The following is a 72,089-nucleotide window of genomic DNA, read 5'->3' on the forward strand; positions in this document are numbered from 1 at the left end:
TTACTTAAGAAAAAGTACTCTGAAGTTGTGAAGAATGTCTGAATTAAAGAATTCAGGAGCTTTAAATATGTATATCTGTATATGTGTATATACACATGTAAAAAAGTTAGAACTGAGCAGAGGGTTTTCTTTTAAATTCAAAAGTATAGCTTTAATTTATATAGTTTGTTTGAATTTTGAGTTTTTTTTTAATAACATGCAGTAAAAAAATAACAAGGCAAAACAAATGTTTTGATAATAAAAAAGGTTTAAAAATCAACGCCTTTCGAGGAAATGTCAGGCAAGGTTGAGAACCCCTGTAATAAACTAATATGTTGCAAGCAAGGTGTCACGAGCAACATATCTAAACATCTGTTGTTTTTTCACCATGTCGAAATAAAATAAAATAATTTTTGTTTGTTATTTGAGTTGAAACTAATGGCACTGAAAATAAACATGTTTGATATATTAATGTTTGACTTTTGTTGTTGTATATAAACAACAAAAAGAGTCTTTCTATCGTGTTGTCCTACACACAAAAACAAACGAGGAAACGACCCACGAAGAGTGATTCAAAATAAGCCAACTCTTATGAACTGATTCTTTTTACTGAATCAAAACAAAGCCACGGCGCTACTAGTCTCACGTAGCCAGACCTTCAGACTGACGGTTGAGGGTCTGGAATTCATGGCAGCTTTCATTGGCCAAGGCCCGCCCATAAGGCCGTTTGACCGACATGTCAAACAACCAATCATTTCGTTCAGCATCACGTTTCGGGGCGAGGAAATGTCCCCACAACAACAGACTGGCGTGCAACAACTCAGTCACTGAAATAACCAGCATTGAAAGTTAAATAAGAAGAGGGAGAACAAGCAGTAAGTCAGTAATTTATTAGCGAACGTTGCAAAAGTGTATAACAACAATGGCGTCTGCATAAGCAATCAGCGCTTTGTTTCCCAGCAGACCGAAAATAGACGCGACACTAATAAATAAATCCGATCAAATTCAACTAATCAGATGACGACTTCGACATTCCTGAAGTGTTTCCAGTGTACCATACGCATCAGAGGTTTAGCCAAAGTTCTGTGGGCGTGACGTCTGACGCTGAGACTACGACGCTCGATTTGAAAACAACTGACTCTTATGAACTGATTCTTTTTACTGAATCAAAACAAAGCCACAGCGCTACCAGTGAAGCTCGATTTGAAAACAACTGACTCTTATGAACTGATTCTTTTTAGTGAATCAAAACAAAGCCACGGCGCTACCAGTGAAGCTCGATTTGAAAACAACTGACTTTTATGAACTGATTCTTTTTACTGAATCAAAACAAAGCCACAGCGCTACCAGTGAAGCTCGATTTGAAAACAACTGACTCTTATGAACTGATTCTTTTTAGTGAATCAAAACAAAGCCACGGCGCTACCAGTGAAGCTCGATTTGAAAACAACTGACTCTTATGAACTGATTCTTTTTACTGAATCAAAACAAAGCCACAGCGCTACCAGTGAAGCTCGATTTGAAAACAACTGACTCTTATGAACTGATTCTTTTTAGTGAATCAAAACAAAGCCACGGCGCTACCAGTGAAGCTCGATTTGAAAACAACTGACTCTTATGAACTGATTCTTTTTACTGAATCAAAACAAAGCCACAGCGCTACCAGTGAAGCTCGATTTGAAAACAACTGACTTTTATGAACTGATTCTTTTTACGGAATCAAAAGCACACAGCGCTACCAGTGAAGCCCGATTCAAGAACAAATGACACTGAACTAGTCGTTTTAACGATTCATTCGAAAAGATGGTGTACCTGTTTGTTAGCACTGAAAGGATTAGTTCACTTACAGAATAAAAATTTCCTGATTTACTCACCCCATGTCATTTAAGATGTTCATGTCTTTCTTCAGTCGAAAAGAAATTAAGCTTTTTGAGGAAAACATTTCAGGATTTTTCTCCATGTAGTGGACTTGAATGGAGTTTGCAGTTTCAGTGCAGCTTTAAAGGGCTCTACACATCCCAACTGAGGAATAAGGGTCTTATCTAGCGAAATGATTGGTCATTTTCTAAAAAAAAAAATTACATTTCAATACTTTTTAACCAAAAATGCTATATTGTACAATACTACTTCTTTAAGCATATGAAACAGCATTTTCTATACTTATAAAATACTGCACTGTTTTCAGATTTGAGATGATTGATGCTGCCAGGAACAGAGTGCGTGTGAAGGCCTGCTATGTCATGATGGCGGTGACCATCCTGGCATGCCTCGTTATGGCTGTCTCTGGCAAAAGGGTAATAAAAAGTGTGCTGCTTTATAAATGAAAAGCTGTCTTAGCTTGCACAATATATGGCTGTCATATACTTTAACCAATGCCTTTGATGACAGGCGGCAGGTCGGAATGAAAATCTGACCGCTTGGAACATGGAGAAGAAGGCTCGATGGAGAGAGGAGGCACAGAAAGAGAAGGAGGCGGCCAATGTGCTTGCAGAGAAAGCTCAGTGAGATGCATCGATCTGAGCTCCCGAGGCCTGTCTCAGCGTCAGCTGGGATCACAGCACAGCCAGATATTTAATGTTAAATGCTACACACCATGGGAACCATGGTGGAAGTGGTACAGATTTTCCTTTACATAGTAAACTAATTTTTAGGGTAGTGTATAAAATAAAGATGTGAGGTTTTCCCTGTCTGAATTTTTTGTATATATACACATATTAAGAAAAAAATAAACTGGTGTTCCTCTGATATTTATTTTCTTTACTATTATATTTAAAGTCTTACTGTTAACTTCTTTGTTTTTGTAGCTTATATTTAAGGGTTCAAGCATGTCAGGCAGACCAAACCGTAAGTTAACAAAGCTTGCCCCATTCCGCCTGACAGGATCAAATGGACAAAACTGCAAAAGTTTTTGGTATTTTGCAAAACCTACTTTTGCAAACTAGTCGTAAGGTTTTTCGCCCGATCAGATCCAATCCAGTGCATGAAGATTCTCTGGAGAGTGAATATCAATAATTATCAAAAAAAAAAAGTTTTGACTCGGATTTTGACTCTCCTTCACAAAAGGACGCCAAAACGTTCTAAAGGACCATGGATATAGCATTTTTCAAGGGTGTAAATGATTTTATATTGCGTGGTTTTTCCACATACACACAATATTCATATCATACGATAGAACTTCTCATTCCGAACAATTTTACCTCTAGAACCACTGCTGTTAATCAAACCATTTGCTAAATGATTGAGAAAATGTAAAAAACCGAACTAGTCCTAGGTTTTTTTGCTCAATCTGAAAAAAAAAAAAAAAAAAAAAACTGCAGTCCATTCTCAGCACTTTCTAGGTCAACAATGATCAAAATAAATGTTGAAATTGACCCTTTGGGAAGCTATAACAGGGTTGTTTAGAAAAGGGGCATGTCCAAATATACCCAAAAGCCTATAAAGCCTAAAAGAAAACTCAAAACTTCACGAATTTACTCTCCTTCAGGCCATCCAAGATGTAAACGAGTTTTTCTTGTTCAGAACAGATTTTGAGAAATTTACCATTATATCACTTTCTCAGCAAAGGATCCTCTGCAGTGAATGGGTGCCGTCAGAATGAGTCCCAACAGCTTATAAAAACCTCATAATACACATGCAATCCACACGACTCCAGTCCATCAAATTAAGTCTTTAAAAACAAATCATGTTTTTAAATTAATTCAATTAAAAAATATATTTTTTTCTGATGAAAAAGTATCTTGTCTGAGCCAGAAGAGAAATACGCACAGATCAAGCACTGTGGATGTCAAGTTCTGTGGATTCTGATGTGAGAGGACAACAGGGATGGACCTTTTCCACTGGAGGGTGGTATTATAGATTTTGCCCAGAAACAATGGTTTAAAGTTAAAATAATGGATAATAACATTTTGTTTCCTACAAACACACAGCTTTTCACTTTACAAGATATTAATTGATGGACTTGAGTTGTTTTATCAGCTTTTGGACTAATTCTGACGGCACCCATTCACTACAGAGGATCCATTGGTGAGCAATTTTCCATCATTTTGGACATTTTCAGCAAATTTTCATTTTTGGGTGCACTGTTCCTTTAAGGTTTTTCCTAAAGCTGATGTTTATTGTCTATGCTTGATTAAAATAACCAACCTTAAGTAAAACCAGCACAGCTATTAGCACTAAATGACATAGGAAAATATAAGTGCCTGGTCAGAAAGGTTAAATGTACATGAAGAACGAAAACATAATGACTTCCCCTTCTGTGAATGAAGCAATGATGAATAAGAGTCTCTTCCAGAACTCAAATGAAATCACTTGACCACCAAGCTTCATGAAACAGCATTTATGCAAATGGCGTAACAGAGAACAGTTACACGATCTCAATACGACAGCAGTATTGAACACAAAGAGCTGGTCATCTCTGGGAAGAATCTGACATTGAAATAAGAAAACCTAAGTAAACAATCATACCTTGAGCTAATACCCAGTAAATCTTAAGTTTAAATTTGTTGATAAATTCTTTTAAAGTCCATTTGTATGTCATTTTCCACCTCCATTTTTTTAAATGAGGATTATGGCACCTTCGGTATTAAGAGATTCTAACCCCCAGAACAACAAACAGAACTGAACAGCTTTGCGCTCTGTATTTTTCCACATACAGCTCTAGTCACTCTGAAAATATGGTGTGTCTGAATGTGTGTGTGCATTCAGCATGATTAGACATTAATATTTAAGTTTGTCTCACACACACGTCAGGAAGCTAAAGCCTTTTGAGCTTAATTTTCAACAGCTTGTTAAAATATGTCGGAAGCTTTAAAAGGGTTGAAATTTTCTCAGCCAGAATGAGGCAGCGCTCTTATATACTTAGTGTTTTCTGTAAGTACATCCCGTAATGCAGGTACGCGCCATTCCTTTTCACCTCAATATCCTGAGAAGCGTTTCGGGGGCCTAAAACGCTCTACAGAGGTTTGAATCTAAACGGAGGGTGTCTGTTCTGAACGTAAAGTGCCGATGAAGATGATGCTAATGTGAAATCGTCCTCTTGAAGTATCAAATGGTCTAATGCACAGGATAAGGACCTGTCTGTTTGTCTGTCCAGCAGTTTCAGTGAGCGGGAAGACTCCAACTCCCAGAATTCCAAAGGTGCAAATGTGTAACCCTAAAAGGAGAGGCGGAGCCTGTACAGTTAAGTCATTGTCGGAATGCATGTCCAATGCAAGTCAAAGTAAGAGACCGTCTGACTGGCATTGTTGGTCAGAAAACCCGGACCCCTCAGTCCGTCTTTGAGTTGTCTTAGTCAAATGAGAGGGTAAAAGTGCCTTGCGTTTAGCAGACGTCCTTTTGAGTTTTTCCGGCACACGTTGGCCTTGACTTATTTATTTTTTTTGGGCGGAGGTGGGATTTTAGAGACATGCAAACACAGTCACACGGTCAGTCCAGTGTTTTACAACAGATGGAAAGCAGATCCCTTGTCAGAGTCAATATTGCAGTCACGTCACACGAGCTGTGCTTTCCCAGCTCCTATTAAGTCATCGCTGGATGCAGTTTTCCTGAATCGGGCTGAGGGACTGATGGGATGAATGACAGTTTAATATAGGAAGTGGGATTTTAAAGTCATACGAAAAGATCTACTGGTCACGTTTTCTGCATCAGGACAAGAAGTCGCAATCGTTCTGGAGCCATCGTTCTGGACCGGGCCAGGGAAGTAGGACAAGAGGGGGAAAATGGGTTGACCGGCAACACACGCTCTTGTATATCACACTTTAACTGAAATGTTCGTTTGTTAAATCCTTCGCTCTGTTGGGTCAGTGGGGGGTGACGCTCACCCGCCAGGGTGGATTGATTGGAGAAGAAAGGGGTGAAGGAAAGTGTTAAAGTTGGAAACCCTCCATGGGAGCCTCACACTGCTGGAAAAGGAACTGCTGCTGCTGGAGGTCGACAGCAGGTGCCAGGGCCGGATCTTCATCCTCTGTGCTGAAGTAGCGCTCGATCAGGTCAAAAGCCTTCTGGTAGATCTCCTGGTTCTCATGGCCCTGTAGAAACTCCAGTTTGTCCAACCCTGATGGAAAGCAATAGGAAAATGTTTTTTGTTTTTTTTTTGCCAATTATGTTGTCAGTTGTAACCCTGGACCACAAAACCAGTTTTAAGTAGCATGGACATATATTTGTAGCAACAGGCAAAAATAGATTGTATGGGTCAAAATTATTGATTTTTATTTTATGCCAAAAAGCATTAGGGTTATGTTCCATGAAGGTATTTTGTAAATTTCCTAACATAAATATATCAATTTTTTTTGAATATGCATTGCTTAGAACTTAATTTGGACAACTTTAAAGGCCATTTTCTCAGTATTTTGATTTTTTTACACCCTCAGATTCCAGATTTTCAAAAAAGTATCTCGGCCAAATATTGTCCTATCCTAACAAACCACATATCAAGCTTATTTATTTAGCTTTCATATGATTTCTAAATCTCAGAATGGTCAAAAAATTGACCCTTATGCCTGGTTTTGTGGTCTCGGGTCACACTTTTAGTCAGTTTTACTTGAAGCTGCAGTCCGTAACTTTCAGAGGTATAGCAGGTAATAAAAAACTGCATGTATCTTGTGTAATAACATTGTAGCCAGAACTACTTCTCTCTGTTTATGTAAATAATGAATGGAGCATAATATATAGGCTACAACATGGTTTAATCTTGCCGCAGATGAAAACAACTGGGGTTGCCTGATATAAAGACACGTGATCCCACTTGCGCAATATGGAAATATCTGCTAAGTGAGTTACTTATCTTTGTCAACCTGGCAACCATGTGTACGCAAGAGAGAGGCGCCATGTATGAATTAGCATCGTTTGCCACGGTTCTATATTAACATTGAAGCCATGTCTTTAGCTTTAGAAAGAATGTTACCAGTTCCTTGTTGAGAAAGATAATGTAGCTGCTCAGTGATTAAGCTATTTTATTGAAAAAAATTGGGGGGTCCTGCTAAGAAATTTGTCTGTGTGCGTGCGCAACGTGATCTGGTTGAGTGACTAAACATTTGGGGAGTGCCCAATGTAGACATGAAACATAGACCACTACCTATATTGTACTGTGGTACCGTTATGGAGGACCTTCATAATGCTGAGGTCAACTGCCTGTTCTGCCAATAGTTAGCAAATTATGCATGTTTAATAGTAAAACAGCTGTTTTACTAAATTCTGATGAGGTGAAACAGTGCAGTCATGTATCGTGATACATATCATATCGTGGCCTCTGTATCGGATATGTATCGTATCGTGACATTGCTGGTGATACACAGCCCGAGTAGGTACTGGGCTACTCCACAGAAATTCCTACCAGAACCAGTCTGAAATAGTCAGAATATAAAAACCTATTATAGGTCCACCATAGTGATTCAGGATAAGCCAAAAACACGGTTTGGAAAATGGATTCACTATGTGCTCGCTTATATAAATTTTGTACATTTTGAACACAAAAAAAGATACGGACAGCAGCTTTAATTTTAGTTGTTGAAAGTAACATTTTAGTTGACAAGGAAGTTCAAAGTTAAATCAAACATTTTACGTATTAATATGAACATGAAAATTTAAAACGTGAAAGCTCATTGTGGAAATCTAAGCTGCTGAAATAATGACATTGGCAAGATTAACGCTTCTTAACATTAAAAAGGATTTATTGTTGAAAGGATTGGATGTAATGAAGGATCTGAAGACCCCAGAGAACCAATTACAGGCATGTGGTAATGATGAGGACAGATAAGTAAAGAAAACCAGTTTTTTTCCCCCATTCAATATGGCATTAAAACAATATATTACTGTTAGTATTAGAAATATTTTATTTTTTATTAAACATATTATTATTTTATTATTATTATTATTATTTAACTTATAAAAAAATTGTCGATAAAGAAATAATATTACTACTGCACTACAATAATACCATTATTATTATTAAATATTATTATTAACTATTAATATAGTATTATTAACTATTAATAAATACTAATATTAAACCATAAATCTTTTTTGGCGGGAGACTGCAGGTAGACCTTATAGTCAGACTTTTTAACTGCATATACTGTGTGCTCAAACTTGATGTTTTTTTTTTTGCAAATTAGTTTGTCCACAAGATGGCATCACTGGCCTGTTGTTTCACAGTCAGAAGAATAATGGATAAGACATTTTTCAAGATGTTATTTTTTTGATTTTTTTGGCGCACAAAAAAAGTACTAAAAGCTTCATAAAATTAAGGCTGAACCACTGATGTCACATGGACTATTTTATTATTGTCCTAACTACCTTTCTGGGCCTTGAACATGTCAGTTGCTTTGCTGTCTATGCAGGGTCAGAAAGCTGTCAGATTTCATCAAAAAATATCTTTCATAGATATTTCATAAATTTCATAGTAAGTGTGATGGCTAACATACCATACGCCTCTTCAATGAGAGCGCAGTAGGGGTTGATTCCTCCTCCTCGTTTAGCTTCCAGCTCACCCAGTCTTAGGATGTTCTCCAAGCCATTCAGTGCCACCTGTACGATCTTTGAATCCATCAGTGTCAGGAGATCACATAAGGGCTTGATGCAACCAAGCTCAACAAGATGCCTGAGAAGAAGATTAAAGCATTGAAATAAAAATCTGTCTTGGTTGCCGAGGCAGGAAGTGATCTGATCACAACAAATGGTCATAGTCAACGCATGTTAAAACCAGGTTTAAGCAGTGCTTAGTCTCACCTGATCTGCTCAGCAGAACCGCCAGATGTGGCATTTGTGATGGCCCACGCCGCTTCCTTTCTTGTACGGAACTCGGCCACTTGCAGAATATTTATCAACGGGGGGAGCAAGTCTGCATCTATCACCATCTACAAAAATCAAAACAAAGATTGTGGGAGAGAAACACACTCAAGGCATTTACAAACCTGTAGATACATTGTTGCAGTTTCTTCCTAGTTCAGTTCGAGTTCACAAGGCAACATTTCAAAAAGTCTTTATGCAAGTTTGGTCAGATTGCTTTCTCACAAGCACCTCATTCATGTGATCTCAGACTCATTGTTTCGGTGCTGATCTGAGCTTGATCGCCGTATTTATAAATGTGACCCTGGACCACAAAACCAGTCTTAGGCAGCACAGGTATATTTATAGCAATAGCCAAAAATAAAATGTATGGGTCAAAATTATTATTCCTTTGTGTCGAAAATCATTAGGATATTGAGTAAAGATCATGTTACATGAAGATATTTTGTACATTTCCAATTGTAAATATATCAAAACTTAATTACTGATTAGCAATATGCACTGGGAAGAACTTCATTTGGACAACTTTAAAGGCGATTTTCTCAATATTTTGATTTTTTTGCACACTCAGATTACAAATGTCAAAATAGTTATCCTAACAAACCATACATTAATGGACAGCTTATTTATTCAGCTTTCAGATTATGTATAAATCTCAATTTCAAAAAATTGACCCTTATGACTGGTTTTGTGGTCCAGGGTCACATATGCCTAAATTAACCAAACTAAGGCTGAAAATACACCAGGTTCTGAAACAAATGCTCCAATGTAAACATGCATGTACCTGTATTTGTGCACGGTTCCCAGCTGTGATATTGGAGATGGTCCAACATGCCTCTTTTTTAATAGACTCTTTCGGGCTACTCAGCAGGTGAAGAAGACTTTGCAGGGCAGAGCAGTTGAGAATCACCTGTTTATGAGAAACCAAATGATGTTACACCCAAATTATGTAATGCTACAGTATTACTGCAGAGGGCGAAAAAAGTACAGTTGTTTCACCTGAGTCTGTAGGTCATCTCCTGTAACTATGTTCCCCACGGCTCTTAGTGCAGGAGACACCACCTTATATTCTGCATGTCTGAAACGCATACAAACACCTTCGAAAACTGCTTTGACTTAAAGATTTGAAGTAGCGCCCATAAAAACATAAAGAGAAGCCATCTTAAAAGCCTAAACCAGTGGTTCTCAACCTGAAGCAAACTTCCAAAGGGTCTTACAATTCTGTCTTAAATTATTCATTCTCAAGTTGTTCCAAATCACATGACCGTTTATCTTCGGAACACAAATTAAGATATTTTTGATCAAATCCGAAAGCTTTCTGACCCTGCACAGACAGCAACGCAACTGACACATTTAAGGTCCAGAAAGATAGTAAAGACATCAATAAATAGCCCATGTGACATCAGTGGTTCAAACGTAATTTTATAAAGTTACGAGAATATTTACTGTAAAAAAACAAAACAAAAAAAACTATGTGGTACTGTCGTGAACACATTTCAAAGTCATTATTTTTAATAATTTTGAATAAAGTTGGTCGTTTTTTTTGCACATAAAAAGTATTCTCGTAGCTTCATAATATTATGTCTTGACTATTTTATCACATTGACTATTTTAACAATGTCCTTACTACCTTTTAGGGTCAGAAAGCTCTCAGATTTGATCAAAAATATCTTCATTTGTGTTACGAAGATGAACAAAGGTCTTACAGATTTGGTACGACATGATGGTGAGTAATTAATGACAAATAATTTTCATTTTTAGGTGAACTATCCCTTTAAAATGAGAGAAAACATCTTTAAAATTAGCTAAAATAAAACTTAAACACAAGATATTTCATATTTTATTTAAATTGTTTTCTTTAAAGAACCAGAGTTTCATATGAATACGATTTTTCAAATATTGTTGTTGATAATTGGGTTTTGGAGTCACAATGGCTGACAATTACTGGCTAAAGCTATTCATTATTCTTTTCATCTGTTTTTCATGTCTTACAGCAGTAGCTCCACTAGTCTGCGACAAACTCCTGAATCGATAACAGCCTGGATCTTCTCATTCGGACCATCAGACAGATAAGAAAGAGCCCAGCATGCATCAGCCAGAATGTCGGTATCATTCACAAAGAGCAGCCAGGACAGAACGCTGAGACAAGGCGACACCTGCATTTAAAGACAAATACAACTTAGATCTTGAAGTTTAAAGCTGTGTATACATGTGATTTACTTAGACTTAAATTACTTAATTATCAAGTTAAATTACATTGAACTTATATTTTAATTCAATAATAAATCAACATTAAGTAATTAAGCATAAATAATAATAAGTTCTAGCTTAAGCAAACATGACCAGGATGACACGTGTACATGCTACCCACAGCAACACCATGTAGGTTTGTGGCTAGTGAACTGAAGCTATGGTTGTTTATGTGCTTGCTTGTCATTTAGCAGGCACTTTTCATCTATCATTCTCTCCTCATTTACATCCACTAATTTGACAGATGCTTTTATTCAAAGCGATGTAAAACAATAACAGCTAATAGCCATAAGGATTCAGCCGCTCTAACTGTAAAGATAGGCCTCTGGCTGTTAATAATTTATGTGCTTTAGTCAAACGTCTCAAGCTACAATAATGTAACTTGTTTGTGGGTTGCCCCTTCCTGCAATACAAAAACTGCTGCCACTGCACAAGTGCACACTAAAAAAACCTCTCAAAGCTACATTTATTTGATAGAAAATATATTGATGTATATTTGCAACTTAAATAAGTATTTTCTATTTTAATATGTTGTTAAATGTAATTTATTCCTGTGACAGCAAAACTGTATTTTCAGCATAGTTACTCCAGTCTTCAGTGTCACATGATCCTTCAGAAATCATTCTAAGTTGCTAATATTTTGTTGAAAACAGTTGTGTTCTGTAAAATATTTGCATAAACCATTAAATTTTTTGGGATTCTTCGATAAATGTAACGTTTAAAAGAACAGCACGTTTAGCAAGAGAAATCTATTGTAACACTATAAATGTCAGTTTAAACTTAACACATACTTCGTGGAGAAAACAAAAAAAGTATAAAGTATAAAGTTTAAAAACAAAATCATAATCACTTTAAACTTTTTAACTTTTTTAATAATTTTATAAAACAGCCTTTAACAGATTTATAGAACACAAATATTGAAAATAAATCATTTTAATTTGCTGATTTGCTGTTCAAGAAACATTTATTATTATTATTATTATTATTATTATTATTATTATTATTATTATCATCAATATTTAAAACACTTAAGTAATTTTTTTCAGGATTCTTTGATCAATATAAAGATCCAAATATCAGCATTTATCTGAAATAAAAAGCTTTTGTAACATTATACACTATACCATGTTACATGTATACAATGTATACACTATTCTATAATTATAGAAATTAATACTTTATTTAGCAAGAATGATTTTAATTAATCAAAAGTGATGATAAAGACATTTACAATGTTACAGAAGATTTCTATTTCAAAACTGCTGTTCTTCTGAACACAAAAAAACTCTATTTATCAGAATATTAGAATGATTTCTGAAGGAAATCAATGATACTAAAAATTCAGCTTTGAAATCACAGGAATAAATTACATTTTAAAATACATTCAAATAGAAAACTGTTATTTTAAATAGTAAAAATATAGTACTTTGGATCAAATTAATCCAGGCTTGGTGAGCAAAAGAAACTTCTTTGAAAAAAATTTAAAATCTTACAGTTCAAAAACTTTTGACTAGTAGTGTATGTGTATTTGAATATACCACCATACAAATAAATTGTACTGAAAATAAAAGGAAATAGTAGGAGGTGACTTTTACCTTGGCAAAATCAGGGGGTGGGTTTTTTCCTCTGCACAGGTTAGACAGAGCCCAAACTGCATTCCTCATCATAGTCAGACGATTTTGTTTAGCCAACAACCTGAAAATGAGAATCGGCATAATTAGAACAACTATTCAGCAGTATGGTTGTTATAAAACAAATGATTGCACGACTTACTGTACTAAAGAGGGGAGAATATTGCAGTCCAGAACATAGTCCCTGCACTCAGTGCTGTCACCTGCAATATTGCCTAAAGCCCACACCGCCTGCAATGGAAAAAGACAGTTTCAATAGCAAAGTTAGCCTTATTTTATACCTATCTGGGCCTATTTGTGCCCCTTCAGTGACATGTTTACCTGTTCCTGTACATCCTCGAAATCCGAGCTAAGCATCTCAATGAAAATGGGCACTGCCCCAGCTTGGATGACCACACGCGTCTGGTGGGATGTCCCCGAGGCGATGTTGGTCAGAACCCACGCTGCTTCAAACTGTGAAGAGACAGGACGTCTGTCACCATACTGCAGAAAAGCATTCACTAAAGCAGCATTCATAAGCCAAGGGGATTAAATAAAGATAGCGAGGAGACTTGCAGAATATACACATTCCAATAGTGTGAGCATGTGCTGGGAGAGATCCACGCCGAATGACTCACTGTCTCGCTGCTGTGACTTAAGGATTACGTCTGCAGGCTGTTCCTCTGTTTCTAGGCTGTATAGTTTGTTTTAGATACGGTTTAGGGGGCTCACCTGTAGCGTGCAGTTCTCTCGTCTTTTCAGGAACTCAACAAATCGCTCAACGACACCAGGGGTGGCGATAACCTCATCAATAGGGGGATTAGGCTCTAATGGAGGGTTAAAGATGGAATTAGCATCCATTTATCATTAATATGATTATGCAAATGCATGAATGTCAGTCTTCTGGGTTTTTACCTTTAGATAAGAGCTTTCTGAAACGCTGTGTTCCTATGAGCTGTTGTTCTGGGGAGCTGGTGAAGATCATCTGTATCATGTCCTCAGAAATAACACTTCCCTGTGACGATGGAACGAATAGGTTATAATCATTTTTTTTTAATCAATAAGTAAAAGGCTATGTTTAACTATTGTTTTAATTTTCTTACTGTGATTTGGTCCATATTGTTGGCCTGTGATTCCAGGTATCCACTGTCTGACATCCCATCATCCTCCAGTGCTCCATCCTCCTCCACCGTGGCCACATTTCTGCGCTTGAATAGCTGTAGGAACACAAACTCTCAGCTCACTGGGCTCAATAAAAATACCACCATGTGGCACATAGCAGTACTAATGTTGCATTTCTTTCCTTGGAAGGAGCAAACAAGTGTTGTTATTAGTGTTAAAATATTTTCTCCTGTAGAATGAACTAGAAGTAAGAAATTTGAAGGCTGATTCTCTCAAAATCTGAGATATTATGCAGCTTTTAATTATGTATTATTCTGTTTGTTTGAGCATTTCAGCCAGTCTAACATAGTAATGTTAAAACACACCTTTAATAAATGCAGATCTGAAAAAAATAATGACCGACCCGGTATTTCACATTCACTAAATATACATTATATATTTTTCAAATTGGTCAAGTGTCTGTAAATACATTTATAATGTTATATAAACCAGTCAAAAGTTTTTGGACCGTAAGATTTTTAAATGATTTAGAAGTCTCTTCTGCTCACCAAGCCTGCATTTATTTGATCCAAAGTACAGAAAAAACAGTACAATTTTGAAATATTTTTACTATTTAAAATAACAGTTTTTTTATTTGGATATATTTTAAAATTTAATTTATTCCTGTGACGTTAAAGCTGAATTTTAGCATCATTACTCTAATCACACGATTCTGTTCAATTAATATTATGTTGAAAACAGCTAAATAGTATTTTTCTGGTTTCTTTGATAAATAGAAGGGGGAACAGCATTTATCTGAAATATGTATCTTTTGTAACAAATGTCTTTGTCACTTTTGATCAATTTAAAGCATTCTAGCTAAATAAATGTATTCATTTATTTAATTACAGTATATTAGAATGATTTCTGAAGGATTATGTGACACTGAAGATTGGAGTAATTAATTATGCTGAAAATGTAGCTTTGATCACAGGAATAAATTACATTTTGAAATATATTCAAATAGAAAGTACTTATTTTAAATAAATATATGTCACAATATTACTGAGAAAGTACTTATTTTAAATAATAAACATATGTCACAATATTACTGTTTTTGCTGTATTTTGGATCAAATAAAAGCAGGCTTGGTGAGCAAAACAGACTTCTTTAAAACATTAAAAACCTTGACTGGTAGTGTATAATAAGATACAAGACAAAGATGCACAAAGCCTCTCTCATATCTCCCATCCTCTTACTTGTTCATCTTTCTTTTGTTTGCGAAGTTGCAGGCCTTCTTCCTCCCTCCTCCTCCTCATCTCATCTGTGTTGAGCGATTTGTTTTTATAGCTTTTGAGACGTGCATTGTCCTTCCCCTGACTCATGATGTTGCCTGCTGGAAAGACATGATCAAAGCAAGATGAGCGCAAGAGGAATCACCAAGACTCATTAAAACAGTTGCTTGATCTTAGCTAGATGACAGGCTTTGAAAGATCATTTATTGTCACTTGATTCCATCAACAGTGGACACATACAGCCATCATAATGCCAGATAAGCATGCACATACAACATTTGTGACATAACTAATCTGACAGCAGCAAAAATACAGAATACTAATGTAGTCAGAGCTGTAACCTATTCAAACAACCTTGTCAATCACTTAAAAGGATAGTTCACCTAATTACATTAATTACTCACTCGTGTCATTCCAAACCTACCACGAGTCAAGTTATTTTAGATTTTTGTTTGCGCACAAGAAGTATTCTCGTAGTTTCATAAAATTACAGATGAACCATGGATAATTTTATTGATGTCCTTACTATCTTTCTTGGCCTTGAATGTGTCTGTTGCATCGCTGTCTATGGAGGGTAAGAAAGCTCTCGGATTTCATCAAAATTATATTAATTTGTGGTCTTACAGGTTTAATTAATGACGGAATTTTAATTTTTGGTTGAACTACCCCTTTAAATGCTGGGTTAAACCAGAATATATTAGCATATGTTGAGGTTGTTTGTCAGTATTGTTTAGTCAGAGTCTGGAAGTTACTTACAAATAATAGTTGAGGTCAAGACGACAACGGCCCAATGATAAACACCGACCTTTAAAATTTTATTCCTATCTATATTCTAAAGGTTTTTACACAGGGGGTTGCCTGCTTATCAGTAACTTGACTGATAAGAAAAAATATTTCTTAAAAAAGTTGATATTTGTTTATTTATGGAGTGATAAAATAACATTTCAAAATGGTAAAAACCCTTATTTGTACATTTTTGACCTAATATGTGACCCAGGACTACAAAACCAGTCATAAGGGACAATTTCCAATTAAATTCAATTATATTTAGATACAACTATTTGAAAATCTGGAATCTGAGGGTGCAAAAAATAAATCAAAATATTGAGGAAATTGCCTTTCAAGTTGTAAGAAAAGCATATTACTAATCAAAAAATAAGTTTTGATGAATTTACGGTGAGAAAATTCTATATTTTATAACACAATATTTTCATGGAACATGATCTTTACCTAATATCCTAATGATTTTTTGGCATAAAAGAAAAATTCTGACCCATACAATGTATAGTTGGCTATTGCTACAAACATACCCGTGCTACTTAAGTTTTGTGGTCCAGGGTCACATATGTGTCTTAAGTCGCTGGGTATATTTGTAGCAATAGCCAAAAATACTTTGTATGGGTCAAAATTATTTATTTTTTTTATGCCAAAAATCATTAGGAAATTATGTAAAGATCATGTTCCATGAAGATTTTTTGTAAAATACCTACTGTAAATATATCAAAATGTAATTTTTGATTAGTAATATGAATGGTTAAGAACTTAATTTGGACAACTTTAAAGGTGATTTATTTTAATTTTTTTGCACCCTCAGATTCCAGATTTTCAAATAGATGCATCTCGGCCAAATATTGTCCTATCCAAACAAACCATACATCAATAGAAAGCTTATTTATTGAGCTTTCATATGATGAATACATCCCAGTTTTGTAAAATTTAACCTTATGACTGGTTTGTGGTCCAGGGTCACATATGTCAACAAAACTAACATATGTAAGCATACTATTTCAGAAAACATTGTTTTAATACACTGTGATGAACCAAATGTAAAAGTAAGGTCGGTGACAGACATATATTAGTTACAATTTCCATTCACCTGTGGTGTTTTGCCATGACTATGGCTAAAAAGAATTTATGACATTAGTAAGAAACAGAGCCAGACTACATCTATCAGTATGTCTTTAACCCGCTTCTCATGGGCAGTGGCGCTTCAGCCCGCAGTGAAGGGGAGCGACCCATCCAACCATCTCCACCTAAAAACACCCCGCCAAACACACCAATCCAAACATACATGTCGCCTATGAAGCGGAGACGATCGATTCAAGTCAATAAAATATCATTTCAGCCCCCGACATGGTAGTGATCATCGACTGAAACACAGGTTTGTTGGTAATATCGTCTTAACGCCAGACTCGCCTCCCCCTCCCAGATCTGCGCAGCAGCCTCTGTTAGCTCCCCTGCTAACCCACCCAACAAGGTTGTCCGACTGCTGGCTTATATTTATGTTTTAACATTTCTGTATTTTGAATTCAACATCATATAAATAGAATAAAACCATTCAAACACAAATAACCCACACTGGCGCACTGACCTGTCAAAACTGTCTCGTTTATCCCTGCGTCGTTTAAGCTGCTATCGTTCAGCCTCCGCCGGTATAGTGATACTGCGCAAGCGCACTGGGAGAGGACATCGTGTGCGAAGCGCATGTCTGGTTCTCGATGTTGCCAGTTTTGTGTAACGAAGTGTTGCCATGTCCTCTTTTTTACATAAACCTGTTTTTTTTTTAAATAAAGGAGCTTATAAATATGAGTGAAGAGATTTTTTTGAGTTTATGTAGACCAACAAAACGGCTTGCTAGTGCTTTATGACCTCTGTATCAAAAAAATAAAGTTTAACTGAATACTAATCGCAACTGCCAGATGTCCACATGCTCTTCACATATGTTATGCGCTATTATACAATTATTAATAGGCTACACGATTTAAACTTGTTTCTTCTTCTTTAGTCCTCTGCCCAAATGGTGTAAATGCACGAATGAAAAAAAAGATAATTTACAGAGAGAGAGAGAGAGAGAGAGAGAGAGAGAGAGAGAGAGAGAGAGAGAGAGATGTGTGTGTACACATTAGTCTTAGTTTTATTTCTTTATTTTTCTGAGCAGGTGTTTATTTAACAAGATCTGGCAACACGTTAACGAGGTTTATTCTTATTCGCCTCACTGTACCATACGTATCATTTTATATAGGCTACATAGGCTAATAGTTTAAACAAAAGATATAGATAAATAAATGAAGTCTAAAATAAAGTAAAACTATATTTAAAGGAAGTTTTCGTTAGCATATGTGACCCTGGACCGCAAAACAAGTCTTTAGTAGCACGGGTATATTTGTAGCAATAGCCAAAAATACATTGTGTGGGTCAAAATGATCGATTTTTCTTTTATGTCATAAAGTAAAGATTATGTTCCGTGAAGATATTTTGTAAATTTTCTTACCGTAAATATATCAAAACTTAATTTCTGATTAGTAATAGCCTATGAATTGCTAAGAACTTCATTTGGACCACTTTAAAGGCAATTTGCTCAGTATTTTTATTTATTTATTTTTGCAACCTCAGATTTGTACATAGTTGTATCTCGGCCAAATATTGACCTATCCTAACAAACCAGGTAAAGCTTATCTATTCAGCCTTCATATGATGTAAAAATCTCAGTTTCAAAAAACTGACTGTTTTGTGGTCGAGGGTCACATATATTAAAGATTTAGCACAATATAGAGTTTTATACTATTGATTTTTGGAAATCATACAATCAACAGGTATCTGGCAACCTGAATGAGCTAATGCGATGCGCAACACTGATATTGTTGCTTTATCTCGTATTTCTCTTAACCCTATAGATTGTAAACATCACATCAGATATTGGTCACTAATTACAAGGCACAAAGTACCTCCATATCGTCTCATCCTTCCTGAAAATATCCTCCGGGTGTTATTTACTGGTCACTAGAGGGCAGCAGCTAATCTGTCTGTGTCTTCACCAGTAAAGGCCAAAGACAGGTAACAGTCAGACCGACTATTCATTTGCAGTGTCACTGTGACTGAACCAGTGATGGTATCTTTTCAGGTTTTACGTCGTTTGTGCGTGCTTGCACTCAATAAACCGGTTTATCACGGTAGAGTTATCTCAACATGTGGACTGAAGACTTCAACCGTCAAACACAGTGACGGATAACCTGAAGGTAGAGCTGCCGGTAGAAGCACTTACATCTTCTCAAAAGAAGTGGATTTTAATTTTTGCAGATAAAACTGATCATCTTTGGCAAAACACTATACCTTTTAGAGGCTGCATTTCAGTGAAGTCTACAATGTCAGGTAAAAGGTGATTTATTGTACAGGAATTTTAGACTATTTGGTCCAATTATCTCAATAGGTATTTATTGTCTTTTTATTTACTGACTTATTCATTCATTGTACTTATTTTGGATTTTATAAATGTAAGACAAATTTAAATGACTTATAATATGTTATAAAAGTATATCTTATAAAAAAATATATAAATAGGATTTATTTTATTTATTTTTATTTTTTTTTTATTTTAGGATTTTATTTTTTACATTTTCTGCTCACCGAGCCTGCATTTATTTAGTCCAAAACACAGTAAAATCAATATTGTGAAATATTTTTACTATTTAAAATAACTGCTTTCTATTTACATTTATTTTAAAATGTTATTTATTCTTGTGATCAAAGCTAAATTTTCAGAATCATTACCCCAGGCTACATGAACCTTCAGAAATCATTCTAATATGGTGATTTGTTGTTCAAGAAACATTTATTATTATTATTAAAATTAAAACAGTTGTACATTTTTTCAGGATTCTTTGATGAATAGAAAGATCAGCATTTATCTGATATAAAAAGCTTTTGTAACATTATACACTATACCACTTAAAAGCTTGAAGTCAGTATAATAATTTGTTTTAATTAATCAGTTTATTTAGTTTGTTTTTGGGAAATAAATGATAAAAATTAATATTTCTATTCAGAAAGAATGCTTTAAATTGATCAAAAGTGATGATGAAGGCATTTATAATGTCGCAAAAGATTTCTATTTCAGATAAATGCAGTTTTTCTGAATTTTCTATTCATCAAAGAAACCTGAAAAAGTTCTACTCAGCTGTTTTCAACATAGTAATAACAATAATAATAAGAAAAAAAAAGTTTTTTATGCAGCAAATTAGAATATTAGAATGATTTCTGAAGGATAATGTGACTGGAGGAATGATGCTAAAAATTCAGCTTTGATTACATGAATAAATTACATTTTAAATACTAAAATATATCAACATTCTATTGTTTTTGCCATACTTTGGATCAAATAAATGCAGGCTTGATGAGAAGAGACTTCCTTAAAAAACATAAAAAATCTTGACTGGTAGTGTATGTTTGAGAAAAGGTTATTATATAGGAACTTTAGACTTTGGTCCAATATCCAATTATCTCAGCTTGATAAATGACCTTGATATTAATAAAAACACACATCAAAGTGTGCAATAATTGATTTTATTTGGGAGGGGTGGGGTAAAAGAGTATATTATTAATATTAATATTTATACATTTATTTATTTATTCATTCGTTGTCGTTTATTTATTTATTATTTCATTTAAAATTCAAGCCAAAAAGCTATTGAAAGGAACTATTTATTAACATAAAAGATAAAGAGACATATTTTAGTGAAGTCTGCAAGGTCAGATAAAGGGCCATTTATTATATAGGAACTCTGGACTTTGGTCCAATTCCTAATTATCTCTACTTGATAATTAACCATGATATTTATAAAAAACATCAAAGTGTGCTATATTTTTGGTGAGTTTATTTACTCCAGTCATTTACTATTTATTGCTTGCTTTGTGTTTTAAAGTCTGGTAATTGTACTGACTAAACCACTTAGCAATTGTTTTGTTGTAGTCTTTTGCTTATTATAGCAAAACAATTGTTTGACCGGTCTTTTGTATCCCGCTAACATAACACACTGCCTTTATGTGTCGACCAACCAGGATTTTTAGTAAAATCCTGTTTTTATGTTATATGATTTTTACTTTTTTAGTTGATTTATATCAACTCTGTTTCATTTCGAATACGTTTTTAAATGATTTTCACAATTTCACTGTCAGCTGTGTCGTATGAACAACTCAAATCTATGCTGGCCAGTCACAGCGTGCAGCTATTTGATGTCAGGAATCCTGATGAATTCCAGGCTGGCCGGATTCCTGATTCTGTCAACATTCCTTGTAAGTCACTATAAAGTGAAGAATCAGCATTTCTTGTTTTAGTATGCACACTCACACTCACCCTTTTAAATGCATCTCTCAGTGGGACAGCTTGAAGAGTCTCTGAAGCTCCCACCACAACAGTTTCAACAGCAGTTTGGGGTAAAAGCCCCTGGAAAGGAAGACGATAACATCGTTTTCCATTGTCGAAGTGGGAAAAGAAGCTTGACTGCTCTTGAAATCGCTCATCGTCTGGGATTCTCTAAGTAGGCTACTCAAGATCTCATTATAAGCCCAGAACTCATAATATATGGATGATTAAATGAATTAAATATTCCTTACTGTTAGAAGCACTACTTATTTCTTTGTCTTTTTCAGGGCACGGCATTTCGCAGGCGGATACATTGATTGGGAAGAGCGTGAAAAGAAACAAAAGGCCTAACTGAGCAGGATTTTAAATTAACTTCACATTACTAAGAGTCATATTAATCTGGACTGTTAATTTGGAAATAGAAGATCAAATTAAATACTGACAGATGAAACTGAAGAAAGCTGCTCATGTTTTGCTGTTTACAAAAATGTGAATCTGAGTCTAAGACGTGAACATTAATTACTTTAAATCTGAAATGATTACTATTATGATATTAAAGGAACACTCCACTTTTTTTGGAAATAGGCTTATTCTCCAACTCCCCCCAGGGAGGCCTAGAAAATCGCCTATCGGCCTAGAAAATCGCAGCTTTACATTTTCCGAAGGTCTTAGCACACGATATAACTACAGAAGAGTCAAGTTTTAAATATCAAATATTAGACAAATATCGAAACTCGTTGGTCATTTTTGAATGCGATGCTATTGGTCTCATAGGATTCAATGATCTATGCTAAGTGATATCGCCAGAACAGGAGAACGGCTGAATGGATTTCAAAATGGCAAAAATCAACTTATTAACTCGAGGGGAGTTGGAGAATGAGCCTATTTCCAAAAAAAAAGTGGAGTGTTGATCTTCAAACTGATTATAAGAAAATGGATGAAACAAACCTATTTCAGATTGAACCAGATCACTCCTTCAGACTGAACCAGACGAATCAAACTATTTCTGGACTGCAAAAACCAATGTGAATGTATTACAAATATGCTTCATTAAAATGTTTTTTTAAAAACTCTGGACGTTGATTAATTAATCATTGAATTTTGATGTGGACCATTAATTTGGAAATATCCAATTTATTTTTCAACGTGTAAACCTTGAGAAACCGAGAAGAATAACAACGTGCAGTAAACTGTAAAACTGTTTGCACTACAAACCAGTGTGTTCATAATTAAGATAATATATTAAAATAATATGGCAAGACACAATAATCTGCAATATCACGCAGCAAAACGAGCGGTTTTGTACTGCTAAACATAGCTGGACGCGATGAGACCGGAAGCCACACCCATAACATTTACAAATGGCCACGCCCACCCGTACAGCAAAAATACGTGGATAAAATCAAATTAAATTTTAACAGCTGAAACTGATTAAACTGAATATTTTTTCATATTCTGCTATTTACAACTATGTAAATCTGAATCACTCGGTGTATTAGAGTCACTATTATTGTTTTAATGCCGTTTCCATGTGAGCTATTTATCATAATAGGCTATAATTAATCTATAATAATTAATATATTTTAGATAAATACTTTAAATAATTGCTCCTTCAGATTAAATCAGATAAATAAAATAATAAATAACCACTAAGCTGCAAAGACCAATGTTAATATGCTATACAAAAGTGCTTCATTAAAATGTTTTTACAAAGACTCTGGACAGTGCGTAATAGTTTGTCCTTCTGGATTCTATTATTACCACTAGGTGGCAGTAATGCAATTAGGCAAAATAGTGAGGCGTTTTACGGCCAGCAAGCAGCGGTTCACGGTCACAGGTGCTCGGATGCTCATTTCTCTGCTGCCTGTTTGGATGTGGTCTGCTGAACCTTAGTAAATAGCTGTCAGACAGATACTGAACACAGATCAAGGCTGGCACATTTTTCATTGGACTGCAATCAAATCAACAGAGCTTCCTTCATCCATCTTGGAGAGAATTATTTGAGTGTCAATTTATATAGCGCTGTTACTGTGGAATTACAGACCGAGTATATAGTCCGTCAGATGTAAGCAATAGCTTTGCAGGCAGGGGCGTCGTAGTTGGGTGAAAAGGGGGACTAAATTACCAGGGCCCCAAGTGGGGGGAGGGCCCCTGAGGAGTGAAATTTTATTTTCCTTTAAATATAATTTTAAGATCACAATAAATGTTGTTAACTAATGTAAATCAGTGATGCGCGGGTCAATGTATAAACAACCCTAATCCGACCGACGATTTCAACTAACGCAACTCGGACCGCAAAAAAAAAAAAAAAAAAAAAGAAAGAAAGAAACTATTGTACCCGACCCGCTTCTTGTCTAATATTTGCGACTGACACCAGCGATTATATGCGGCTATATGCGGTGGAGATGCGTTCACTGTCAAACATCATTTGGCATTAATTAGGTAATTTTGTCAAAATAAATGTTCTTGATTACAAGAAAAATACAGATTGTTCTTGTTGTGATTTATTTTGTCTTTCCTTTATACAGATTTAAATAGTTTCGTTTTTGAAGTACTCTAAATTATGTCAGTGATTCTACGTGATTAAATATGATCAAGAATTATTTTATTTCGATCTACAGTGTAATAAGTTTAGAAAAAGATTAGCCTATAGCCATAAATAATATATATATATATATATATATATATATATATATAGAGAGAGAGAGAGAGAGAGAGAGAGAGAGACTACAAGCTTATTCCTTTTTTCTTAACTTTTAACTTCTTTTAAAAATTATCAAGAATATTAAATCAACTTAATAGGCTAGGTTAACGAATTTTCTTATACAAACATAATGAATGCAATTCAAAACGATTCAAAAAGTTTTTATAGATAAATTCAGGAATTATGAATATGACAAAATAATATTATTTTATATATATATTAATTGTATAGCTATAATAGTTGTATCAAATGAATAAGGAAATTATAGTGCCTTGAATTTATTAAGTAATGTTTAATTTCGTTCGTTTCGCTCTCTGGAAATGTAAAGAAAAACGTCCCCCTCACTTTTAGAAACAGGTGATTCTGTCCCCCGCACTTTTTTTTGACCTAGCGCCAATATTTCCGCCCCTGGTCTCTGATTTGTTACTTAGATTTGAGTGAAGTAACATTTAGCCAATCACAGCGCGAATCTCTTGGGCGTCTGCCATGAGCTTCAAATCTTGTTGCTCTTGTAAACAGAATGTATTATACTGTATGAACATCACCTTTGGGTCACATGACCATACTGCCCCCCCCCCCCCCCCCCCGGGACGTAGTACATCGATCGCGAAACTCCCCCGCCCCCCCCTTTTTTTTAGGGGGGGGCCCTTAGCCGAGTCAGTGCACAGGGCCCAGAATTCCCAGCGACGCCCCTGTTTGCAGGTATTGGATTTGGCACACGATAGCTGTCTCGTCTGAGCCTGCGCCTTGTTCTTGCCTGAATGATGAGAACAGACTATGATAAATGTGACCGTGTCACTTTCACCCCAGCTATAATGGGGTCCACACCTCTGAGCTGCTTTGTAAAATAAAAAACCCGAAACTAATTTCTTTGTTTGGCACAGGGGACCTAAATATGCCCGGGGTGTTTACTGCTGTCATTTTTTTTCTCCATAGTGCAAATTTCTATTTCACTTTATAGCCACTCATTTGCTCGTTTCTGATTTTCTGACCTCATATGACTCTGTATGAGAGACCGGGGCAAGTTGTCATCTCAAAAATTCAATAACACAAATGAATTTTCTCTAGCAGTGGATTTATATGCTGGCTCAAATACTAAGTTGAAAAACTTAACCACATAAGTTAACAAACTTTGTTTTAAAAATGCGCTAACGACAGACAGGGTTGCCAGGTTTTCACAAATAAGCCTGCCCAACTGCAACTCAAAACTTGACCCTTACGAAAATTAACCATGGTTTTTGTAGTAAAACTGTGGTTATACAAATGGTAGTCAATTCAGCAAAAACAAAAACAAGGTTACTACAATTTTACTATAATAACAATGTTGAATTTTTGTAAGAGGACAAAAAATGGCCGTGTCTCGGGGGGTAAAATACACGTTTTTTGGCGGGGTTTCTCTTGGTAAAACTGCTTTCCAGGGGATAAATATCACATTATTTAAGTCGCTTGAACTCGCGGACATGAAAAACCCGTGGCAACAGTGTTTAAATACCCCAATTCTAAAGTAAAACCATGGACTTGGCAACACTGACAATAGCCTAACAAGTAGGATTGTATTATAAAGGGGTAACAAAACTCTGTTTCCACGTGGTCAGCTAAGAATTTTAACTTAAAGATTGAAAAACATTATTGTCCTGTTAACAGGACAAGTATATTTAAAAAAAATGTCAGGTAGGGGCAAGTTGTCACATTTTTATTGGTGATTTTATTAGAAATTATGTTTTTAAATTGTTATACATTCTTCAAAACAATGAATTTTATCATTTACATTCTGTATCCCTATCCACTTTTTTCTTTCTGTAAGAGTGAACATGACCATTTGTAAATTTAATGGGTGTGGCTTCCGGTCTCATCCACCTCCAGCTATTTTTAATTTGGGGCTTGACATTGCAAATTAGTGTATCTTACCATGTTTTTTCAATGTATTATCCTAATTATGAACACACAGGTTTTTAGTGCAAACTGTTTTATCGTTTATTGCTGGTCGTTATTCTTCGCTGTATTTTCCTATAGCAGCTAATGAACCGGAAGTCTCACCCATAGGCTTACTTTTGCATTGAAGAAAAATGTGAATAAAATTGCAGGTTCCATTGTGACAAATAACTTTATTTTGAGATTGCTACATTTTAATTTATGTTTATTAAAGCTATTAGATATTTCTCCGACCTAATAATAGACAGGTTAATGGCATCTTCCATTGTGACAAATTACCCCATATTGGATGACAACATGCCTGTGTTCAGTGAGTATAATTTTTCATGGCCAATAACGGTGGAAATGTTTATTAGCCAAGACACTTTAAGTGTGCCTATATAGAAACTGACTTTTAATAATACATAGTCACCATAGTAAAAGGCGTGATAACTAGCCCCGGTCCAATACCCCGAGGATTACGCATTTCATTCTCAATAAGACATGCATTTTAACGGGCTATTATCAGGTCAACTTGTGGCTCTTGTGCTGTTAACTGGTCCGTCGAGTCTGTCACAGGTAACAGCTATTTTCAGACAGTCGTTAGTGGTCACAGCCAGTGAAGACATGCGCGAATACCATTAGAGCCATGATTTACAATTGGGCTTTTTGAGATGTTATTTGATTCTTTCACCTACCTGGATTTACCTCAGAATATATTTGATCTACCATCAAGCACTGAACTAATAAGAACAAAGATGCGTCGTGCGTAAAATACCTCTTGGAGACTGGAGCGAAGCTCGTCTCACAACTGTAACCACCCGGGCGAATCAAGCTCTGCGCGAAACCATTTGGGTACTGGCTGCACGGAGTTATTCAATGCACAAAAGCATCGTGTGGAAGTATTTCTGGAGCTGTGCATTAATAAGTTTCACATACGCTGCGCTCGCCCGGTGCGCGGTAAGGATGGAGTCCCTTCCTCGGCACCAACGACTCGCGCCAAGAGCGAATGGACCGGTAACTTTTATCACAGAGAAAGCGCATTCAGATGTGGTTCTGATTCGGTTCTACGCTGGAGAAGCTTAACAGGTAGATACATTGTAAATTGTGTAATATGCTGCTCAAAGTGATACACAGAAATCGATGTTATCCAGTACAGACGTGCTAAAGGCGTGCGTTCACACTGGCTTTCCGAGTGCATTTGTGCAATTACCACCAGCATTATGTCTCTGGAAAATCAACATTACAACTTTTAGATCTGCAATGCATTTTGGAAGTCTCTTCTCGTCTATGTTAAAGATTTGTTAAACTTTGAGATTTATAAATTATAATGTGTTTATTACAGCTATGTGTCTGACCTTGTTAAGATCCAAGTTCAAGACTCTTTTTTTGAATGAGTGTTTTGTAATATTAGCCTTATTTATTTATTAATTTATTATGATCCAGCATAAAATGGATTCGAGGAGACAGTTATGGCAGGTGTATATCATGTGGAACAGGATATGGATCGCAAAATATATTTTATGATAGCTTATTTTATTGCTGCTATCAATAAATACAATTTTCAAAGATATAAATGCTGCACTGAATCTGAAAAACGTCACAGAGCAGCTTGTCATATCTCAAGCAGTGAAGTGTTTTCCGAGTCTCTTTGCAGAATATAAAAATTCAGGGTTGTCAACACATAAACACAAGGTTTCAGACACACTAGAGATGTTATAATACATGTTGTCAAGAATTCTGGTGTCTCTTGATGTCTGTGTTTTGATCCCCAATGTCAAAATCTCTTCTCTCTCCCCAGATCTTCCTCACTCATGGCAACGTTTAGCAGCAGTGACTGGCTGTGGAATGACTCAGAGCATTCTGTCAGTCCTGGGGGGAACTACAGCCTGATATCAGACATTGAAGAAGTGAAGAGGAATTACTATGCCATGCTATATTCCCTACTCATCTTGGCTATTGTGTTTGGGAACGTTCTGGTGTGTATTGCTGTGCTTCGAGAGAAAGCTCTCCAGACCACCACCAACTATCTGGTGGTCAGCTTGGCTGTTGCTGATCTCTTGGTTGCCTCGCTGGTCATGCCCTGGGCGGTCTATTTGGAAGTGAGTACACAAGAACCAACTGTACACTCTTAAAAATAATGGTGCTTGAAAAGGTTCTTCAAGCGTTGCCATAAAAGAACCATTTTTGGTTCCACAAAGAAACATTCAGTCAAAGGTTCTTTGAAGAACAATTTCTTTCTTACATAGAAAGGACATTATTAAAACAGTGAATGTGACATAAGTGGTTCAACCGTAATTTTATATAGCTACGAGAATACTTTTTGTGCAATGCATCATCAATTGGCCATATTGGTGGCACTGAACATAAACAGTGCCACTGAAATGAACGAAACTCACATATTTAGCTGATTATTGCTGCTAAAAATGGTCAATAATTGTCATGTTTTGGGCTGTACTAAACGTTCGGACCAGGAAAAACATTTGGAGTACTACAGACTGCCAAAAGTTATAAAAAATCAAGGAGAAGAGTGCAAAAAACTGTCTGAAGGTCTATCTCACCTAGAAGCCTTTTTCACAACATGTAGCTTTCTGTTAGTCAACATGGCAAATTCACATGACAAAACTGAAACCGATGCGAAATCTGCTTGGGGACTGCAAAAACAAAGTCAATGTCTCAAGGGATCCACAAACCAGAAACCAGACTTCCAATCATTTTCTTCAATCAATAGTTGATTACTTGACATCCAAGATTTAAATCAGCAATAACCAGTAAAAAGCAATATAATAGAGCGCTGCAGGGATGACTTCAAATCACAGAAGACTACTTCGACATTCCCTCAAGACTTTCCCATGGAGTTTTAATAATTTGTGAGTAAGGTCTGTTGTATACGTACCTTGACAATACTTTAACATTTTGAAGCTGTAATTGTTGTTGTTTTAAAAAACAACATGTGACCCTGGACCACATAAGGGTTCATTTTTTGAAATTGAGATTCATACATTACCAGAAAGCCGAATAAATAAGTAATAAACAAGTTTTCCATTGATGTATGGTTTGTTAGGATAGGAGAATATTTGGCCGAGATACAACTATTTGGAAATCTAGAATCTGAGGGTGCAAAAAAATCAAAATATTGAGAAAATCGTCTTTTAAGTTGTCCAAATGAAGTTCTTAGCAATGCATATTACTAATCAAAAATTAAGTTTTGATATATTTACAATAGGAAATTTACAAAATATCATCATGGAACATGATCTTTACTTAATATCCTAATGATTTTTGGCATTAAAGAAAAATCTATAATTTTGACCCACACAATGTATTTTTGGATATTGCTACAAATATTTTGTGGTCCAGGGTCGCATATGTAAATAAGAATGTTCAGGGTGTAGTGTTTGGCGTTTATGCTTTAGAACAAAACATTCAAGTATCATCAAGTTGTTTACCACAGACCTTATTTTACTCATATATTGTAAAACCCAATTATAAAAGCCTATAGGAAAATCTCAAGGGAACCTATAGCGAATTAGTCTTCCGGGTTTTGACGTCATCCCTGCAGCACTCTGTTTGAAAGCCTATAGACTGAAGAGCAGCAGTTAATGGTTCACAAGTCAAACTTCATTCAGTGTCCTTTAAATAATCAATAATTACTTATGTCTTTAGTTAAGGATTAAATTCTTTTATCCATCAAAGGAAAAACAGCTGTTTTACTTACAGAGATACAATTCATATAGCACCTGAATGATATGGTACAATGTTTTTACCCTAAACACCCTAAACGATTTTACCATTAAATGTTAAATTTACTGGCAAATGTTACATTGCACCTCGTTAAACATTGTTTTTTTTTAAATACAAAAATACTGTATTATATAAAATGTCTTAAAGAGATAGTTCACCCAATATTTGAAAATCACCCCATGATTTACTCACATTTTTAATATAACTCCAATTGTATTTGTCTGAAAGAAGAAAGTCATATAAATCTAGAACGGCTTGAGGGTGAGTAAATCATGGGGTACTTTTCAAATATCCGGGCCATAATTTTAATAATTCCCGTAATGTCGCTGTTATTTTTGAAACATTTCGACATTATTCTTGAAATTTTTACTTTATTCTCAAAATATTTCAACTTCGTTGTCTTAAGCATTTTGATATTATTCTCGAAACATTTCAACTTCGTTGTCCTAAACATTTCGATATTATTCTCTTAATTTGACTTTATTCTTAAAAAATTCCAAATTTATTCTTGAAATTTTGACTTTATTATAGAAACATTTCAACTTTGTTGTCCTAAACATTTTTTTTTTATTCTTGTAATTTTGACTTTATTCACGAAACCTTTAATCTTTTTTTCCAGAAACATTTTGACTTTATTCTCACAATTTTTACTTTATTCTTGTAATTTTTCTTTATTTTCAAGACATTTCGACGTTATTCTCAAAATTTTGACTTTATTCTCATAATTTCGTCTTTATTCTTAAATCATTTGGACTTTATTCTCGAAATTTGAACTTTATTCTCAAAATATTTAAACTTTATTCTCGTAATTTCGACTTTATTCTCAAAACATTTCAACTTTATTCTTTAAACGTTTTGACTTTAAGTCATATAGACCTAGCATGGCTTGTAAATCATGGGTAATTTTCAAATATTGGATGAACTATCCCTTTAATCAACCTGAATACATTGAATTACATCTGCAGTATAATTCTTACTGTGTAATAACATATTTCCTTCACTCTTCCCTGGTTTTGGTGGTAACATTTAAAAACCTTCATTCAGAGACAGCCTACCAACTGGGTTAAATTTGGCTGCACATCTCTTGAATGGCTGCAGTAGAAGGCATTGTGCTGCTCTTGATTAATACCAGAAAAGAAGACCTTCCTGTCAAGATGCACTACACCAGCAAGTCTGATTCAAGAGCTTGCAGTTCATTCATCTCTGTCGGAGCCTTATTACACCTCCCTTGCTACTCGAATGACGTTATTGTTGTAGGTCCTCTGAGAGATGGACCAAGAGTCCGTTTCCCCGGTAGAACATTCATTATTTGTAAAACGAGTGTGTGATACAAGGTGTTCAGGGTCTTCCTTATATTTGGTGGTAGCATGGCTAGAAATAAGTCACTCACAGTTACGACATATTCTGTCCATTTCCTTTCAAGTTTTTTGTCCAATTAGTCCCTTAATATGAACGTGTTGTACTTGTGCAGGTGGTTGGCGGAGCTTGGCTTTTCAGTCGCTTGTATTGCAATGTCTTTGTGACCCTGGATGTGATGATGTGCACTGCAAGCATACTCAACCTGTGTGCCATCAGCATCGACAGGTAGGGAGTTGATAATAAATGTCTACTTCGTGTTTGTGTTTCTTGTTTTAGGAAAGGAATATTCTGGGTTTGCAATGTGTTTTTACACTCTTTAATGTGGAGTGACAGATTGCTGTACTCACCTCAGTTTAAGTGGCATGTGAATCAGTCATCTTTTCGATTACAGTGAGACAATCGTTTCATGAAATTAGGCTATGTTTTTTTTTTCCCATTCCTTCTGATGTTTCTTAACATTTATATTGTGCTATAAACTTGAAATAAAGAGGAAATACACATTTATAATTTGTATTTCAAGATAAAACTGTCAAAATTTGAAAGCAATTGTTAAGGAATGAAAGATTGGATGCTACAGATGTTTTTGCAGAGTAGGTGGTGGAATTTTCACAGAGAAAACAGTATAATTTAATAAAACGAATGTCTCATTATAATGAAAAAGATGACTGATTCACATGAATACAGTGATTTGTCTCGCCACATTGAAGAGTGTGAAAAACACATTATTGCAATAAACATTGTTTGTATTTCGCTATAAAACTGACAGATTTGAAAGCTGAGACTTTGTTTTATATTAAAAGTGCCAAAAGCACAAAGCTTATTGCTATTATTGGGTGGCTGGCGCACTACTAACAGGCCTGATGAGTGCAATCTAAGATGTGAAATATTATTTTCAAGCATACTGTCCCTTTGAGTTCATGACACATGGTATGATTTCTGCTAATAATCCCACATTTATTCAAATCAGTTCCGGTGGCCTGGCAACTTCTCCTGGTGCTCCCAATCCAGGCCATAACTTTAAATACTACAATTAAATTAGTGTAGTTTCGCCGTTATTCTCGAAATTTTGACTTTATTCTCGAAACATTTAGACTTTGTTGTCCTAAACACTTTGATATTACGCTTGTAATTTTGACTTTATTTTCGAAAAATTCCGACTTTATTCTCAAAATTTTCACTTTATTATAGACAAATTTTGACTTGTTTGTCCTAAACATTGACTTTATTCTTGTCATTTTGACTTCATTCTCAAAACATTTCGACTTTATTCTCGAAACATATTTACTTTATTCTCAAAATGTTTCGACTTCATTCTGGAAATATTTTGACTTTACTCTCATAATTTTGACTTTATTCCTGAAACATTTAGACTTTATTCTTGTAATGTAGACTTTATTCTCAAAATATTTAGATTTTATTCTCAAAATATTAGGACTTTAATCTCGTCATTTCAGATTTTTTTTTTATGTGGCACTAAAATGCTGTTGTAAAAATGACTGAAACCTTGAATTTTTGCATATTTTTTATAAAACAATGGATATCCATATTTGAAACAATTTGTGTGATAATTAACATGATGCCAAAAATGCTGTTGAATGAGCTTTATTGAACTCAAAATAGTCCTTTCATATGGTATCGGCAAGTGACATATGCATCATTATCACCTTTATACACAGACCTGGGAGGGGTCCTTGTTTTAATTTTGATTGCATGGCATGAGTGTGAAAACATATAGAAGTTTAATTAGTTGGAGAAGGGCAAGGGTGAAACGCTGATCATAAAGGATGAAGCGGAAGGGCTGAGAAAAAATGATTCGTTAAAAAGCTGGGGGGAGAGAAGAGAACATATTTAGGTTGATCATGCCTTTCAGAGTGACCTGGTTCACCCCTCTCTTCTCTCAGTGGTATTCTGTACTAGTAACAGCAGTCTGCTGTAGATCTAAAAACCGCTCACGAAAAGCAAATACAATTGCATTTGTGCATCATTCTGTTGAAAGGGTCGAGCATGATTAATCCCTCTTTGGTGTATAGATGTTGCAAATTCTCTTTCAGTGTCCTGGCATACATGAGACTTATTAATTTTTAATCAGATATTTTCTTTTTAACGCTTCGTGGCAGATGTAGAAAAAGCTTTGTAGTGAAAGCTTATCTGAAATTGAGTTTGATCTTCTTTTCTTCATATCTCAAGGAATGGTGTGTTCAAAAATTACTTTGTGGGGTCATTTAAAAATTGTGTTTAATCTCATAACTCCTCCTTTTATGCTTCAGTGACTGTGACCTTTTTTCTTATCAGTATTCCCATTTCTCCTGAGATTAATTCTTGCGTCTGTAAAGGTATACGGCTGTGGTGATGCCCGTGCTATACAACACCACTCACAGCTCCCGCAAAAGGGTTTCAGTCATGATTGCCACAGTTTGGGTCCTCGCCTTTGCAGTCTCATGCCCCCTGCTGTTTGGATTCAACACTACAGGTGAGCTACTGTATAGTGTTCCTCCAGATCAACTACTAGAGGGTTGTGATTAAAAAACAGGCCATACAGGGAAAATAATGCTTAAAAAATGCAAATACATGCAAATAACCATATGAGCATGCACTGTTAATATGGGCAATATTATATTGCCCCAATTGAGGCAGCCATGGCCTAATGGTGAGGAACACCGGCAGGAATTGAAGGTGGGGATTGTGAATAAACAGCGCTCTTTCCACCTTCAATACCATGACTTGAGCAAGGTACTGAACCCCCAGTTGCTCCCCGGGCACTGGAGCAATGGCTGCCCACTGCTCCGGTGTGTGTTCACAGTGTGTGTGTGTGTGTGTGTTCACTTCTCACTGCTGTGTGTGTGCACTTGGATGGGTTAAATGCAGAGGACCATTTTCGAGTATGGGTCACCATACTTGACAATACGTCATGACTTTCACTTTTTCAAACGTCACGACTTTCACAATCTGCTTCCTAAAGCAAAATCTGTCGAGAACCAGCGTTTTTGTCCATTGGTGTGAAATCATCGCTTCCTACTGAAGTGTTGCCATGAAATCTTGTAAAGGCCTAATGAATAACAAATGGGTTTGGATTTAGGAGTGACAAATTTAATAAAGAGATGTTTTATAATTAGTGTTGGGGAGTAGCATATAAAGGCAGCAAGCCTTTAAAGGTATAGTTCAGGCAGAAATGAAGGTTCTGTCATTAATTACTCACCCTCATGTCGTTCCAAACCCGTAAGACCTTTGTTCATCTTCGGAACACAAATGAAGATATTTTTGATGAAATACGTAAGCTTTCTGACCCTGCTTAGACAGCAACGCAACTACCACTTTCAAGGCCCAGAAAGGTACTGAACTTGGTAAAACTTCTTTTAAATATGCCACCACTTCAGATTGGAATCTTCTCCAAAAGGAGATGAAGTTACAAAACTTGGTGTCAAATAATCATTGTAAGTCTTTGTTATAATTTAGAGAGAAACCAAATTGTGTGTGATTGTTTTTAATGTGTTATTTGCTGTCTTTGTAATGTCTGTTGTAATCTTGTTAAATGTAAAATTGGCCGCCTACCTTGGCCAGGATACTCCTGGAAAAGAGATTTTAATCTCAGTGAGTTTTCTCACATCAGTGGTTTAACAGTAATTATTATTTTTATGACGCTACAGGAATACTTCACTACACTTTCTTTCTGCACAAAAAGTATTCTCAAAGCTTCTTAAAAACAACTGATGTCAGACAATTTGAACAATGTCAGTTTCTGTGCTGTCTATGCAGGGTTAGAAAGCTCTCAGATTTCTTCAAAAATATCTTGATTTGTGTTTCGAAGATGAATGAAGGTCTTAAGGGTTTGGAACGACATGAGGGTGGGTACTTAAAGGAGTAGTTTACTTCCAGAACAAAAAATTAAACATAATTTACTCACCCTCTTGTCATCCAAGATGTTCAGGTCTTTCTTTCTTCAGTCATAAAGAAATTAAGCTTTTTGAGGAAAACATTTCAGGATTTCTTTCCATTTAATGGACTTCTATGGTGTCCCCGAGTGTGAACTTCCAAAATGCAGTTTAAATGCAGCTTCAAAGGACTCTAAATGATTCCAGCCGAGGAAGAAGGGTCTTATCTAGTAAAACGATTTTTAACCTTAAATGCTTGCCTTGTCAATCTGTTTAGAAAATGACCCATCGTTTTGCTAGATAAGACACTTCTTCCTCAGCTGGAATCATTTAGAGCCCTTTGAAGCTGCATTTTGGAAGTTCAAATTCGGGGGCACCATAGAGGTCCACTATATGGAGAGAAATCCTGAAATGTTTTCCTTAAAAAGTTGTTTTTTTATCGACTGAAGAAAGAAAGACATTAACATCTTGAATGACAAGGGGGTGAGTAAATTATCTGTAAATTTTTGTTCTGGAAATCATTTTTGGGTGAACTATCCCTTTAATAGCAGAACAGTAAATCACAGATTCACTGATCCATCTCAGGCCCTGCATAGAAGTGTAGCACCTTAATCCTTATTCGTATTCTAGAGAGCATTTTTGATTGTTTCTGTCAACTTTTAGTGGTACACTAACATATAAGCTTCAAAGCTACTGAACACTACTTATTAAAAGGTTGAAATAATTAAGATTTTAAAAAAGTTTTTAAATAAGTCTTTTATGCTCACCCAGGCTGAATTTATTTTATCAAAAATACAGCAAAAAGGGTAACTGTGAAAATATCATGATGATTCAAATGAACTGCTTTTTAATTTGAATAGATTTTGAAATGTAATTTATTTGTGTGAACGCAAAGCTGAATTTTTAGCAAGCATGGTTGCCAGATTGCAAAAAAAAAAAATGCAACACCAGGCAGAAAATGTATCTTTTTAACAGAGAATCGCTGATTTGTGGATTTGAACTCCTGATATCTGGCAACCGCACACATGAAAGATTGCGTAGTAAAGGGGTCCATGTACTACAGTCCTCAAGAATATTTTGTCTCCTTTTTTTAAATGAAAATAAAAAAAGAGATTTTGGTAGACGTTTTTTTTTAAAATACATTTAGTTTTGTCTTTCATAGCCATCGATATAGCATTTTAATATAGTCACAGTTATCATTTATTGACCTTATTGTCGTCTCGTCATCGTCTGGTTTTAGTCATGGGAAAAAAACTCATGAATGAACATTTTTCATAGTTTTTGTTAACAAAATTAACAAATAATGTGTTATATTCAGTGCGGTCAAACGATTAATTGTGATTAATCACATCCAAATTAAAGTTTTCATTCACAAAATAAAAATACATACATATAATATATAAATATTCAAAATATGTACTGTATGTGTTTCTGTATACATAATAAATATACACCGTATACACAAATATGCAAAAAATTTTACTTTGGATGCGATTAATCGCGATTAATCATTTGACAGTACTAGTTACATTACTTTATAAATCTGGGCAGGGCTTGCTTGTTTGTTATTAATATAAAACAAGTTATATTTAAATAGTAACTCTTGTAAATTCAAAAGTTATGTGTTACTTGACTTGAACTGTTACTTGTTACTTGAACTACATAATTCATTTTAATTGTAATGCGTTACCCCAACACTGTTAGTGAGTATATAAGAGATTTCTCTCAAAAACATAACAAAAAAATCTTTATTTATTGTTTTTTTTAGTAATACTAACTGACTAAAAACTAAATTTTAATTACATGGAAGCTTTAATGTATTTTGCATCTATCAAAAGGGTAGCCTGACTGTTAATCAACAACTTTACATGATGTATAGTTTGATAACCTACAAGTATGGCTTCCTCAACCATGTGGTTTCAAAATACAGTAAAGCACTTGAGTGTTTATCTTGAGGGCTAATTTTATAGCTATAGCTTTCAGTGAGCTTCCATCAGATGTCGATGAATTAGTTTGCGATGAAATTAACCATCCATTTAATTAGAGTAATCAGTTAATTAGTTTCACGGTGAGATATAATGAATGTCATCTCTCTCTCACACACGCGCGCCTCCTAGATATGCATGCGATTTGTTCTGCTTTGGCTGCATGTGCTGCAGATGGGGAAGAAGGACTTTGAGGCTCTAATTATGCTGCCGCAGAAACAATTTTATACATCACAGATTACTGCTGATAAGACTATTGATTATACTTTCAACACAGCTGGCATCATTACTGCATACACAGTGATACTATTTCATATCTGTGATTTTCAGTCTTAATTACTTTATGTTAGACAATGGAATATACTACAGCAAACAAAAGAATCACAACACAAAGTATGACAAACATGCTGTGTGTTTGTGTTTTGCAGATGACCCTGCAGTGTGTTCGATCTCAAATCCCGATTTTGTTGTCTACTCATCTGTGGTGTCATTTTACCTGCCGTTCGTGGTGACCCTACTGGTCTACGTGCGCATCTACATCTTTCTCAGAAGGAGACGGAAGAGAATCACCTTCCGTCAAGGCAGTGGCAAAGTTCAGCCAGCATCTGGGCCATCTGCGGTAAGAGTAGATATATTTCACATTATCCCCACAAACTGTTTTGGATTCTCTACTCTACTTAAAACACACAAAATGCACCAGTAACTGTGGATAATGACTAGATGTATCAGTTACCGGTGGTAAGTATAGATTAGATCTAAGCTCCAACTTGGATCATTAGCAGGCAATCTTGGATCGAAACTTTGTATTACATTTCACTTAAATTCAAAGAAGCTTGGAATCCAGTCTGTCTTTGTTAGAAAACATTACTTGGTTGTTTTATTCAGTGCAACAACTCTCCCTATCAGCGGATAGAGCCTTTGTATCATTGGATTCATGTGAAAGTAAGATGCACAGTCAGGTCTTTGGAAAAGTTCCAGCGAAGCCATTCGGCTACGCGCCCTAGGAATTTTATTGCAAGATTTAGTTCCAGCTAACTGGAGCAAAATTTGATATGGAGAAAAGCTTTGTAGGCTGCCCTAAATATTTTTCTTCCTGTTAAAAAGGCTCTTTTTCCCACTCTGTCTAATTTAAATAAAGGAAATGAAGTCCAAGCACAGGCTTACATGTATTAGCTGTAAATTGATTTACAGATGTGGGTGATTTTGTACTGTTCATCTTTTAAATGAAACAATCAGCTTTTTTATTGAAGAAACAGTTTACTCAAAAAATGAAAATTGACATTATTTACCCTCATGTCCTTCCAAACTTGCATGGCTTTCTTTTCTCTGTGAGACACAAAAGAAGATGTTTTTAAAATGTCTTTTGTGTCATTAATAATAAATATAAATAAATAATGAAATAAACAGATGTGACAAATCAATTCACTCCTTTTTTTAATCCCTGAAAAACCTAAACAGTCTCAATTATCAGGCCATTTTGAAATTCTGAGGGAGGGACTGTCCCTTATTAGCATATTTGTGCACTCAGTCGGTTGAACGCTGTCCACAATTTTCTCCGCACTCGAGAGAAAAAGTGAACATAAGAGTCTTCGCTTTCTCCTGACATCACAGCCACTAAGGACGCAGTGGATTAGTTTCGTTTTTTAAGGGTAATGCGCCACCTAATACACAAAAAATGAAAGGGGTGAGCAGTGGCTCATTATCATTTAAAGAGACATGCATCGAAATGGGTCTGAACAGAGCTGTTTTTGACAAGGTAAAAAGAGTGTTGTTTTACACGATCATTGAGGAATTTTAAAAAAAGTATGTTGCAGACATTTCATGAAGACCCTAAAGAATCATACGAACTTGTGGAAAATAGGCACCTGATGTCCCCCTTAAGTTTCTTAATGATAATTCTATTTAAATGAGGTAGATGATCCATTCCAGTCATATACAGTGCCTTGTGAAAGTATTCAAACCCTTTCATTTTTTTTTGACATTTTGTTATGTTGCTGCCTTATGTTGAACAGCTTTAAATTACTTTTTTTCACATCAGTCTACATTCCATACACCCTAATGGCAAAGCAAAAAACAGGTTTTTAACAGATTTGCTAATTTATTAAAAATTAAAATCCTAAATGATTCTATTGCATAAGTATTCATACCCTTATCTGGAAAAGTTGAAAATTAGCTCATATTGCTTATAGATGTTACTACACTTTTGAGTGACGTTAACCTGTGGCAAATTCAATTGAATGGGTATGATTTGGAAAGGCACATACAGTGGGTATGGAAAGTATTCAGACCCCCTTAAATGTTTCACTCTTTGTTATATTGCAGCCATTTGCTGAAATCATTTAAGTTCATTTTTTTCCTCATTAATGTACACACAGCACCTCATATTGACAGAAAAATACAGAATTGTTGACATTTTTGCAGGTTTATTAAAAAACCTTCATTTGAGTCCAGCTGTGTTTGATTATACTGATTGGACTTGATTAGGAAAGCCACACACCTGTCTATAGCTCACAGTGCATGTCAGAGCAAATGAGAATCATGAGGTCAAAGGAACTGCCTGAAGAACTCAGAGACAGAATTGTGGCAACGCACAGATCTGGCCAAGGTTACAAAAAAATTTGTACTGCACTTAAGGTTCCTCAGATCACAGTGGCCTCCATAATCCTTAAATGGAAGACGTTTGGGACGACCAGTACCCTTCCAAGAGCTGGCCGTCCAGCCAAACTGAGTTATCGGGGGAGAAGAGCCTTGGTGAGAGAGGTAAAGAAGAACCCAAAGATCACTGTGGCTGAGCTCCAAAGATGCAGTCGGGAGATGGGAGAAAGTTGTAGAAAGTCAACCATCACTGCAGCCCTCCAACAGTCGGGCCTTTATGGCAGAGTGGCCCGATGGAAGCCTCTCCTCAGTGCAAGACACATGAAAGCCCGCATGGCGTTTGCTAAAAAACACGTGAAGGACTCCAAGATGGTGAGAAATAAGATTCTCTGGTCTGATGAGACCAAGATAGAGCTTTTTGGCCTTAATTCTAAACGGTATGTGTGGAGAAAACCAGGCACCGCTCATCACCTGTCCAATACAGTCCCAACAGTGAAGCATGGTGGTGGCAATATCATGCTGTGGGGGTGTTTTTCAGCTGCAGGGACAGGATGACTGGTTGCAATCGAGGGAAAGATGAATGCGGCCTGGATAAAAACCTTTTCCAGAGTGCTCAGGACCTCAGACTGTGCCGCAGGTTTACCTTCCAACAAGACAATGACCCTAAGCACACAGCTAAAAGAACGAAGGAGTGGCTTCACAACAACCCCGTGACTGTTCTTGAATGGCCCAGCCAGAGCCCTGACTTAAACCCAATTGTGCATCTCTGGAGAGACCTAAAAATGGCTGTCCACCAACGTTTACCATCCAACCTGACAGAACTGGAGAGGATCTGCAAGGAGGAATGGCAGAGGTTCCCCAAATCCAGGTTTCTACTAAATACTAAGCAAAGGGTCTGAATACTTAGTACCATGTGATATTTCAGTTTTTCTTTTTTAATAAATCTGCAAAAATGTCAACAATTCTGTGTTTTTCTGTCAATATGGGGTGCTGTGTGTACATTAATGAGGGAAAAAAATGAACTTAAATGATTTCAGCAAATGGCTGCAATATAACAAAGAGTGAAATATTTAAGGGGGTCTGAATACTTTCCGTACCCACTGTATGTCTTAATATACACATCTGGGAAAGAGTTCAGAAAAAAATCTGCTGCTTTGATGATTCATAGAAGCATGTAGTCTCCATTACCCTTAATGGACAAAAGTTTGAAACAACCATGACTCTTCCTAGAGCTGGCCTCCTGGCCCAACTGAGCAATTGATGGAAAAGGACCTTGTCTAGAGTGATGACCAAGGACCTAATGGTCACTCTATTTGAGCTCCATGATCATATGTGGAGAAACCTACAGACGGACCAACATCACTGCAACACTCCACTGTTTTTCAGCGACAGGGACTGAGGAACTTGTCAGAGTAGAAGAAAAGCTTAATGCACCAAAATATAGAGATAGCTTATAGACAATCTGTGAATGTCCTTATTTAAGTGGCCCAGCCAGAGCCTGGGCTTGAACCCAATTAAATATTTCCGAAGAAACCTACAAATATCTGCCAGACCCCATTGAAGCTGACAGAGCTTGAGAGGTGAGGAGAAGAATGGCAGATAATTGCCAAATGTTAATGTGCAAATTTTGTCGAATCATACCCAAAAAGTCTTGAGGCTATAAGGTGCTTCAGCTAAGTACTGATTTAAGGGCATGAATACTTATGCAATGTACTTATTTCAGTTGTTTTAATTTGAATACATTTGTGAAGCTGTGACAATTCTTGCTTTGTCATTATGGTGCATGGAGTGTAGATTGATGTGGGGAAAAAGTCATTTAAAAGAGTTTAACGTAAAACGCAAGGTACTGTAAAGGGCTTCAGTGAAACGACACAGTCCACTACTGGCATCTATTGAAAATCAGATTTTGTTTTAAAACTCTTTTTCCATAGCAGCCTACTTCAATTTTCCTGTCTTGTTCGCCTTTTTTCTGCTCCCCAAATTTGTTTTACAAGCTTTTGCATTGTCTTTGTTTCCCACCCGCTGACTCTTTAACATTTCTCCGCAGGAGACATGCTTACAAGACGACGCTCACAAAGAGAAAAGAGACCTTTCCCCCATCAGGATCAATGTGATAAGTGTGCGTATGCCATTGTGTTTGCCTGCATGTGTGTATAGAAACGTGTGACTACTCTAATCTTGCATGAAATGAGGCTTCTCAGAGCAACAGAGCCTGTGAAGAACTCTTACAAGGTATTTTGGGATTGCTGGCAGCATTCTCACTCCTGTTTTAGCATAGCGAGTGCGTTTCTGTTGCCGTGCCTCCACAGACTTATCCCTGCGGCTGTAAGCTGTGAACTGGAAATTTGTGGCTCTGACATATGGGCCCCAACTTGCTCTGGCTGGTGATTTACTCCTCTCACTGGCACAGTATGTTTGTCGAAAATGTTTCCACAGGAGTCACATCAAAGTTAGGACTAACAAGCTTTGGGAGGGAGCTACAGGAAATGCGGCTGCAATGCAGGTTTTAGTTGAGACCTTGGGATCAGAGCTGTAATATAAAGAGGGGAGATAGTGATTAATTGACAAAAATAGAGGATGTGATGTACTTAATTAGACATTTGCATTAAAGGGATATTTGCATTGATTTAGCAGGTGAGTTTTATGTTTTTGAAATCTCTTATGCTCACCAAGGCTAATAATTTTACCAAAAACAAAGTAAAAAAGTGAAATATTATTACAATTTAAAATTATTATTTTAATATATTTTAAAATATAATTTACTTGTGTGAGGGCAAAGCTGAATTTTCAGCATTATTAATCTATCTTCATTGTCATGTGATCCATCAGAAATCCTAATATGTTGATTTGGTGATAAAAAAACATTTCTTATTATCACAGTTCAAAACAGTTGTACTGCTTAATACACTAAGATTAAGATTTGTAATGTTTTTTAAGAAGTCTCATCTGCTCGCCAAGCCTGCATTTAGTCTAAAATACAGCAAAAACAGTACAATTTTAAAATATATTTACTATTTAAATATATTTTAAAATGTGATTTATTCCTGTGATTTCAAAGCTGATTTTTACTCCAGTCACATGATCCTTCTGAAATCATTCTAATATGTGACCCTGGACCACAAAACCAGTCTTAAGTCGCTGGGGTATATTTGTAGCAATAGCCAAAAATACATAGTATGGGTCAAAATTATTGATTTTTCTTTTATGCCAAAAATCATTAGGAAATAAAGTAAAGATCATATTCCATGAAGATTTTTTGTAAAATTCCTACTATAAATATATCAAAATATAATTTTTGATTAGTAATATGCATTGTTAAGAACTTAATTGGACAACTTTAAAGGTGATTTTCTCAGTATTTTGATTTTTTTGCATCCTCAGATTCCAGATTTTCAAATAGATGTATCTCGGCCAAATATTGTAATATCTTAACAAACCATATATCAATAGAAATCTTATTTATTGAGCTTTCATATGATGTATATATCTCAGTTCTGTAAAATTAAACCTTATGACTGGTTTTGTGGTCCAGGGTCACATATTTTGATTTGCGGCTCAAATAACTTTATTATTATTATTATATTGAAAACAGATAAATAGATTTTTTTGGGGTTTCTTTAATGAACAGAAATTTTAGAAGAACAGCATTTATCTGAAATAGAAATCTTTTGTAACATATTAAATGTCTTTAAAATCACATTTGATCAATTTAAAGCATCATAAATAAATGTATTAATTTCTATTAAAAAAAATCATAATGACCCTAAACTTTTGATAGAGTACAGAATATATAGAAAAAATAAATATATAGGCTATAGTAACTACATACTATGAATAAAATAGATAAAATATCTGAAAGTGACATTTTGTCACATATTGTCACAGATCAGGCAGGAACACACGAACAACGACGTAAATAAAAGACGTACATTTAATAAATCCAAAGGGAAACAGGCAGACACAGGAACACGGAGTGGTAACATTAAAGACCAACAAGAATACAGGGGAAAACACACACCTTAAATAGACAGACTGAGTCTAGAGGCGAAGGTGGGGCGACGACTGACCAGGGCGGAGCCGGAGGGACGATGGAGCCCGGTGGAGCTGGTGGACCGACGGGCGACGGCGGAGACGAGGGAGCAGAGAGCCGGGGTGGAGCCGCAGGGTCGGAGGGCCGAGGCGGAGTCCAAGACTCTGAGGCTGGAGGCGATGGTGAGGGATCCTCCAGCCATGACACCGATGGAGACTGGCAGACCCGCGGCGAACCCACCGCACAGATGGTGGGCTGAGGGTGAGCAAGGGGACTGACAGATGACAGCGGGGATTCATGAAGGCTGGGTGGAACCAGCGGAGATTCAGGCTTAGGCAGAAGAGGGAGGGTGGGTGGGAAATCCAGGCAGATGGGTATTTCCGTGAAACAGTCAATTAAGTCCCCAGAGTTGTGCTCTTGCTCACCCCCAGTGGCGGTGCAGTGGACGGGGCTCTCTACAGCCCTCTCTTGCTCCATGAAGCACTCCACCGTCGCTGATGTAGTAGCCGGCTCTCGCACCTGGTCGGAAGTTTTGACCCCATCGGCGCTCCATAACTCTGTCGCTCGGGGCTCGGGCTTCCCGTCTACGATGGGCTCATAATCCGCAGGTCGGGGTGGCTGGCTGGGCTCTGGGTCTGGAGTGGCACTGACGAGGTTCTCCTGGAAACGGGTGGGAAACGAGGGTTTGTTTCTCGCCAGTGTCCACTCCACAAATGCGGCAAAGTCCGCTCGAGGGCCGTCCTCGGACGACGGCGCTCTGCATGATGCATTGAGGCTTGCATCATAGAACATACAGAGCGCGTCGTCCGGGTAGCTGGTGGTATGAACTACGAGCTGGAACATCAAAGTGTAACCCTCGAGCGGTAAATCCCCCTGCTTCAGCCGGAGGAGGATGAATTCTGGACGGAGGAAGGACTCCATGGGGAAAACACTACGGAAACAAAAAGACGGTGAAAAACGAACGGGAAACAAAACGGAGGTGAACACGCCAAGAAAATAAACTGTATTGGTCGGTCACAGATCAGGCAGGAACACACGAACAACGACGTAAATAAAAGACGTACATTTAATAAATCCAAAGGGAAACAGGCAGACACAGGAACACGGAGTGGTAACATTAAAGACCGACAAGAATACAGGGGAAAACACACACCTTAAATAGACAGACTGATTACAACATCCAGGTGACAACAATGAGGGAGAAACCAAAACACTCAGAACTGCGGGGGAAAATGGGAGAAACCAACATGAAAGTCCGGGGGTGTGACACATATATGCTCAAAACAAGACAAAATGTTTTACCATTAGGGTGAGCAAACATATTAAATAGTAATAATACTAAAAAAAAAAAAAGCTTTTATATCTAAAGTCATCTTGTTTTAAAGAGGTTTTAATATTTTAATGGAAAATGACAATTGTTTCTGTTTATATTGTTGATTTGAGAAAGATAATCCACTATGCACTATCAAAAAGCCTTTTAAATAACTTTTAAAAAGTCTAATTTTCCATATGTTCCATAATGCAGTGTCAATGTTTTTATAGGAAATTATACTAATATATGATGAGAGAGTTTAAAGATTATGGCTGCAAAAACAGCAAATGTGTAGTCAGTAGCAAGAGTTACTGATATATCGCCCTTTCTTAAGGAATTGCATAGTCAAGAAGGCAATCCAAAACTAGTCCAATGTGTAAAGCACTGTGAAATCAGCTTCATATTGCAACAAAAATACTCCTTGAGACGATATCATTCTATTCAAGGAAATGACGACAGCATTCCTCCTTGTGCTAATTAATTATAGAACAGACATGCTTGCAGGGATAAAGATATTCTGCGCGCCTTGAAGTTTGCATGCTTGCATTTGATCTCCCTATCTGTGCAGGAAACCAAGGAGCAGGTGATACGTCCGCGGCTTCTCGCCAGCTGTCCGTGGCGTAAGCGGCCCCAAACCGCCCCTGCCGAGAACTCTCTGCTGCCTCCTGTGATTACGCTGAACTACTGCAGCATCAGCCAGGCGTCCTATGCTCGCACTGAGCAAGATGCAAACCGTGAGGAAGAGGAGGGTGGGGACGAGGAGCAGGTGACAGTTAGGAGCTGTGAGGTGAAGAAGTTGTCAAATGGACGCACACACACCACCCTGCATCCAACGAGGCCCGCTCGCGCCATGGTGTGTCCCAGTCAGGTCCGCTGTAGAAGTATGCACTCCAAGGAAAAGAAAGCCACACAGATGTTGGCCATCGTTCTGGGTGAGAGGCTTGAACAGCTTGTACAGTCTCTATTATTAGATTCCTAGGTTTGAAAAAAATTAAACCGTTAGTTTTGCATTTCTGTTAAATGCTTCTTCTTTTAAAGGGATAGTTCACCCAAAAATGAAAATTGTGTCATTAATTACTTACCCTCATGTTGTTCCAAAACCAAAAGACCTTCGTTCATCTTCAGGACACAAAATAAGATATCTGATGAAATCAGAGAGCTTTCTGACCCTGCATAGACAGAAATGAAACTACCATGTTCAAGGCCTAGAAAGGTAGTAAAGATATCATTAAAATAGTCCATCAGTGGTTCAACCATAATGTTATGAAGCTACGAGAATACTTGTTACGAGAAGTTGTTACAAACCTGTATGAATTTGTTTCTTATACTTAACACAAAAGAAGATATTTTGAAGAATGTGTATAACCAAACCGTTTCTACATTCTACATTTTTAGGGGCAATATCCCTTTAAAGTAAAGAAAGGTGGTATACTTTCACATTACTGAGCTTCTGAAATTCCTCTTACTACCTTTTACAATTTTCTACAATTAAATCTGCACAAACTGAGTTGACAGACTTTGTTTTGTCAGTAATTTCATTATATTGCAGGCAGCTCCTTTATAGGACCAATCTAAGATTAAAGTTGGAAAACCCACTGGCTAAAATTGTTAGAAAGTTTGCCATTCAACAGTAATGGCATCATTGTAACATCTGCATACTTCATTGTGTTTGGTCTTCCTTCATGCATTTATTTGCATACTGACTTGTTTTTTGACTTCCATTTGTCACCCTGAGCGTCATGACAATAGTGACACAATGATGTGACATTTAATTTACGCCGAACTTGAAAACTGTCTCACTTTACATTCTATCTTGTTTTGGCCCAAGGCTATTTGTATTCATAATTTGCAAGGTTAAACTCACTTTGTCTGTTTTCTCTTGGTGCCTCAGGTGAGATCATATATGCATTATGTAATAAGTTACAATAAATGATCACTAAAAGATTAAATAGAAGGTCAAATATTCATAAGGAAGAGCTGATGTTAAAAAGTTTGGGGTCTGTAAGATTTTTGTTTTTGAAAGAAGTCTCTTTATGCAAAGGCAGCATTTATTTAATTAAAAATACAGTAAAAACAGATATTAATATATTTTAAAACATAATTTATTTCAGTGAAGGCAAAGCTGAATTTTCAACAGCCATTACTCCAGTCTCCAGTGTCACAAGATTCTTCAGAAATCATTGCAATGATCTTTGGTGCTTAAGAAACATTTATTATTATCAATGTTGAAAACATTTGTGCTTCTTAAAGGGCTAGTTCACCCAAAATTAAAAATTATGTCATTAATTACTCACCTTCATGTCATTCCAAACCCTTAAGACCTTTGTTTATCTTTGGAACACAAATTAAGATATTTTTAATAAAATCCAAAAAGCTTCCTGGCCCTGCATAGACAGCAACGTTCAAGGCCTAGAAAGGTAGTAAGGACATTGTTAAAATAGTCCATGTGACATCAGTGGTTCAACCGTAATTTGCCGTAAAATACCACCATTTAATGCAAAAATAATTTCTTAAAAAAAACAAAAACTTACTGACAAAACAAATCTGTGGTGTGAAACATTGAGAATAAGAAGTCCTGTGATCAAGCTCCAGGTGAAGCCATCAGCATGTTATTTTGTAATTTCGCTGACTTGATTAACTCGACCTCTGTCGCACATCATTTTCAACACTGATATTCATCCCTATCTCATGTCTCAGAGTTCAGAAAAGAGGTGACAGGGAGGGAAATGTAATTTCTGAAATTCATCGTCTTGCTGATTGCTTACAGCAAATTGATTCCATGATTTTTATCTTCACTATTGCAAAATTGTTTTTCTTTCATATCAGGTGTCCTGACACCTCCCCCCTTCAACCCGAGCACATGCCACTATACTATTTTTTCAATCAATGATTCACTTAGTTTCTCATCTGATATTTTGAAAGTGGGTTTCAGAGTCGCTGTAAAGCTCAGTCTGCGCCTGGCATGTGCGTGTACAGCTTGTCAGATTGCGACAAGAAGCCACCTGGGGAAAAACTAAGATGCTGAATGCCAGTCGCTTCACACAACACCTACAGAGTACAATCAGACTCCAACAAACTAGTTTTATACAACATCAAGTACCAATTTGGCTCTATTGGTGTCAACTGATGACCCATGAGTCAAGTGATAAATGACGCTGATGGTAATCTGAGATGTCTGCTTAATTGAGGAGGAAATTAAATCACACTCATGAAGACAGATGTCTTGGATCGAGGAAATGGCTCAGCTGCCTGAGTCCAAAGTCAATTGGTCAGGGTTGCCACATGACCATTTTGACAGTGGTCAAGGTTTTTGAGTGCTAAAAATACAGTTTTTTTCCATTACAAAATTGAAAAGTTTACCTGTACTGCTGCTCCTGTACCTGAACTGTACTGCTTGCTCTTTTCAAAAGGACGAAAAGGTGCCATAAAAGTCTATTGAATATTTTATGTCAGGAGCAGACCACAATTAGAGTCATTATTCACTGACAATTATCCAATCCGTTAAGCTGTTTGCCACAACAACCAGATGAGTCTGATTCTAAATGAATCATTCTAACTGTGTTTGTGAACTGGATCAAATGATGATTGAAAAGAGATCACTACTCAGTACTCACTATGAGTTTTTCTAAATAAACTACTCTTTTACTCTTACTCAAGTAGTTTTTTGGACAAGTACTCTTTTATTCTATTCACACTATATTTTTGGAATGTAATGGTACTTTTACTCGAGACAGATGACTTCGAAATGGCTCAACTGCCTCAGTTCAAAGTCAATTGGTCAGAGTTGTTGCATGATTATTTTGACAGTGGTCAACATTTTTGAGTCCTAAAAACACCTGTTTTTGTTCCTGAGTTCAAGGAGTAGTTCATCCAAAAAATGCCTCTTCACAAAAGGTGAAAAGTTTGAAGAACTGTACTGCTTGCTCTTTTCAAAACAGGCAAAAAAGCACCATAAAGTAATGTGAGGAACAGACTAACGACACTGATAGTTGTCCAATCCATTGAACTGTTTGCCATCACAGCCAGATCACTGAGTCAGTGAGTTGAACTCAAGAACTGAATCAATTTTGATTCTAAATTAATCATTCAAACTGCTTTTGTGAACTGGATCAAATGATTCATTAAACTTTTACTCTTACTCAAGTAGTTTTTTGGACGAGTACTTTTTACTTCACTTGTCAGTTCCACTCAGAACTTCAGGTGGTCAGGGTTGTCACTATTACGACTATTTTGAAAGTGGTCAAGGTTTTGAGTGCTAAAAACACCTGTTTTTCTTTTTTTTTCTTTTTTTTTTTTTTGTCTCCATAGTAAATTCAGCCAAGCTGTTTGTCCTTCCAGAAACTCTACATGAAAAAACACTTTAGAAGTAGAAGTTCAAAGAGTAGTTCACCCAAAAATGGCTCACAAAAGGTCTTTGCACTTTTCAAAACAGATGAAAAGGCACCATAAAGTCTGTTGAATAGTTTTATGTGAGGAACAGACTAAAATTAAAGTCATTATTCACTGATAATTGTCCAATCCATTCAGCTGTCATCCAGCCATCACGACCGGATCATTTAGTCAGTGAGCTGAACTCAAGAACTGAATCAATCTGTTTCTAAATGAATCATTCAAACTGCTTTGGATCAAATGAATCATTGAAAAGAGCTCAGTACTCACTACTCATGAGTACTTTTAAATAAGCTACTCTTACTCAAGTAGTGTTTTAGACAAGTACTTTTTGCTGATACTACATTTTTTTATTTGTAAGGGTATTTTTGTCTTGAGACAGATGTCTTGGATTGAGGAAATGGCTCAGCTGCCTCAGTTCAACGTTAGTTGGTCAGGGTTGTTATGTGACCATTTTGACAGTGGTCAAGGTTTTTAAGTGCTAAAAACACCTGTTTTAGATTCCATTTCAAATTCAACAAAGCTATTCGTCCTTTGCAAAACTCCTACTTATAAAAACATTTATGCCTTTATTAGCTTTATTTCTTCTGTGCGTCACAAAAGGAGAAAAGATTGAAGAATGGTGCTGGTTGCTCTTTTCAAAACAGATGAGAAAGCACTATAAAAGTCTGTTGCATAGTTTTATGTGAGGAACAGACCAAAATTAAAGTCATTATTCACTGATAATTGTCCAATCCATTAAACTGTTGGCCACTACAACCAGATCACTGAGTCAGTGAGTTGAACTCGAGGACTGAATCGATCTGATTCTAAATGAACCATTCAAACTGCTTTTGTGAATGATTCATTGAAAATATGAAGTTTTATTTTTATATTTTCAGTTACCTCTTTCATTTTAATTTTAGCCTTTTTGTTGCTTGTCATTTTTATTCATTTTTGTTTGAGCAATTATTTTAATATTTCTATTTATCTGTTTTTTTTTTTATTTCAGTTTTACTCTTAATATTTCAACATATTTCACACAATGCTATACGTTGGCTTCAAAAGACTAAAGTCATATGAGTCACTTTTTTAATGTTTTTTTTTTTTTTTGTCTTTTATAGTCTATTGTTCCTTTTGACACTTTAAAGCTCCAGTCCCCATTTATTGTAATTGCATGAAAAAGAGTGACAAGCACATTACAGTTTGTCCTTCTGTGTTACACTGAAAAGATAAAATCATGCTGTCACGTGTGAATTATAAGGAAATTGCGACTTTTTATCTCACAATTCTGACTTTGTCAGCTAGAAACTCACAATTGCGCGTTATAATGTCACAATTGATAGACATAAAGAGTTTGTATCTCACAATTCTTCTGACTTTATTTCTCAAAATTGCGAGATATAAACTCACAATTCAAATTTTCTTACTTGTGACATTTTTCTCAGAATTGCGTTTATATTGTGAGATGTAAATTCGCAATTCTGAAAACATAGTCCTTTTTTCCCTTCAAAACTGGACTTTATAAATCGCAATTGCGGGTTTAAATCTCACAATTCTGAGAAAAACTGCAATTTTTTTATCTAGCAATTCTGACTTTATTTCTGGAAATACTGAGAACAAAAATCAGAATTGCAATTGTGAGTTTATAGCTCACAATTCTATTTTTATTACGAGTTCACAATTCTGTGCTCACAGTTCTGAGAAAAAAAGTCAGATAAAACGTCAAAATAACCTTTTTTATTTTTATTCAGTGGCGGAAACTGGCTTCCATAGAATTATAATGAATAATTTCCTGTTCCTGTTTATTCAGTGTACGTGTTTTTTGTCTTGCAGGGGTTTTTCTGATTTGCTGGCTGCCCTTTTTTGTGACCCACATCCTAAACACCCACTGCAGAGCTTGTCACATTCCTCCTGAGCTCTACAGCGCCTTCACTTGGCTCGGCTATGTTAACAGTGCTCTCAATCCAGTCATCTACACCACGTTCAACATTGAGTTCCGCAGAGCCTTTATTAAAATCCTGAGCTGCTAAACCATTGGCTGCACTCCCATATAATGCACAATTCAGTTTCCAGACATTATGGATTCCATTTTGGGATGCAAAGTGCCATATGCATTGGATATTAAAGACCTTGAACAGTCTGAATATGTTCGAGGTGATTTCATATTTACTACAAAGCGCACTACACTTGCGATTTGTGGATTAGCATTCAACCGAATCTACATCAAATTCTTTGAGACTACAGACCAATCTGGAGTTCCAGTTGGTGCTTTACACCTGACAACAAAGCCTAAAATATCTTCAGGACTTTATTCTCCATCTCATCACCTTGTCGCATACGGAGCGAATTCTGAGGTCATCACATGTCTGCATGCGTCACACCGCTGAATGAAACTGAATTGAGTTTTGCCTGAAACTCTTCGGGTGTAAAATGGCAAAGAAAACTATTTATGTGGATACAAAGGCTAGTGATTTGTCAAAGGGACCATAAAGCAGGTGGACCAAAGGAGCGTGAAGTTGTAAAAGATCCAAGACTGTGTTGTGCCTTTAATGGTTTCTCCCTCCTAAGGGCAAGTTTCGTGATCCAACTGCATATCAGGATATAAAGGAGAAGGGATGGTGATGATTGTTATGGATGAAATATGATTTTGTGCTGTGAATTAAAACTACATTGAATCCCATAAGCCCTGGTGTCTTTTGAAATATATACATGGTGGCATTATATCCATTATCCATAGGCCTCATCAGATTTGTGATACAAATAATATTTATATAAATATAAATACAGTTGAGGTCAAAAGTTTACATTTCCCACAATCTGCAAAATGTGGATATGCAGCTAGTATAGGTTTGAAGATCAGGGTAAATGTAACTTATTTTGTCTTTTGGGAAACATTCTGAGCTTCTGAAGGGTGGTACTAAATGAAAAAATATGAAATTTATAGGCAAAATAAGAAAAATGTACACATCTCCATTCTGTTCAAAAGTTTTCACCTTCGGGCTCTTAATGCATTGTTTTTCCTTCTGGAGCATCAGTGAGCATTTAAACCTTTTGTAATAATTGCATATGAGTCCCTCAGTTGTCTTCAGTGTGAAAAGATCTCAAAAATCATACAGTCATTGTTGGAAAGGGTTCAAATATACAAAAATGCTGGAAAACCAAAGAATTTTCTGAAGAACAGCAGACAGTTTATCTGTTCAGGACAGACTATAAACTCAAGAACAACTGTCACTTAACAAAAAAAAAAAAACACAGATGTGGATCATTCAGGTAAGAACACATTATTAGGAATCAAGGGGATGTAAACTTCTGAACAGGGTGATTTTTATAAATTCAACTATTATTTTCTCTTGTGGACTATATGTAAACATCTTTTATCTTATTAGGGTCAGTACTAAATAAGCACTAACATTCATTTTGCATGATTTTTGTAAAATAATTCACATTTTGCAGATTCTGAAAGGGAAATGTAAACTTTTACCTCAACTGTATGTACACAAATATTCAAAATTTTGGGGCTGGTAAGATTTTTATATTCTTTTTGAAAGAAGTCTCTTATGCTTACCAGTAAAACTTCCACATATAATGTTTTCATGCCATTTTAAGTCTTATTTTAGTTTAGTTTACTTACTTTTTAAATTAGTTTTCCCATTAATGCCATTATATCATTCGTTCAGACTGATTCGCAAAGGTGGAAAGATCACAAACACAAGAGGCCGGATTTATCGTGTAAACTAATCAAAGCCAAACATTATCAGTCATATCCAATCATATCGCAATGGAGGCATTGCCTCCTCTCACGTGACTTTCCCCAATTAATTCTCAATTACCCCATACCAAACTCAACACACGCTTTAGGGTGTCTGATAAAACTCAATGGGCTCAGGGGAGGTGAGAGACGTGGACTCCCACTGTAACTTTACCCGCTGGTGTCGCTGTTGGACAATGTTTCTTTAGAAAAATCAGCTATGTTTTGTAACATTGCCAATGTTTTATTTTTGTACTATGCATTTTTTTCCATCTAATATTTTGAGGAAACACTGCCTCCCTTGTTTTCTATAATACTAGCCACAAACTTTTGAATGGCAGTGTGTGGACATTTTGATATCTGTACTATATATAAATATATATATATATATTTGTAAAGCTGACTGATATGGGAAATATGAACCCATGGTCTCCTATCTTGTTCAGCTACAAGACAAACACATCTTACACACAGTATTGAATCACAAGTTCTTTAAAAGTGATTTTTTTGCCCTTATCTCATGTATTATTCATGCTCAAGGAAAGAAACGTGCCAGGACTACAACCGCGAGGAAAAAATAGATGCATGGTGCCTTTGCACATACTACGTGCAGAAACGTTGGATTGGAAAGACAAAAGCGATGAAGGTTGAAGGAGAAATATAAAGAATGTAACCCAAGGAGATGAGTGTGTCTGAAAGTAGATAAGTCAGTTTGTTGATTTGAAGTGAGTGAGTGAGTGAAAAGGTGCGACTGAAAGAATTAAAACAAGCGAGATGATTGGACAAGAGCGCGATTAACTGTGAATGTGACCGAAAGCTTTGAATAGACAAGAAATAAAGATGCTTTGAATTTCAACTAGCGTTGATGGAGAGCTCAGCTGGAATCCAGCTGATTATACAGAGAAAGATTTTGCAAAAGCGTCATGCTCAAGTGTGGCTTGACCCAAATTGTAGCTTTTCTAGACACACATTTGGATACTCTGCATGTGTGCCCTAATGAGTGTGTGTGAGTGCTAGTACAATAGAGTGACAATGTGAGTGATGGCCTCCTCTAACTAATTACTAAATGCTGGCGAGTCTCCAGGCCTCTCCTGAGCTCCGGTTTTAATGTGTGTGGTCTGGCACGCACGCAGAATCATGGCTCTAACTTGCTGTCAGTGCGAGTGACAGCTAGTGAATTCAAACTGGCGTTTCTCTCACAAAATCCGGCCCTCCTTCGGTCGTTCTGTTCTCGACTCTTCGTATCTGTCTAACGCACTCACTTCCTGCTGTAGATCCCGATCTGGCTGCACAAAGGGGTCCTGTCAGTTTGCAAATCGTTTCTTTATGAGAGAGTGTGCGTATACATGTTTTAGTGGCTGGACCCCATGCTGGCATTTGTTCTAACTAGCCGCTAAGCTACATTTAATAACGGCTCAAAATAGAGGTGGGCTGTTGGAAAGATGTGTGAAATTTTATATAAGCTTCTGACTTTCACATTATGCCTCTGACCACCCACCCGCCTATCACATATGGACAGAGCAGGCTAACTCAATCACACCTGGGGAAAGGTCCATATGGGACCTCTCTATATCACACACACGCACACAAACAAACACAAATCTAAATGGGAACCACAGGCGTTTTTTCTGAGGAGGCAAGGGAAGCAGTGTCACCTAAATGGCCTTCTCTGAGCCCATTGAGTTTTAACAGACTCCCTAAAACATGCGGTGAGTTTGGTGGGGGGTAATTGAGAATGAATGGGGAAAGTCACATGAGAAAGGAGGCAATGCCTCCATCCCGATATGATTGGATATGACTGGTGATGACTAGTTATGTTCGGCTGTGATTGGTTCATGCGATAAATCCTGCCTCTTTTGTTTGTGTGCATTTGCGAATCAGTCTGAATGAACAATATAATAATGTTAATGGAAAGACTAAATAAGTACATAACTCATACACTTAGAACCACTTTGTTGCGTCAAAATGAGACTTGAAATGGCATGAAAACACGATCTTTGGGAGTTTTTAGTGAGTAATCAGCTTGGTGATATTTGAAGTCAATCTCCGCATCTGTGACCAATATTTACTAAGCTTTAATGACTGATGATCTGAAAAATTAAGAAATAGTAAAAAGTTAACTATTAAAAAGAACAGCTGAACATGCATTCACAAATAAAATATACTGTTTAAATTGTTACTGCTTTGAGTTATTATTTTAGAATACATTTAATTGCTTTAAAAAACTAAAAAACACAAATCTGAATGTGAACATACATTTCTAATGTTTTTATATACAGCTAACTGCTATAGACGAATCTATGGAACCCATTTCCATCAAGAAAAAAAAGTAAAAAATATAATATAATTATGAAAAAAAATCTAAATTTTGACATAAGTCAAAATTCTGATATAAATTCTGACATATTTATGACATTAAAAATGTGTGATTTTTTTTTTTATCAGAATTTTGACCTCTGGTATCATAAATGACTGTCAAATTCAACTTTCTATCTTGCAATTACGATTTTGTTTCTTAGAATATAACATTTTTGTGATAATTTTAACTTTTTATCACAGGATTATTACCTACCATCTCATAATTTCAACCTTTTATGGCATAATTTTCTATATCATAATTACGATTTACCAATACTCTACCTAACAGAAAACTTTTTGTATATGTAGATAATGAAACAATTTTACTTGCATATGTAAATTTACTTGACTTTGTCAGATTTTGTCCACTTCTGGGCACAAATTTCTTTTAATACTTAACTTTTAAATTGTGATGTAACGATAATAATTATTGGCTTACCAAAATTTGAATTATGATCTAATATTGCTAATATTACAATTCTATACTATTTTATGTAAATACATTAAAAATAAAACACTAAATACTAAAATCAGATGTTTTAAGTTACAAGTGAATAATTTTCATTTTGAAATTGGCTAAAGATTATATTTAACAGTGTTGAAAAATATTAGATGACAACAAAGGCAATCTATAATCTATAATCAAGTACAAAGAAAATCAGCATGTACAATTAAATAATCAATGTTCACTGCTAAATTATGGATACAGTCAAACCAAAAATTATCCAGACACCCAATGTAATTTGAGATATTTTTTACTAGTGGGTACAGGACACTATTCATTTATGTACTGTAAGTGAGGATAGCAAACTAAAGTAAACTGTTTCATACTATACAAAAAATTGCTCAAACAGTGGACTACCAGTAAAAAATTGTGATATTTTTTACTAGTGTGTGTAGGACTCTATAATTCATTCAAGTAAGTGAGGACAGCAAAATAAAGTAAACTATGACATATTATACCCAAAAATTCTTCATACAGTAAAACTGATTAAAATTTGTGACCAAAAATGATTACTTAAGTGTTTTTTTCTTTAATTGTTAATCCAACTTTTTACACCACAGACTGAACAAAATTAAGCACTGCTTTTTAATTGTGTAAAAATTGCTATATTACATACAGTTATCTGAATTATTGTTTGATTGTAATCCATTACACACCTTCTATCAAAGGTATCTGGCAATATCAAGATGAATTTGCTCTGACACAGTTTAACTCTAAGTTCTTGTCATATTTTATTACCATTTTCTAAACTACAGAATAAATATAAGAAATGTTGAAGGTGTCTGAAGAAAGTTTGATTTGACTGTATATTGCACATTTAATAATTTAATATTTAAATCCCCAACCTTACATATCAACAGTAGCCTAATAAAAAAAACAACCCTCCATTACTGTGTGCCAAATTTTTTCACGCACTTCACATTTTGACAGCAAAAGGAGTTTTGACAGCCTCTAAAGAAAGACATGTCTTCATTACTGTGTAGTTTGATTTGACATTAAAATAGACACAAACAGAGGATCGTATTCGTCTCACTGGTGACAGTTTAATGACTATTGGATTTACCATATGCCTGATGTGCTAGAAGACAACCAGAGGGAACTAAGATAAGTCGGCCAATTACAGGAGAACAATAGCGCAGCTGGAATCCTGGCTCTTTCTCCTATAGCCGAATTAAAAGCATTTGCACACACTTAAACATGTATGAGCCAGCATTTCCAGTAGCCTATGTGACCAAACTAGCAAGTGAACCTCAGCTGGTTAGCTTTGAGACCCATATGTTATACTGTGATGCTTCACTAGAGTCGGTTCTTCATGAAGTGTCCCGTGGTGAGCTTTTACTGTAAATCTGTGCCATTGGGAGACGGGACTATGGTCGTTCGTTGTTGTTATCTACAGCAGCAGTGCTGTGCCAATTCTGATAATTATGCAAATCTCAGCCTATCCCCTGGAAAAACTGTGCATGGCTATAAATAAACTCAGTTTGATGCCCTTGTTAACTTGAGAGATGCACTTTGACGACCACAAACCACCCCTGTCCCATTATCTGTCCCGCTTTATCCTGTATCTACTGTGTGATAAAAAGCAGAGAGAGTTGGAAGTACTTTCCTTACGTGACTACCATATGAAGCTCCTAAAACAATGCATTTAAAGTGATTCATTGGTTGCCGAGTGGAGAGGAGAATTTAAGGCCCTATTTATCTCTAAGGCCTCAAGGTCTCCTCTGACAAAACCACAATGACCGCAAGTTGTGGTTAACATACGCCCTTGGTTTTACTAGCAGCACAATGATCATGTTCAAGTGTTTGCTGTAGTGCACTTCTTTCATTTTATATTGGCCCAACAACATATGATGCTGGTTATAACCTTTTACCGCAAGACTAGAAAGGACCAATTGGAGATGACAATGTGTTTTGTGCTGACAAAGGAAATGAAATGAGATGCTGTCAAACGCAATTTAGCTCTCAGTGGACCGCACCACAGGCTCTTTTCCTCGCACTGCAGTTCTCAATTAACCACCTTTGCAGGTCCGTTTAGTCTCTGCTACTGTAGCATACAGATTTGCATTAGAATTGGCTCAGGTAATTATCATCTGGGGCTAATGCAACAGGGTTCTTGGGAAGGAAATCATTAGGAAGTTATCACTTAGAGGAAGCACAGAAAAGCAGAAGGCTTTAGCATTGCAAAAGGTGATGGTATTAGATATAATAGTGATACTTTGATGTATAAAGTAGAACTGAATTATTATCATATTCATTTACTATATGTGACCCTGATGCACAAAACTAGCCATAAGGGTCAGTTTTTTTTCAATTGAGATTTATACATCATCTGAAAGCTCTTGATGTATGTTTTTTTTTAGGAAAGGACAATATTTGGCAGAGATCCAGTGTTGAAAATCTGATATCTGAGGGTGCCATAAAATCGAAATGCTGAGAAAATCGCCTTTAAAAGTTGTCCAAATCATGTTCTTAAGTTTTGATGTATTTATTTTAGGAAATGTGCAAAATATCTATAAACGGAACATGGTCTTTCCTTAATATCTAGATGATTTTTGGCATAAAAGAAAAATTTTGACCCATAAAATGTATTTTTGGCTATTGCTACAAATACACCTGTGCTGCTTAAGACTGGTTTTGTGGTCCAGGGTCACATATCATCCTATTTAAGGTACTTAAAGGAACAGTTCAACCAAGAATTTTAATTAGCTGAAAAATTTTTTAATTCTCAGGCCATTCCAGATGTGGATGAGTTTGTTTCTTCATCAGAACAGATTTGGAGAAATATACAGTCGTGGCCAAAAGTTTTGAGAATTACATAAATATTGGAAATTGGAAAAGTTGCTGCTTAAGTTTTTATAATATCAATTTGCATATAGTCCAGAATGTTATGAAGAGTGATCAGATGAATTGCATAGTCCTTCTTTGCCATGAAAATTAACTTAATCCCGAAAAAAAACTTTTCACTGCATTGTTAAGAAGGCTTCAGGGCGTCCAAGAAAGTCCAGCAAGCGCCAGGCTCGTCTCCTAAAGAGGATTCAGCTGCGGGATCGGAGTGCCACCAGTGCAGAGCTTGCTCAGGAATGGCAGCAAGCGCATCTGCACGCACAGTGAGGCCAAGACTTTTGGAAGATGGCCTGGTGTCAAGAAGGGCAGCAAAGAAGCCACTTCTCTCCAAAAAAACATCAGGGACAGATTGATCTTCTGCAAAAAGTATGGCGAATGGACTGCTGAGGACTGGGGCAAAGTCATATTCTCCGATGAAGCCTCTTTCCGATTGTTTGGGGCATCTGGAAAAAGGCTTGTCCAGAGAAGAAAAGGTGAGCGCTACCATCAGTCCTGTGTCATGCCAACAGTAAAGCATCCTGAGACCATTCATTTGTGGGGTTGCTTCTCATCCAAGGGAGTGGGCTCACTCACAATTTTGCCCAAAAACACAGCCATGAATAAAGAATGGTACCAAAACACCCTCCAACAGCAACTTCTTCCAACAATCCAACAACAGTTTGGTGAAGAACAATGCATTTTCCAGCACGATGGAGCACCGTGCCATAAGGCAAAAGTGATAACTAAGTGGCTCGGGGACCAAAACGTTGAAATTTTGGGTCCATGGCCTGGAAACTCCCCAGATCTTAATCCCATTGAGAACTTGTGGTCAATCCTCAAGAGGCGGGTGGACAAACAAAAACCCACTAATTCTGACAAACTCCAAGAAGTGATTCTGAAAGAATGGGTTGCTATCAGTCAGGATTTGGCCCAGAAGTTGATTGAGAGCATGCCCAGTCGAATTGCAGAGGTCCTGAAAAAGAAGGGCCAACACTGCAAATACTGACTCTTTCCATAAATGTCATGTAATTGTCGATAAAAGCCTTTGAAACGTATGAAGTGCTTGTAATTATATTTCAGTACATCACAGAAACAACTGAAACAAAGATCTAAAAGCAGTTGAGCAGCAAACTTTGTAAAAACTAATATTTGTGTCATTCTCAAAACTTTTGGCCACGACTGTAGAGTTACATCACTTGCTCACCAGTGGATCCCCTACAGTGAATGGGTGCCGTCAAAAAGAGAGTCCAACAGTCGATAAAAACATCACAATAATCCACAAGCTGTGTGTTTGTAATAAACAAATGCATCATCAAGATGTTTTAATTTCAAAATGTTGTTTCCTCTATCCATAATATTGCTTTCTCCAGTGAAAAATCCATTTTACCTGAATCAAGAGAGAAATATGCACAGATTAAGCACCATTTACAAATGAGAAGAGTCTAAAACAGTTCTGAACAAATCAGTGAGTTCTAATGTGAGAGGACAACAGGGGATGGACTTTTTTACAGAGGAAAGCTTTATTATGGATTATGGATTATTTGGTAGTTTGTCCAGAATTGATGGTTTAAAGTTGAAACACCTTAATGCTAAATTTGTTTGTTTTTATCAGCAGTTTAGAGACACAATCATGATGGCACTCATTCACTGCAGAGGATCCATTGTTGATCAAGTGGTGCGCCAATGCAAAAATCAGGTCTGATGTAGAAACAAACGAATCAATACATCCAAAAAGTTCCTTTTTAAGCAAAGTCTGTTCACTCGGCGACCATATTTGCAAAGCCTTCAGGCAGCTCACACAAGACCAAATCTCATCTAAATGAATGGGGGAATCCTGCAATCTCAAAAACAGCTTGCTGAACGCACAATTAAATGACATATTTAAAATCAGCAACAAAATCTGAAATGAACTGCCCCATGAATGTTGCATCCAAAAAGATTATTTTTCAGGCTAGACCAGGCAATGCGCTTATGATGGTCTAGCCCACCGTGTCCTAACTAGACGCGACTTTGCGGCTGGAACAACAACATATAAACTATGGCAATTATAATCTCAGGTACTGATTGCTTTATTCAATGTTAAAACTGTCATTTTCAGCCATACTGAAAGCAACAACAGATTTACCTCAGATCTTGAAAATACATTTAAGCAAAGGTTTAAACTGCGAACTCAATACGAACCAACAAGTGTTTTTCATGACAAAGATGGTATCACTCAGTATGTAGTTTTAATAATCTAAAAAAGGTTGAATATTTATGAATTAAATTATAAACTGTTGTCATTGGAAGTGCAGTGCACTGTGCTTCTAAATGGCTGTGATTCTCTTTCATTTAGATGGTGGGACTATTCTGCCATGTTGCACATTTTGTTGCAGTTTCTCCCATTCATAAGTATAGGAGTAAACCATCTTTGATGGCCTGAGGGTGAGTATTTTTATCACATTTTAAACTAGTTCTAAACAAAACTCTTCTAAATCCAACATTTCCCATATTTTGTATCTTGCTCGAAGCATAAAGTAACACATAATTTCAACATTTTCAAATTTCAAACTATTTCTACAGATGCAAAGCATGCTGGGGACTAGTGATGCTCTTCATTGATAAATAAAAAAAATAATGTAGTCTCAACACAAAAACATTACATAAACTAGTTACATTTTATAAATTACTATGTGAATGCAATATTGAAGGCTTGAACACTCTACATGACTTTTGCCCAGATTTACAGTCTGAAGGAACTGACACTCGTTGCTGAACCCAGAATTCCTAGCGGCGCAACTGCATGTAGTATATGATGAGCACAGACTGTAAGTCTCTTATCTTTAGACTATGATTCATGTTTGATATTTTGAGCTGATTTTAGAACACTGTTTTCATTTGTCATGCATCTCCTAGCAACCGCAGGCGCATGAGTTTTGTCAGGAATGATTTGAAAGTCTAGTGTAAGTGCCTCAGTTATTTAATATAGGAAGGTTTTTTTTTGTAATAAGATGCTTAAAGGAATAGCTCACCCAAAAATGAAAATTCTGTCATTAATTACTCACCCTAAGTCTTTCTAAACCCATAAAACCTTTGTTCATCTTCAGAGCACAAATTAAGATATTTCCGATGAAATTCAAGAGCTTTCTGACCCGACAGCAACGCAACTGACAAGGCCCAGAAAGGTAGTAAGGACCTCATTAAAATAGTCCATGTGACATCAGTGGTTCAAGCTTAAAGCTTTGCAGCTTTGAGAATACTTTTTGCACGAAAAGAAAACAAAAATAAATAACGGTTGAACCACTGAAGTCGCATGGACTATTTTAAGAATGTCTTTACTACCTTTCCGGGCCTTGAACGTGTCAGTTGCATTGCTGTGTATGGAGGGTCATCCTTGATGAACAAAGGTCTTACGGGTTTGGAATGATATGAGGGTGAGTAATTAATGACAGAATTTTCATTTTTGGTTATGTTCAAATCTGTTCAAGATTTTATAAAATTACAGTTGTAGCAATAAAATATATATTTTTCAAGATTATCTGGGCCAGTTACACTTCAAGACAGGCTTTTTCACCATTTCCTTTTCAATATTGTTATATTTTTAGGCAATATGTGCTCTGTTAATAAAGAGAGCAGCACGTTCTTCACCCTTGGTCCTCATTACCAATGCTAACCCCCATTCTGTCAATACATCTCACCTCCTGAATGTAGGGCACCTCTGTCACAGAGCATGTAAACGTGTGGAAGAACCAAAGTAAAAAAAAAAAAAAAAAAAAAAAGAGGAAAAACTGTGTACGCATATGAATATAGCAGCAAACGCATCTTTAAGCAGCTCTGACGAGGTCCTGGCTCTTTAATTTTCACACCGGTCGTAAGTCAACAAATCAGTCGTCATTCTTTACAGGGAACAGAGCGAATCCATAACTCAAGTAATTACCATGCAATCACATTCAAAGTTTTAATAATGCTGTGTTAATTACTCCCACATTCATCACTCACCATGATGAGCCTGTCATTGCTCTGACAGGAAGAGTTTTTAAGCATCCTTTACATGAATATGACATACTCTGCTAGCTTGGTCACACTCGTAATCTGTTTATATAAAGTTTGATGCTATAATTATGCAAAAATATGCAAATAGTATATGTAGAAGTCAATAGTTTACATACACCTTGCAGAATCTGCAAAATGTTCATTATTTGACCAAAATAAGAGGGATCATACAAAATGCATGTTATTGTTTATTTAAAACTGACCTGAATAACATATTTAACATAAAAGATGTTTACATATAGTCCACAAGAGTAAATAATAGTTAATTTTATACAAATGACCCCATTCAAAAGTTTACATACACTTGATTTTTAATACTGTGTTGTTACCTGAATGATCCACAGCTGTGTTTGTTGTGTTGTGTGTCTTGTTAATTGTTCATGAATTCCTGAAAAGTTAAACTGCCTTCAGAAAAATCCTTCATGTCCCACAAATTCTTTGGTTTTTCAGCATTTTTGTGTAATTGAACCCTTTCTAACAATGACTGTATGATACATATGCTGCTGTATGATTCATTTTTTCACACTGAGGACAACTGAGGGACTCATATTCAACTATTACAGAAGGCTTAAATGCCCACTGATGCTCCAGAAGGAAAAACCATGCATTAAGAGCTGGGGGTGAAAACTTTTGAACAGAATGAAAATGCATACATTTTTCCTGTTTTGCCTTAATATAATATTTTTTTTCCCATTTAGTACTGCCTTTCAGAAGCTACAGAAGATACTTCCATCTTTCCCAGAAGACAAATAAGTTAAATTTACCTTTACATTTACTCAAAATGTTTTCACTCCCCAGGTCTTAATGCATTGTGTTTTCTTCTGAAGTATCAATGAGTGTTTTAACCTTCTGTAATAGTTGCATATAAGTCCCTCAGTTGTCCTCAGTGTAAAAAAATGGATCTCAAAATCATCCAGTCATTTTGGAAAGGGTTAAAATACACAAAAATGCTGATTTGTGGCACCTGAAGGATTTTTCAGAAGAACAGCGGGCAGTTTAAATGTTCAGGACACACAAGGGACACATGAACAACTATCACTAGAAAAAAAGGTGTAAATCATTCAGGTAACAACACAATATTAAGAATTAAGCATATGTAAACTTTTGAACAGGGTCATTTTTATAAATTCAACTATTAGTTTCTCTTGTGGACTATATGTAAACATGTTTTATGTGATATATCTTATTCAGGTCAGTACTAAATAAAAAAATAACATTCATTTTGTATGATCCCTCTTATTCTACATATATAAAAGAAAATTTTGCATCCTTTACTTTTATTCTAAATTACAGAAAACAGAAGTTCCATTCAAACTTTGGACTGGAAGTGTACAATGAAATTCAATGAATTCTCTTTGGCTTCCAAAGTAAAACCGAACTGCTTGTCTGTCAAGATAAATATTCAGTATCTTCAGGCTTTCCATACTGAAATTTTTTTTCTTTCCACGTCAGCATATTGCATTTTTAAATGGCAATATAAAAACTCCACTTTAAATTCAACCTTTTGTTTCAGAGCCTTAGCAGCTGTTTTAGACTAAGCATAGGTTTAGCCCATCTAGACAGACCACACTGAATCCGGACCCATCTGTTACAGTGTATTAGTTTGTTGAAGTCCATCTGCCCTGTGGTTCACAGGGCACTACTGGTTTATAGAGAACCGAGACATAGTAAAAAGATGGAGGTGATTGATGAAAAGTGGAAGGAAATCAACACAGAGCGATAAAGCACTTTTATCTCTCTGAGCATTGGTTAAAGGAAAAAGATGAGGACATTCAGGGTTTATAGGTAAATCAACTGATCAGCAGATCTGATTACATTCTTTCCCATCTGCAATAATCCAGTGGAGCAGAACATATAAGCAAATATACTGACCTGCAACCTCAACACTCTTAATTTTGGTCCTTTCTGTTATACAGCACGAACAAATTAAAAAGATGAATATGATTATTTTGTAATTTACTTCTATAAATGAGTATTTCAGACTTGCATAAAGCTTCTGGTAAAGCTCAGGCACTTAATTAATTATAGCTTAATTACTTATACAGTGGTAAGACAATAAACAAAATGAAACTAAATAGAAAACCTAGCCACACACAATGTTAAACAATGCTTTTTAAAGTTGCAAATAAAACAAAGATGACTGAAGAACATTTTATAAGAAAATACTATTCCAATCTTCACAATTTAATTTAATGAGTAAATTGCTGTTTCCTTATAAATAATTGTGAAATTTTCTTTTTTGTGAATTAAAAAAAAATCATTTGTACACTCATTTCTTTTCAGTGTAGGGACGTTGATGTCAAGCTTATTATAACCATTTCTTTTATAATTAGTTTTGTAAATTTGTCACAAAGAATTGAATGTTTTAAAGCAAGACAAATCAACTATACCTCAAGACACCAAAAAATTGAAATCCATTGATAAAACTATTTGATTTTGTTTGTGGGATCTTTTTTGTAAAATAAAAAAAGGTAACACGTTATAGGAACCAATTCTCACTATTAGTTTAGTTGCATTTTTAATCGTTTGATTAATGTATTTAAAACTTTGGCAATCACTTAAAAATAGAAAAAGGTTGTTGCAAATTTTCTCAGAATTGTGCTATAAAATCTTGCGAGATATAAACTCAAAATTGCGAGTTATGAGGTCAGAATTCCAAGATATAAACTCTCAATTCTGAGGAATGAAGTCAGCATTGTGTGATATAAACTTGCAGTTCTGTGAACATAAAAAATCTTTTTTTCCTCCTCAGAACTGGGCTTTATAACTTGCAATTGCAAGTTTATATCTCACAATTATGAGAAAAAGTCAGAATTGTGAGATACAAACTCACAATTGTAAAAAAAGAGTCAGAATTGTGAATTTATATCTCACAATTCTGACTTTACATCTAGCAATTTAGACTTTATAACTAACAATTGTGTATTTATATTTTACAGTTCTGAAAAAAAGTGTCATAATTCGGAGTTTATATGACACAATTCTGAGGGAAAAAAAGTCAGAATTTTGAGATAAAAAAATCGCAATTACCTTTTTTTTATTTAGTGGCGGAAACAGGCTTCCATACTCATCACATATGAAACTATTTTGTTATGTACCTATTATATTATCACTATAAGTTTTATTAATTATTTGATTACTTTATTTATTTAAGTTTACAAAGTTTTACTTTTTTTAAATTATATTTCTTATTTTAGTTCATCAGGTCAAATGACAATAAGACATACTGCTTTGTCAACTAGATCAAATAAGGGTTTTTTAAATATATATTTTTTATTTTATTAGCATTAAATGTAATTTAATTTTATGTGTTTCTTCTTGTTATAGTTTTGGACTTTGTTAACCAAAATAACTTCAGTAAAGGGTGCCGCCTCTCATAACAGTCTAATCTGCTATAGTTAATGGATGTCCCCTGGTGGTTGAAGGGCTGAATGTTTTCCTCATTCATCACCATTGTTGTATGTGTCCTCATTCCTGATGCTCTAAATGAGTGATTTATATAGGGGTTACTCAGCTGGAGCTGGAGCAGGTCAAGCTATTGCTTCTGTTTTGGAGTCTGTCTGATAGCCAGACTCAAATCTTCAACTGCCTACAGCCTGACGCTCACCTCATTACCTTAATCTTATGAGGACAGGCATGAACTGAATCTAAAATGAATGTCTTAGGTTCATGTTTGCAAGCTGTCGGAAATATAGTTGGAAAGAGGTCCGTTTGAATGTTGTTCAACTTGTTGCTGCGTTACCCGTTTCCTGTTTTCTTGGCTGAATATAATTCAGTTGTGCGCAGCGGTTCCGAACAATGTCATTTCTGTTTGTGTCAAATTAAATACGCCGTCTACTTTGACTAATGTCCATACAGTATTAATATGTGACATATTGTTGTAATGTCATCATAATATACCTTTACATCTGTGCAGCATATGAATCTCTCTTTCTGACATTTCTCTTCTGAATACCTACAATAGCTTCTTTTCATGCTCCAGTAATTTCATCCTTGGAATGGTTCGCTCAGGCATTCTGACCTCTGTAACCTTTGGCTGATGCGATAACAGGCCTGTATTAGAGAAAGATTAATGTAAATTTCCTTTACTGGTCTGGAATTCTGAGATTCCATTACCTGGACAAAAGAGGGGAGAGCTTTTCAGCTCCAACATCATTAACCGTCTCTAACACATCTGGAGCAAGAGTGAGGTGGGGTGAGAGAGGGACAGGAGAGACTTATTGACTACAGGGAGCAGTGAAAATTAGCAAGACAGCCTGTGTATATTTTTGTGTGCATTTTCCTGTCCTTTATATCTTAATATACTCCTGATTTTGTAAGTTTGCCCACTGACAAAGAAATGATCAGTCAATAATTTTAATGGTAGGTTTATTTGAAAACTGAGAGACAGAATAAGAACAAAAAATCCAGAAAAAAAAAACACTTAAAAAAGTTATAAATTAATTTACATTTTAATGAGTGAAATAAGTATTTGATCCCCTGTTAATCTGCAAGATATTTGCCTCCCAGGTGTCTTTTATACAGGTAAAGAGCTAAGATTAGGAGTGCTCCTAATCTCAGTTTGTTACCTGTATAAAAGACACCTGTCCACAGAAGCAATCAATCAATCAGATTCCAAACTCTCCAACATGGCCAAGACCAAAAAGCTGTCCAAGGATGTCGGGGACAAGACTGTACACCAACACAAGGCTGGAATGGGCTACAAGACCATCGCCAAGCAGCTTGGTGAGAAGGTGACAATAGTTGGTGCAATTAACTGCAAATGGAAAAAACTAAATAACTGTCACTCTCATTCGGTCTGGAGCTCAATGCAAGATCTAACTTTGTGGAGTTTCAATGATCATGAGAACGGTGAGGAATCTAGCCCAGAACTACACGGGAGGATCTTGTCAATGATCTCAAGGCAGCTGGGACCACAGTCTAGGGTTGCACGGTATACCGGTACTACGGTAGTATCGCGATACTAAAGCTTACAAATACCCGCGGTGCCATTGCATTTTTTAAACGGTAGTATCGCCCATACGGTAGCACCGTAAGATATGTTGCATGCAAGGCAGGAACACTGTTTAAAACGTTCGTGCACGCCAGCAGAAACATTACAAGTTGACTGCCAAAATGCCTTTCTGCTGTGTGTTGTGTAGTACAGTCTGTGTCTACGCTTTATGTGCTATTCAGTGTTTCCCGACGCTTCAGTTCAGTTTGAAATGAGAAGTTGCGCGCGCACGTCGTTGTTCACGCTGCAGTTTATCAGAAGAGAGGGTCTGATTCAGACCGTCTGGTGTTATTTAAAAAGTAGCAGCTCAAGAATCAATTATTCAACATCAAAATATTTTACTAGAAAGAATTTTCGTATTTTTATTCATTTGCCCACTTTTAGAACAAGTGTAGGCTAATAATTCGTTTCTGGAAGCATCTTTGCGATCATGAATGCAATTCCATTCATTAACATAGTGGTTTTGCACTTAGTTCTTATCAATCATTATATATGTATTTTTTAACATTATAAATGAATACGTTTTAATATACAAGCTGCTAACTTGGAAATTTTAAGATATGGGCCATATCTTAATGGCAGCAAAAATGCTCGTGACAGTTCAGCAATATGACACGAGCGAGATGTTTTTGTTTCGTTTCTGTGTTTGAATCCGAATCCGAGTTGGTTTGGGCGAATCACTGATTCACTAAGCCATTCATGAAAACAGTCATTTGATTCACTCTTGAATGATTCAGCCGTTTTTGAAAGAATCGTTTGAACGACTCAGTTATTTAATCACGAACACTGCTGCCACCTGCTGGCGGTTTTAAGTTTCCCATCATATACATTATTTTCAAACATATTTCTATATTCAGAGTTTTGCATTTAAAACATTAATCTTATAACATTATTTATGCAATTATAAGTACAATCTAAATGTCATGAGTTTTGTTTACATGATTTCCTGGATAACAATAGCCAGTCATTCATTCACATTAATGAAGTATTCAGAGAAAAATCTTGCCTGTTTTGATTTACATCTTTTTATTTATGAATTTTTTATGTGCATGGTATCGTGATACTACTTGGTATCGTGATACTTCAGCTGGTATAGTATCGTAAGTCATTTTTATGGTATCGTGACAACCCTACCACAGTCACCAAGAAAACTATTGGTAACACATTACGCCATGAAGGGCTGAAATCCTGCAGCACCCGCAAAGACCCTCTGCTCAAGAAAGCACATGTACAGGCCCATCTGAATGATTCAGAAGAGAACTGGGTGAAAGCAAAATCAAGCTTTTTGGCATCAACTCAACTCGCCGTGTTTTGAGGAAGTGGAATGCTGCCTATGACCCTAAGAACACCATCCCCACCGTCAAACATGGAAGTGGAAACATTATGCTTTGGGGGTGTTTTTCCGCATCAAAGGGATGATGGACGGGGCCATGTACCGTCAAATCTTGGGTGAGAACCTCAGTCAGGGCATTGAAGATGGGTTGTGGATGGTAATACAGCATGACAATGACCCAAAACATCAGCCAACGCAACAAAGAAGTGGCTCAAGAAGAAGCACAATAAGAAACAATACTGAGCCGACGGCCAAGGGAAGCTTTTGTTTGTGATATCATTCCCTTCCTGAGCGCACTTAAAAGTGCAAAGTGTGTTACTTTTTCGTTTCGGTTTGACCCATTTGCGTACGATCCATTTGGGACTGACTCAGCCGAGTGGGCGTGCCTAGCGAAGAGAACTGTTTAAATAGTTAGGTCACTTTTCATTTTGTAGGATAAGTGATTTTCAGTCCTCTGGCACGGACAGGACGACAGCGCGTAAGTGTCTACTTAAATTCTGTATTTTAAATAGGCGCTTGTTACATTTGTTGCTGCTAGATAAACACGTCCTTGTTTTCTATTTATTGACTTATTCGTTTCTATTTGCATTTTGTTGCTGCTAGAGAGTATTTGTTCGTTTCTGTTTATTTGTTTTCCTGGTGATTTCGTTCTAAATTGTAGTTTTGATTGATCTTATTCAAATTGAATAAGAGCGGCCAAGGGAAGCTTTTGTTTGTGATATCGTTCCCTTCCTGAGTGCGCTTAAAAGTGCAAAGTGTGTTACTTTTTCACTTCGGTTTGACCCATTTGCGTACGATCCATTTGGGACTGACTGGGATCTCAGGCTGCCTGGCGGATATCTCAGCATGGATGAAGGAACACCATCTAGAGCTCAATCTTGCAAAGACTGAGCTCCTTGTCTTTCCTGCCACTCCAACTCTACAGCATGACTTCTCCATCCAGTTAGGTTCATCAACAATTACCCCATCGACTTCAGCCAGAAATCTGGGTGTAATCTTTGACAACCAATTGACTTTTAGAGACCACATAGCTAAAACTGCTCGATCTTGCAGGTTTGCATTGCACAACATCAGAAAGATTAGGCCCTTCCTAATAGAGCATGCTGCACAACTCCTCGTCCAGACTCTTTAACAGCTTTCAAGCGACTGCTGAAAACCCATCTTTTTCGACACTATTTGACTCAATAATATTATTTTAAAAAAAAAACCTTTGTTCTCCTCTCTTTCTTGATCTTCCCTTTCTAGCCTGTACTCATCTAACAACGCCTAATACATGGTATTTTTGAGCACTTCCTATGTTGATCTGCCTCCTTAGGATGAATCACTTGTTGTATTCCCAATTTGTAAGTCGCTTTGGATAAAAGCGTCTGCTAAATGAATAAATGTAAATGTAAATGTAAGGTCCTGGAGTGGCTTAGTCAGTCTCCAGACCTTAATCCCACAGAAAATCCCACAAAAAAGGTTTGAGTTTCCAAATGTCAACCTCGAAACCTTAATGACTTGGAAAGGATCTGCAAAGAGGAGTGGGACAAAATCCCTCTTGAGATGTGAGCAAACCTGGTGGCCAACTACAAGAAATGTCTGACCTCTGTGATTGCCAACAAGGGTTTTGCTAAGGTTTTGCGAAGGGCTCAAATACTTATTTCACTCATTAATGCAAATCAATTTATGAATGAAATGTGTTTTTATTTTTTGTTATTCTGGTTGTCACTGTTCAAATAAACCTACCATTAAAATTATAGATTTTAGACCATTTCTTTATCAGTGGGCAAACATACAAAATCAGCAGGGGATCAAATATTTTTTGAATTGATGCATTTGTGTAAGAAAAATATCCATAAGTGTGGAGCACTTTTTATGATGGATGGATGTACTTTATTGGACTTCAAAATCTCAACACTCATTCACTGTCATTATAAAGCTTGGACATTTTTTTTTATATATATAACTCCGATTGCATTCGTCTGAAAGCAGAAAGTCATATATACCTAGGATGGCTTGAGGATGAGTAAATCATGGGCTAATTTTAATTTTTGGGTGAACTATCCCTTTAAGGTCAGGAAGAAGTATAAAGGTGGATGTTCCTTTGAGGAACATAAGTAGCATGCTATAAAATATACTAAAGCTGTTTGCCATGTCTAATTTAATCACAAGAATGCTGTGAAATTCAAAACAGGGTCTGCAGTCCAGGTTTCAGTTTTATTAACATCATCTAGAGAATTTCCTTCGTGCTTTAGTCCGGCCAAATACCATCTTCCCCTTGTTTCTAAATTCTTTATTGACCCTCTTAAGCCTTAGCAAATCCTTTTCTGTCTGAGCCCTTATGAATAACATAAATTCACCTGTTTTGCCAGATAAAAGTAGCGAGTGGATTATTTCAAACTCATTTTCTATTCAGATATACTCCAGACAAGATGAACAGATTCCACTTTTTAAGACCTTTGCTCACTTCTCACTGAACATAAATCATAAATTCCCACTATCCCCATCTCAACCTTTGGTCACCTGGTATTATACAACTGCTGAAAAAAAAGAGGAGAGGGAGAGAAACAGAAGGGAGGAGAAAGTAAAGTAGAGGACAGATGATAGTGGAGGACTTGCTGTCCCATTTTTGCAAACGCAAATGGGGCATTTCCTACAAAGCCTCAATATTAGCATTACCCATTTCACCCAACTGCTGTCTCACAGGAAATGTGTCCAACTTCACCTATATTTTAACTCTTCTATGTGGAGTCCTATAAGTGGCTAAGTCTGCCACGGGACTTATAGGTTATAATAGGTTATAAAATAGGACCTGAAACTATATAGTAAATGTACTTCAGAAGGTGGGCAGGTGTGAGAAGTTGATTTACTTTTTTTATTATTATTATTATTATTATTTTTAAAGGGGTCATCGGGTGCAAAACTAACTTTTCCAAGTTGTTTGAACACTAATGTGTGTTGGTAGTTTGTGTACACAACCACCCTACAATGATAAAAATCCACCCAGTGGTATTTTTTCATCTTTAAAAGTAATATCCCCTTTTTAAAACCAGTTCATGTTTAGCTTCTTGTCGTTGTGACGAAATACATTTGATTGACATTAGTGTTTTACCTTAGACCCGCCCTCACCGAGATGAAACAGTCGAATAGGATCCTCACTGTGTCAACTCAGGTGCAGACAAATACTCTAATTGAGCGATTGAGGTGTTATTTTGTTGGATGTCATAATGAACATAGCAGTAGAGGTTTAATGTTACTTTCGTTTTTAACGGAATGC

General features: G+C 36.2%; 4 protein-coding genes across 4 annotated transcripts in view; 3 read left to right on the top strand and 1 right to left on the bottom strand.

Annotated features, from left to right (window-relative positions):
- The window catches only part of fam162a (family with sequence similarity 162 member A), a 6,840-nt gene extending 4,116 nt beyond the window's left edge, over positions 1–2,724 (top strand). Inside the window, exons 4-5 of the mRNA XM_073830514.1 lie at positions 2,165–2,273; positions 2,368–2,724. Of these exons, the coding sequence (XP_073686615.1) occupies positions 2,165–2,273; positions 2,368–2,484 (226 nt within the window). The 3' untranslated portion in view covers positions 2,485–2,724. The remainder of the gene's footprint in view (positions 1–2,164; positions 2,274–2,367) is intronic.
- A 1,576-nt stretch (positions 2,725–4,300) lies between these two features.
- kpna1 (karyopherin alpha 1 (importin alpha 5)) lies at positions 4,301–17,535 on the bottom strand. Its single transcript, XM_073830363.1, has 14 exons — positions 17,391–17,535; positions 14,984–15,120; positions 13,727–13,840; positions 13,539–13,638; positions 13,356–13,450; positions 12,966–13,097; positions 12,787–12,875; positions 12,609–12,708; positions 10,756–10,919; positions 9,763–9,841; positions 9,548–9,673; positions 8,704–8,831; positions 8,400–8,575; positions 4,301–6,031 (listed from the first exon to the last, which is right to left on the bottom strand). Exons 1-14 carry the CDS (start codon positions 17,503–17,505, stop codon positions 5,844–5,846), a joined length of 1,743 nt encoding a protein of 580 aa, XP_073686464.1. The 5' UTR covers positions 17,506–17,535; the 3' UTR covers positions 4,301–5,843.
- Positions 17,536–19,025: 1,490 nt separating this feature from the next.
- LOC141300909 (thiosulfate:glutathione sulfurtransferase) lies at positions 19,026–22,233 on the top strand. Its single transcript, XM_073831196.1, has 4 exons — positions 19,026–19,168; positions 20,972–21,088; positions 21,171–21,333; positions 21,446–22,233. The coding sequence occupies exons 1-4, from the start codon at positions 19,162–19,164 to the stop codon at positions 21,507–21,509; spliced, it is 351 nt and encodes a 116-aa protein (XP_073687297.1). The 5' UTR covers positions 19,026–19,161; the 3' UTR covers positions 21,510–22,233.
- A 5,354-nt stretch (positions 22,234–27,587) lies between these two features.
- Positions 27,588–51,708, top strand: drd3 (dopamine receptor D3). Its single transcript, XM_073830511.1, has 8 exons — positions 27,588–27,875; positions 30,989–31,101; positions 33,210–33,346; positions 37,159–37,349; positions 41,373–41,448; positions 41,535–41,539; positions 45,245–45,599; positions 50,872–51,708. Exons 1-8 carry the CDS (start codon positions 27,588–27,590, stop codon positions 51,066–51,068), a joined length of 1,362 nt encoding a protein of 453 aa, XP_073686612.1. The 3' UTR covers positions 51,069–51,708.
- The last annotated feature ends 20,381 nt before the right edge of the window (positions 51,709–72,089 follow it).

Source organism: Garra rufa, chromosome 24 (assembly GCF_049309525.1).
Source record: "Garra rufa chromosome 24, GarRuf1.0, whole genome shotgun sequence".
Classification (NCBI taxonomy): domain Eukaryota; kingdom Metazoa; phylum Chordata; class Actinopteri; order Cypriniformes; family Cyprinidae; genus Garra; species Garra rufa.

What these genes read in the sequence shown, in the direction of transcription:
- kpna1 (XM_073830363.1), bottom strand. Translation starts at nt 17,505, where the DNA reads ATGCGCTTCGCACACGATGTCCTCTCCCAGTGCGCTTGCGCAGTATCA. An exon ending in GAGATGACCTACAGACTCAG is followed by an intron (nt 9,674 to 9,762) that starts GTGAAACAACTG and finishes TCTCATAAACAG; the next exon opens with GTGATTCTCAACTGCTCTGC. An exon ending in GGTTCTGCTGAGCAGATCAG is followed by an intron (nt 8,576 to 8,703) that starts GTGAGACTAAGC and finishes TCTTCTTCTCAG; the next exon opens with GCATCTTGTTGAGCTTGGTT.
- LOC141300909 (XM_073831196.1), top strand. An exon ending in TGATTCTGTCAACATTCCTT is followed by an intron (nt 21,089 to 21,170) that starts GTAAGTCACTAT and finishes TGCATCTCTCAG; the next exon opens with TGGGACAGCTTGAAGAGTCT. An exon ending in CATCGTCTGGGATTCTCTAA is followed by an intron (nt 21,334 to 21,445) that starts GTAGGCTACTCA and finishes TGTCTTTTTCAG; the next exon opens with GGCACGGCATTTCGCAGGCG.
- drd3 (XM_073830511.1), top strand. Translation starts at nt 27,588, where the DNA reads ATGGCAACGTTTAGCAGCAGTGACTGGCTGTGGAATGACTCAGAGCAT. An exon ending in TGTGCCATCAGCATCGACAG is followed by an intron (nt 31,102 to 33,209) that starts GTAGGGAGTTGA and finishes GCGTCTGTAAAG; the next exon opens with GTATACGGCTGTGGTGATGC. An exon ending in CAGCATCTGGGCCATCTGCG is followed by an intron (nt 37,350 to 41,372) that starts GTAAGAGTAGAT and finishes ATTTCTCCGCAG; the next exon opens with GAGACATGCTTACAAGACGA.